Here is a 72089-nt window from a genome sequence, read left to right as displayed (position 1 = left end):
AGCGACCCCGCGCACCGCAAGCGAGCGGCGTGAACCAGCGACCCCGCGCACCGCAAGCGAGCGGCGCGAACCAGCGACCCCGCGCACCACAAGCGAGCGGCGTGAACCAGCGACCCCGCGCACCGCAAGCGAGCGGCGTGAACCAGCGACCCCGCGCCCCGCAAGCGAGCGGCGTGAACCAGCGACCCCGCGCACCGCAAGCGATCAGCGTGAACCAGCGACCCCATGCACCACAAGCGAGTGGCGTGAACCAGCGACCCCGCGCCCCGCAAGCGAGCGGCGTGAACCAGCGACCCCGCGCACCGCAAGCAAGCAACTCAACCACTATGCAAAAGAGCCAGGCTCATCTGCATTCTTGGTTCTAGAGCCCTTAACCTCATCTTGTCTCACAGACAGGGGATAAAACCTGCAACAGCACTCACTGCATCACACAACACTGCTTGTTACACTTTAGCATATGTTTCTGGGCTTAACAATGCTTATATAATGCTTTACCATGCTTGCAGCTTTTAGTGTGGTGCACTTCTATAATGGTATGTAGTATTTCAATTGCTCAAGTCATTTTTAGTGGTTAGCCATGGTGACAGCTTAGGGTACTGAAAAGCTGTCCATTAAATAATTAGTAACTTGGTTGTCTTAATTCTGCCTTCTTTGTTTATTGACATGTTGTACAAAGCGGTCACACCTTCCTTTGACAAGTTCAGGATTTCAATTTGCAGTCTACTGGCTAAAAGGAGTGTACAGTCTGCAGAATTGACCAATTCCCTATACTAATACAATATTCCTTTATGGAATTGAAATGAAATGTTACCAAATCTAAAAAATGAATGCCTAGCTGCAAAGTACTAATCACTCAGGCCTGTAAAGGCATCATATCCCTGCATTTCCAGCAATACTAGAAAGGAGGTACAGGGTTAATGGTTGAGCATTGGGCAAGCCTATCAACCTAATTGTGACCCTGGAACACAGTGATAATTAATTCAGCAATGCCTTGTTTTTATAGCCAGACAAATCTCAGACTAGTCCCACATTAAACTGCATCTCCATACAATCATACCATCACTCAAAAGAACAGTCAGAATTCTCAAAAGAAATGCTAAGGCTACAAAATTCTCACCAAGCTGTGTATTAGACTCATGGCAACATGACAACATGGAGAAACCTTACAGCCACACACAGCAAAGAAATGTGAATGCAATATCTCAGGGATGCATCCACTAGACAATTAGTTTAATTCCACAGAAGGAGTGTGTACTGTAACTACAAACGGAGGCCAATGAAAACAGCATAATCAAAATAATCCCTCCAAGGATCAAACCTGAGGCGAACCAAACTCAGTAGTGCAGTGCAGTGCAGAGTAAACCAGCTCAACAGAACGCTGGGGTAACTGAGACCTGGCCTAGTTTTGTCTACATTGTGTAGAGGTACTTTGCTGTTCTTTAGCTGGAACATACTCTATCACTGGGGTCCCATCTAGCTATCTTGTGTAAAGAAGCACGTTTGCTAAAGGGCTATTCTCTGTTTAAATATTCTTAAATAAAAAATTCATACAACCATTTCTTAAGATATAGCCTTCATCAACGCAAGTAATCAGAAGCCATAAGGTTAATACCAATGAAAGGCAATACCGAATTCATCATCATTTCACGACCAGTTCTCATAAAATGTTAGTGTGACGTACATGTGAACACTAATATTGAAAAACAGTATGCATTGTTCTAACCTATACTCTCTGGTATGAACTAGTTCATATGTCAGGGGGTTATAGAACTCAATGTGCTGTTTTCAGCATGCAAGTCAAAGAATATGGATTGTGAACGTTCAGGATTGTGAGTGAAAGCGTCTCCCTTTCATCTGTGTGTCTCCACTCTGAAACCAGAAAATGTTTTATGTTTGCTTTTAGTTGCACACACAGTGACATATTTCCTTAAATAGCATGACAAATCCGGATTTTAAAAAATCTGGTTATTTTTAAAACCTTTCAACAGCAAAAAACCAATGGGGGCCGGGGGGGGGGGGGGGGGGGGGGGGGGTAGGAATGTGAATATGGTATGTGCTGGTTGATCATCGTGGAAGTGCCATTTATAGGAATCCATCTGCATTGATTAGTATTGTATTCAGTATCCAGGGAGTACAGCGTGTAAATGGAGAGTAAAACACAACCCCTATCATGTTTGTCTGATTTGTGCAGTAAAACCAGTGGTGTGCAGAATTGTCAAACACCCCTGAGATCAGTGACGAGGCAGCGGTCTCTCAAATACTGGAGAGGAATCCAGTCGTGTAGCTCATTTAAAAGGAAATGAGCACTGATTGTACTACACAAGACAAGACAGGCCCTACCCATTCATACATTAATAAAAGTGTGCAGCTCTCATTTAACCTCTAAATTACCATCCCCTTTACTCCCATAGCAGCAAGCAGCCTTCCAACCCGTGACTAAGGAGGCGGTCTGAATTTAGCAACTAACCTTCTTCATTAATTGACTCTAGTTGGAACTCAATAAAAAAAATAATACTAATTTATTTATTTAACTACCCAAAACACTATATAGTCATAAAGAATAGAGTATTTTCTATACGCCAATATGGCAGTTACCACAGGCTGCCACAAGTTTCAGAATTTCACCAGTGTTGTTAAAATATTCTTATATTATAATAAAATTAAGAAAATGGTAGATATCCCATTACTGAAACTGAGTGCTTTTGAACTAAAAATGCAGCTCTTAAGTTATTAAGCTGCACATTCTAATAAATAGTGGTCCTATGTGGTACATCACCCACAATGTCAATTCACCTGACTGTATTGCACTCTCATCCATAACTAGAAAGCATTCAATGGTAGAATAATGTAGAACTACAAAAAACAAAATTTTAACTAGAGGTTCAACTGAAGACATTGAAAAAAATACTTTCAATCTCTGCATCAATGCAAGTCTTACTGTCTGTCCATTTTGTCTCGAGTCTATGGTAATTCAAAACATTTGCTATAGGGCCCTACAGTATTGGGTAAGGGCCCAGCTATCAGTTTTGATATGATAATTTCCAGGAGAACCCTCTTTTCAAGTTTTAGGAGGCACAAGCGTTCCAATTATTAAACTACTGTAGCGTCGACACTGTTATTGGAAAAAGGTTACTCCAAGGTTCTTGAAGCTATAAACAGGTAACATAAAAATCGTACGTCAATAGTGTTTTGCCAGCTACATCCATTGTCATGAGGGTTGTTTGGGGTTTTAGTGCTTGGGGTGCGGGTCTGGCCTTGCTCATGGGAGTGGTGGCATGCTGGAGAATGCTGCTATGATGCACTGCATTACAGACTCAGTGCAGAGGAATAATACTGCAGAGTTCAGCAACAGCACCAGGCGACACGCAACTGCTGAACAACATTGAACAAACCTCCTGATCCCCTCTACTATAGCAAAAACAAAAGCTTTCCTTCCCCTGCTGAAATTAAACAAGCAAGTCATTGCAGCCCAGTTCAGAGAGACATACTTGCTCTGTGATGTTACAACCCCTTGCAGAAGCATTCTTAACCACATGTCTGCTGGTTTGCCTTGAGATGCACTGGATTTGAGATGCACTGGATTTAAAACACGCTGAGTACCCCAACATTAGCACAAAGTGTAAAGATGAATAAGGCTGTACCTTTCAGAGACGTGATCTCATGTTGTATGGACCTGGAGGAATCCATCCCCTCTCTTTCTCTTTCAGTCTCTTTCTCTGCTGGTTTGGTGCTGGTTCTCTCTCGTTTCACGCAACATTAACACACACACACACTACAGTTTTCTGCTGACGGTTCTCTTTTGGCCCTTCTCTCTCTCTCACTCTCGCTCGCTGTGAGTCTGCACAGGAATTCAGCTGGAACAAAACTCCCTCCTCCTCCCTTCCCAGGCTTTTCCCTGATTATTGTTTTATCCAATCAGAAGGAGTTCCAGCCCTTTCATTGATCAGAGAGCTTGGCTCAGTGCACAGAATGCGACTGCAGTGAGACAGAGACACAGACAGGATGTTTCTAGTAACCCCCATGCCACTGCCCCTTTCCCATTGAAACCCTCTGTAACAACATCAGGGAAGAGGACTGTGATAGAAATCTGGCCTTAGCAGATATTACAGTAGTTACATTTCTCTAATGGCAAATGTATAAAGATTGTTTAAATTGCTGAAGTGGCACACTGACTGGAGAACAATCATTATTTTTTAATTTTAATTTATTTCTTATTTATTCAATCATAATTATACACCACATGTTTGTTAGGTAGATAGGGTCATATTCTGATAAATTCAATAAATAAATAAATAATAAAACTATATTACGTATCAGAATTTGTATGGTTTTAAAATGTAGTCTTTCCTGAATGTCAACCATCTTCTTGAGAAATGAACTATACGTTCCAGTTCAATGCTGCTATAAACGTACAGAGTAAAAACGTGCTTCAGCTACAGAACAATAACAGGCTTGTGTTATTCCAGTTGAAAAGAAGGAGCCCTTTCTGTAAGAGAATGTGGAGTTTTTGTTTCAAAACAGAGGTGGAGTGGAGCACCAACATTTAGTTTGGTCTCGGGCACCTCCGTGAGGCAGCTTTCCATTCACACAGGACAATGTCCTACATTCAGACATCCTTCAGCAAGTGCACACTGACTGTTAGATGTGTGTACATTTGTTATGAGTGCTCTTGGTTTGCAGCTGGTTCCAGTGACTAGATTCCCTGTACCAGGGAAAGAGGCGTAGTTCTGCACTGTTTGCATACTGGACCAGCAGCTTCTACACCCACTTCCTTTTACCATGCAGTTACATGAGAACCAGTTCCTCAAACCCCTCTATTATACTGTACCTCAAACAACTCCTTACATTATAACCCTAATGAACACTAACACACTAGTGGAATGTACTACAGCTTCTACAGAAGGAATCTCTGCAGCTAATCCTGTAAGACGTTGAATATCATGCTTGTCTGTGGAAACTGAAAGCTGGAGCTTTCAGTGGAACAACACTAACTCCCTTTCATGTGGAAATGAGGTATGAAAAAACTGGGCACGACTTACAGCAGCCATCACTCTAAGCCTTAATGAACATTCTCACCCACTCAGTGCTGTCACTGAATCTCAATGAGCTCTAAAACACCAGCATTTTTTAACAACTGAAAAGCCTCTATTTTTCAGCTCTTTTACATGCCTTTAAAAAAAGTAAAGATAAGAATTTGTAATTCCAAAAGAAAATATTTTCTTTTTTTTTCCTTTAATATTCATCTTGATTTTTTTCCTTACATTTTCATTCGTCTTAAAGACCCATTTTAATTATTTTTGGTGTTGGCAGACTGCTGGGAGAGAGTTGTGGGGGTCTATCACGATTGGAGCCCCAAACACAATGGAAAAGAAATAAGTCATTAAATGTTTAAAACAGAAAAATATTTGCAAAAGAGGTTGACTCCCAGAGCATGTTTATCTTTTAATAAATGGAACCTTTCATTTTAAAGCCACAATAGCAAGCCAACTTCAGATAAGAAAGAATTCTGACTGGATCATGCAAAGTTTCCATTAGTGCATTCTTTGTGTTTTTCAAGGGCTGGTCTAAATCATGCATAAAGCAAGTGTATTTTCCATATTCTTCCCAGAAATCCCTGCAATCTTGTTTGTGAATAATGCCTAGTATTAGACTAAAATATATTTAGTCTAATTCTTCTCCTTGTCAAATAATGTAATGAAATCAACTATGAAATCAAACCAGCCGAAGTTCATTTTTACATGAACACTGCAATGGTAAGTTATATTATTTTATTAACCATTTAAATGTCAGAGGTATAACAAGGTATTGAGGCTGAAACAACATGTTACCTCACAAGGTCTAGATTAATGAACTTTAACAGAAAAGCACCTCAGTGCAAAATAAACAACAACCCTGAAACCTGCTTAAGTCTTTGTATTGCATTTCTATTGCACTTAGCGATATTAATACATGTGTCATTGAAACATCAGGGGGCTATCTGACAGGACTAATGTTCAGGTAAAGGGTGACGGTACAGCATTTACTGTAGATTAGACAATGCTGAGATCACTAATAAAAAGTAATGGACATGTTTGGAGGTAAAATATTAAATATATTGTTGTGGCAAAGTGGCTGGTAAGGGGAACAGGTGTAGCGGTGATGCGGTGCAGGAGTGATAAGCAGACAACGGTGATTCAGTGAATAAGTGCTTTACTGCTCTTTTTCCAGGTCTGGTGACCGTCAAATAATAAATCCCGGCAATCCACAACAATGGGTAAAGCACGGGGATGATGAAAACAAGGGCACAGTCCTGAACAAAAACAACGGCACAGTCACCAGTCCTGGGTGAATGAAAATTAGCAGGTGCTCAGAGCAGTGGTGCTCCGGACACTGCTTTCCTTTTGACAGCTCCGGAGGTGTGCGTTAACTGTCTATTTGTGCGACAAAAAAACAGACAGTGACTCACAGACAGAAATAACACACAACATGTATATCTTTTGTTTAAACTCTGAGAGCTCCTCTCTCAGTCCTTCTCTCTCTCATCGTTTAACCAAAACAAAGGAAAAGATCAGCGTTACCCTGGCCCCTATATGTACTCCCGCATGATATCTAGGTAAACGGTTGCAGCTGCCTTATTACTTGCAGCTGCCCCTCGTTTACCTTTCTGGTCAATACGGTCTTACAACAGAGTCTCGCTTCTTTCCAGGCTGACCCACTTCCCGGTCCCGGAAACGAACTGTCAGGCCAGCCCTTCCAGATACTTCTCCTCCCGTTCTTTAGCGCCCTCACAGGTCGGGAGGGAGATTTGCCACCAGAACTCATTGTATTTCTGTCACAATTGTTTATTGGGATCTTCAGGTACCTAAGTGGTTGGGGTAAACGTGATGTGCATTTCAAATAGCACTCGAAACTCAAACTCAAAAACCTGCTTGAAAAGCAAAACCTGCCTTCTCCTAGCTTCTCCTTTATCCCTTTATAACTAATAGGATATCGAAGACTAACTAAGATAGTTTGATTATATCTAATATAGATAGATAGATAGATAGATATAGATAGATAGATAGATAGATAGATAGATAGATAGATAGATAGATAGAGAGGCAGCTAGATAGATAGAGACAGCTAGATAGATAGAGACAGCTAGATAGATAGAGACAGCTAGATAGATAGATAGACAGATATTATACTACTATTGTACAGACAACCAGTACCCGCAGCAGTCCTCCTCATATTCAGTGTAGTTTTCTAAAGATCAGAAGCATATCAGAAGGAAGCCGAACCAGAGGAAATCCTGCAAGGGATAAGTTGGGGTGATGAAGTTAGTTATGATTTCCTCTTGGCTGTTCTGATTCCAAGGAGTCCTTCGTTTTCAGATTCTGCGTCTCATGCTCAAGACCTCAGTTTCAAGTATCCTTTCAGTCTATGATTTCAAACTGGCTCTCAGGGCTGTCCCTGATTTTAAGGTTTGTTTCCACAAGAGCTTAGCCAAGCATCCCCAGTTCCCAGGATGGGTCTCAGATACTGGATTTAAATGTTAACTTAGAGGAATGCCCTAACTCAGCATCACTGAAGAACTTTGTATTTAATATATTTTACAGCAGAGATGATTCATAGACCGCATAAGTCAGTCACAATAACACAACTTGGCTTCCTTATAGAATACAATTACATTAATACAGCTGCTTTGCTCTCAAGATTAATTAGAAGCCTTTCTTCTAATTTGAGCTTTGGCAAACATGAAAATCTTAAGCAAAAATAATTAAATAGCCATCCAATTTAAGAAGCTGTGCTACTGCATACCACTTCAAAACCACTTATCTTTATTGACTGCTCAAATTATTGCCCACATTACCTATGAACTGTATTTGTTTTTTTTGTAAATGAACATTTCCGGGTCTATTTTCCTAAAACTTTTCTCAGCGGAGGGTACTCGACAAGTTCAAGGTAAAACTAGGTTTTAAAAACTGCTTCTTTAAAGAAAATAATGAGACAAACTGTTTTCTAATAACAATAGTGCCCTCGCAATTAAGAGCACTTCAATAATGCATAACTGTCCTGACCCAATGTAAATAGAAAGAAGATATGTGGACAGACTTCTGTGAATTTGGAATCAAGAAGCAATTTCAAACTTATGACAGTATTTAAACACAGTACTATGGAGCGCATTTACAAAAGAGGCCTGCAGTAGACGATGTCTTCTGAGTACAATACTGACTTTGACCAGCTTTCAGAGACAAGACTGGGATACTAACCATCTAGTTAATTCTTACACACAATAAATCAAAGGTTGGCCGCCTACCTAGAGTTTTCAGCAGTATCAGAGCCAGTCCTATCTGGCAGATGGGAACTGAATTATCTTCACGTTTAAGATGGAAATGCATAGTTTGCGATTGTCTTCTGTTAATGCAACCTTGCAATACCACCCTTAATCACCTTCCTGGCTTAAATGCAGGTTTTTAGATTTGCTTCCATAACTTCCACAACTGTTTCGTATGTACACAAAATGAAGCAAATATTAGAAAAATAATAACAAAATATAATTACATGGTTGTTAATTACCCTGTATATTTTAGAGTGTTTTTTTCATACATGATAATTGCAGCTCAGACCTAAGGTAATTACTATTTGTTATCTAATTCTGCAACAAGCACCCAAGGGGTTATTTGATCCAGTCAATAAAGGAGTGCATCCAAGCAGGACAGATCACTAACAGATGCATCTTTCTCTCCCTGTGGCTCGCAAGAGGATCATAATCTGTAACTTAATGGATTTCCAAAGTGGTAACAATCCTATTATTTTCTGAGTCAAATTCTTTTTTTTTTTAATCCATCCCTATATTGATCACTGTCCATGCTACTTAACTTTAAATATTTTTCATAGCATTCCACATGTGTTATTGTTTTCTTTGTAAAGATTTAGAGATGTATTAAATTGTAAAGGTTAAAACCTTGGAATATCTTCTTGGTTGGGCCAATGTTGGCTCAGTAGACAACACAAGATTGGTTGGTTGGCAGAAAGTTGGCCACATATCAGCTCCCTGACCATAACAATGAGCCAACCATATTGACCTTAAACTAAGGCCTAATATGCTGTCGGGGGTGTCTAAATGCTGCCACTGTTTTAAATGCAGCAGTATTTATGTACACCAATAAGTTTGTTGGCTGATGTAATTGTGTACCACCAAAAGTCTGTCTATACAATCAGCTACATTTCTTTTGTATTAGTTGATGATGTGGGTTTACAATCTCTGAATCTAAATAAAACTCTTCGGTGTTCAAAAACATCAGAACCCTCCATCAAGTAAAAGATGAGCCGCTCAACCGCAGAGGGGTGGAAAACATGAATTCAAATAAGAGTCCTCCCGTTCCCTAACAAAACCCTGTTAAATTCAGCTAGCTCTCTGGAAATGTGTCCTCTCGTAGAGATTTGTCAACCTGTTGACTGATTTCACTTGGTGCCAGTGGATGGAAGGAGGGATGGGGATGAATGGGGGTGATTGGGGGTTGGGTAGAGGAGGACTGAGGGTCCCCTCTTTTTATAACACTTCAGCCTCTGTTTCAGGTCTGGCAAGGAGCTCCATGGGGGAGGATCAAAGCGAAGAAGCAGCAGGAAGCCCTAATTAGTCACAGACTTTTCAAAAGACTGGACACTGAAAGGGGACAAAATCAGCTGGGAAACACTAACAAAAAGAAAGATCTTCCCCTTCCCTTGTCATCGGTGCTCCAGATCCAAGTGGGAATCCTACACGCCATTTCATCTGCATTCTTAATAAACTCCCAATGAAAACTTGAGAGCCACTCCACTCGTTTCATTACGACAGCCTGTTGAGATACCACTGCACAGCAGCACAAGGCTGTCACTGAAAGCAGTGGCACTAAATAAAAAGTAAAAATATAGGTATAACTTTCATAATAAGAGCACAGCAAGATACAAAGTAGAACAAAGAACAAAAAAGGATCTTAATAAAAACAAATATGTCACACTGAAGCTGTGGCTAATTCAGTTTTTAGGCTTTAGTACAAATTGAGGGTACCACACTTATTGCAACCACTGTGGCGCAGTAGTAATGCACTAAGTGAGCCTATCCAGCCAGGACGGGTGTGCCAGGAGTGCTCAGAGGAGAAAGTGCCTTGTCAGCCCATAGACACTCTGACCAGAGCGGGCCGGTGACTCATTTCTGAGAGTAGAAACACAACAGAGCTCATCAGAAGGAGGGAAGCAGTTCTGCTGGATATGTGTAACCCACATGTCCAGTTGCTGCTGCAGTTACACCCTATGTCACTTGATTCCAGTTCTAAGATGTCATAATATAGATTGCAAAGGAATATTGCCACACTAGTCAGAAAATGATAGCACATTGAAGGACCTTCTGGGATTTGAAAGCTGGGGTATTGATTACTGACACACAGTGATTCCAAACCTTTTTCAAGGTTGCAACCACCTTGGTGTTTTGGGATTTTCCCCATGGACCATAACCAGCGAGTGACCAAAAACTAACTTTGTCCCATAAATGCAATTAGTAAACATGACACAGTACTGAGGGGCCAATATAATAAATGGTGTTCTCCTTAAGAGCCAAAAGATCAGAGCACTAACATACAAAAGATACAAAACAAGCTCCTTTTCCAGCAATGTATCAACATATGGCAGCATGTGTGACAGAAAAAATCGAATTGTCAAAGGAAACAGTAAGGAAGAAAAGGGGGCTGCCATTGATCTTTCTAAAGCCTTTAGGGCATCGCACATAGCTCATACCATCGGTTAATGGAAGAGTAGTACAGAATGTGATGGATCCATGAACCATGCAAGCAAGTAGTACCACAAAATCCCTATCCATATCTACTGTATTACAAATGTGTGCCAGGAATGGAAGATCTGAATTACCAAGACTCTGCAACCGGAATATTTTAAAACCACAACTACAGTGTGCATTTTTCACTTTTATTTTATTTTATTTTATTTTATTTTATTTTATTTATTTTTTTGCATAATTTGAATAAAAAATCACACATTTAATAACATCTCACTGTATGCACAATCCTTAAAAGGTTAATCGTGGTAAATTATTTCCTCATCAATTTAGCAGTTTGCCCATGCTTTTTCCGGTTTGCGTAATAGTCTTTATCTTTGTCATATCTGCTTTACTTCTGTCTATTTGCTATGCACGATTCTTTGCTACATTGTTGTACTGTATGTTTTTCCATGGTAACCATTCTAACCCAGCCAGCACTGATACATTATTAAAACCCAGGCTATACATGCACTGGATCAGAGTCTCGATGAAATAATCGCACAAACCTGCTCGATTAAAACAGAACACGGATTTTGCATGAATTGTGCAACAAATGAACAAAAGTAATAGTTTTCACTCCATCACTCTAACTATAGGATGCAATCAATAACGTCCTGTGGTACTTAGAAACAGCAGCTGCTTTAATGCGCATTCAATATATTCATAGCTTGCCAAAGCAAATCAAAGAAGGTTGAGAGTGTGTGTATCCCACTTCTCCATAAGCAGTTACAGTTAAGCCACTATACTATATGCTATCATTTGTAAAGCATTATACAGATACATATTTAATTTACATATTTGTTCTGCTGTACACTCAGGCATACAGGCGAGTATTTGACCCTTCTCATAGTTTTTTTGTCAGTATTTTGTTTTTAAATGTTCTCCTCTGCCTTGTTTGTTAGTTTTATTACAGCATTTCATTGCTGGGCCTGGGTTCGGGTTGTCACTGTTGTTAGATAGTGCAATGCAATGCAGTACTCTCCTCATTGCTGGTCCTGGGTTCGGGTTGTCACTGTTGTTAGATAGTGCAATGCAATGCAGTACTCTCCTCATTGCTGGTCCTGGGTTCGGGTTGTCACTGTTGTTAGATAGTGCAATGCAATGCAGTACTCTCCTCATTGCTGGTGCCTGGGTTCGGGTTGTCACTGTTGTTAGATAGTGCAATGCAATGCAGTACTCTCCTCATTGCTGGGCCTGGGTTCGGGTTGTCGCTGTTGTTAGACAGTGCAATACAGTGCAGTGCTCTCCTCATTGCTCAGCCTGGGCTTGTTAGACAGTGCCGTGCCATGCCATGCTGTGCTCTCCATGCCCAGCTGCCATGTGTTTTCAGCTCTGGCTCAGAGAGGACAGCAGGATCCAGCAGCGCCCCGTGATTTGCACGAACATTCCATCCCCGTTAGATCAGCACGCCATAGATCTGCTATAAAACATACCAGCTTACAGGAAAGCTGCCGGTGGCATTTTTCACTTTACTGGCCATTCAAAATGTGCAGTGTCTTCTTAACAGTGTGTTGTCATTTTCAGCCTTCAACAATACAGCTGGATTTCATAATGAACTAGCTAAATGGGAGGTCAGTGGAGAGGAATAAAGAGGTTCTCCACTACACTTAGAAATATAAGACAAGTTACAAACAAAAGGAGGCAATCAGCACTTGTCCAGTTTCTATTGATTGACCCCATACATTTTTCCAGTGTCAGCTCATTTGAAACACTGTGGCCTGGATAGTAACCAATTACATAGACTCACCATTCTGTATACAGAATCTCAACTAGGTCTCCCTCAATCATTCTGATTCGAGGATAAATAGATCTGGTGCCCTTCTTAACATATACCTTTTAGCCTTGGGATCAGTAATTGCTCTTTTATCTTCATACCGTTTAGCGGCAACCACCTTTTCTGAAGCTGAAGATTAAGCGTAATATTGCGGGTAACAAACTGAAAAGGCTGGCTTATTTTGAATAAGGGTGGCATGTATGGCACAGGGTCTAAACTGGGCAATCAACCAGTTTGCATTCTTTAATAGGCATGTCCTCCTGTGTCACAGCTGCATTGATTTGCAGGCTCTGAGATTCCAGCTGGGAATACTCACGGAAAACAAAATCATAGCTTTAACTGTTAAGGAGTAAGGGATTTAACATGCTGTAGACCACACTTTTAGCATCTGTTTGGCTAGATGCAGCACTCAAGCTAATGGCAATCTAAAGGAATAGGATCCTATGATACTGAAGGAACTGCAGATGTTCCTGCTTTTTGATCCAGGAGTCAGAGCCAGCCCAGGGCAGAGTAACTCGAAGTGCACGCTGCTCTTTTAGGGGTATGCAGGGGTGGAGTACAGCTTGAGATAGCACTGGAGTCCTGCTCCACTCTGCCCACAAACATGTCTGTGTATGAAGTAAGGTGCTAAAGTTGAAAGCAACTCAGACTCTTCTCATTTCCTTTTATTTATTTATTTTATTTATTTATTGCATTTATATAGTGCTTTTTATACAAAAGTACATAGCAGAAAAAAAAGAACAAACCATAATACATTTGCACAGCATGTCACACAGACAACCACCACAGACAGACCATTTAAATAACAGATTTACATAACGGTATACACATAATACAAAAGCAGCAACTCTAAACTTACATTAAAACCCACTAAGTTATAAAAGTGCGTTTTTAGTCTTGAAAACTGTAACGGTCCCAGCTTCCCTGACACACGAAGGCAGAGCATTCCATAATGAAGGAGCTCTACAAGAAAGAGCCCTCCCTCCTCCCGTGTTGCTTTTGTTGACCCCGGGAATAACCAGCAGCCCCGCATCCTGTGATCTCAGAGTGCGGTTTGGAAGATACAGGGTCACTAACTCCTGCAAATAACTAGGTGCTAATCCATTCAGGGCCATGTAAGGGTTAGCGCAGTTCACTCACAGTATCAACAACACTTAAATACCAATACGTCACCTTTACTGATAATCTAGGAAGAAAAGCAATGTCATTTCAAGAAGGTACATTGAATATCTGGACTAATAAAGTGCTGTGCAGCCCTGTTAACCACTGACTACCCTTCAAGTCTGACCGTTTCAATTCACCCATTGCAGTTTTAATAAAGCAAAGTGAGATAATAATTTGACAGGAAAGCACTGTCTTTTCACTTTGTTTGTGACATTAAGGTAACCATATATTAGTATTTACTCTACCGAACAATAGAGATAACTTGGTTAGGGTGAAATGCAACAGCTATCATTTTTCAGCTTCAGATAGCAAAGGACAGGAAGAGAAGCTTTAGATTTTGGTCAACTATTGACTGTCACTTCAGAAAGGATGACCGTTTATACTGACAAAGCTAAAAGTTTTCATGACATAGAAAAATGCTTTACAGAGATGGACTGTGAATCATAGAGTCACTTACAATAGGACATTGATTTAACATCTCATCCACAGGATGGAGCACAAGGAGGTTAAGTGACTTGCTCAGGGTCACATAGTGAGTCAGTCAGTGGCAGAGGTGGATTTGAACCGGTGACTTTTTGTTACAAGCCCTTTAACCACGGGAAAACACTGCCTCCTAAACTATGCAGAGTGAATAGTTTTACTGACATTTGCCTTATGTAGAATCAGGGTGTTTTTTTTAAATTTTGGCACGCATTGTAAGATGAGGTTTAGTGATGTATCCCTCTTAACCATAACACTGTGCAAATTAAAAACAAACAACAGAATGATATATAAAATGCTGAAAATAGAACATAAGAAAGAAACACAGAATTAATTTTATAAGCCTGGTATTTGTACCCAAAATGTACTTCATGTCCTTGTTTTGTTGTTTTCAGACATCGGCCTGTTTAGCCTCCTGCATATTGTGCTCAGCCTAATGTTTTCATTCAGACAATAACCCGCTAGGGGCGAAGCTGAGACCCTACAATCAGAGCCGTGCCTACAATCCTATACCTTTGTTCCCCAGCAACTTTCAAAATCACCTGGAAACTGTACTTATCATATCTTTCATATGGAGTCACAATAGACCAGTGATAAACTGCAAATGTGAGTGTGAGCCCCTGTCCTTGCCTCTGCCTCTCGGTACCCTCTCTCTGGTGCTGTCCTTGCCTCTGCCTGCCTGCTCATATCCTCTCTCTGGTGCTGTCCTTGCCTCTGCCTGCCTGCTCTTAGCCTCTCTCTGGTGCAGTCCTTGCCTCTGCCTGTCTGTTTGTACCCTCTCTCTGGTGCCGTCCTTGCCTCTGCCTGTCTGCTCTTACCCTCTCTCTGGTGCTGTCCTTGCCTCTGCCTGCCTGCTCTTACCCTCTCTCTGGTGCTGTCCTTGCCTCTGCCTGTCTGCTTGTACCCTCTCTCTGGTGCTGTCCTTGCCTCTGCCTGTCTGCTCTTACCCTCTCTCTGGTGCTGTCCTTGCCTCTGCCTGTCTGCTTGTACCCTCTCTCTGGTGCTGTTCTTGGATGCTGCATTCTGGGCAATCCCGTTAATTGGGTCATTGGCAGATATTACTGCAGTGAAGCAGCAGAACATAAAGAAACTGAGAGAATTTTCGATCGCTCTACCATTGACCTATTAATGAAACCTGTTCACTATGACACCATCTACAGTAGCCAAAAGCATGCAGATAAATAATCCTGGTTTAAAAACCATTATACACATCTGAAACAATGACTATATTCACACAATTATTGATTTGAGATTTTCAGCTTTTATTAGGGAGCTCCCCTAAATCCCTTGTTTAGAAAGATACAGGGTATTAATGCTTGTGACAGGGTAGCCGTGTGGGTGCGTGCATTCACTGCTGAGTGACAGGCAGGAGATCGAGACAAAGGTTGAAGTTTATATACGACCCGCAAGCAAACAGGATTTATTTACATATCAACACACTGAACAGCTCACGTGACACTACCAGCAATGGGAGCACACGGAGCACATACAACACAGAGTACGAAAACTTTGGTAAGATCTACAATCTCTGAATTAATCTTCTCTGTTCAATAATAAACTAACGTGGCTTAGGAGATTGATCATGGCAAATAAACGGTTAGGACAGACATGTGATGGGTGGCTATGTGACAGATTACTCTACTGCCTGAGGCAGAGCGTTAAAGTGGAATACATTTAGTGTTATACAGTCTATCAGCCAGTGAAAGAGTTGCACATACCACATAACATGCAACGTAGCAACAAATGGGCCACGTTCGGGAGACCGCTCTGCAATAACTTGGGGGAATTCTTGTACATTACACTAATCTCAGACCATTAAATACAGATTAAAATGCTGTGCAAGTCTGAACTAGTGGAACTATGTTTTGGGAACATGTCCACTTGGCTGCAGTGAATTAACCTTGAAAACAACCACACTAACTCCTAGACTACTTTATATATCTTGAAACAAACAAAAACACATATATTTACTGCAGACCTGTAAGCAGAGAAATCATTAGCTTGATATCTGGACCCTGTGTTGAGCACTGCCAGACCAATGACCTTCTCTACTGGAGGCCCCTGTGCTGAGCACTGCCAGACCAATGACCTTCTCTACCGGAGGCCCCTGTGCTGAGCACTGCCGGACCAATGGAGGCCCCTGTGCTGAGCACTGCTGGACCAATCTTCTCTACTGGAGGCCCCTGTGCTGAGCACTGCCGGACCAATGACCTTCTCTACTGGAGGCCCCTGTGCTGAGCACTGCCGGACCAATGACCTTCTCTACTGGAGGCCCCTGTGCTGAGCACTGCCGGACCAATGACCTTCTTTACCGGAGGCCCCTGTGCTGAGCACTGCCAGACCAATGACCTTCTCTACTGGAGGCCCCTGTGCTGAGCACTGCCGGACCAATGACCTTCTCTACTGGAGGCCCCTGTGCTGAGCACTGCCGGACCAATCATCTTCTCTACTGGAGGCCCCTGTGTTGAGCACTGCCGGACCAATGACCTTCTTTACTGGAGGCCCCTGTGCTGAGCACTGCGCCATTGAGCCACTCAGATCCACCATTAATGCTCACAGCTGATAGCAGGTTGACTTTCCCTTGAGACCCACAGGGGAGTCACTGGTGGTGGCAGGGAACCAGCCCTTGCGTAAGGAGGGCAGTCACGCTCTCAATAAACCTGAAACAGCTGGGCCAGACCTGCCGTGGCATTCCCAGCATTTGGCTCATACAGGCATACCGGCTAATACTCGTTACAGATCGCTCTGCATGCTTTGCAGCTGCTGTCAGTGAGTACATGGGGGGGGGGGGGGGGGCTTTTTAGGCTCAAGACTGGATGAAGCTAGCACTGGTTATTTGAAATCCTCGCCGTGGAAAAATGTGGAAAATAATGAGAAATTTAATTTTCCTGGTTCTGATTTTCAATTGAAATAAAATGATCAGGAGTGTTCATCAAAATAAAATTTAAAAAAAGCTAATTTAATTTCATAACCGCATTCAAAGTCGTTTTAGTTTTGCTACAAGATCCGTGTTATGAAAATAAATGTGAAGTTGTTTCTCATTTGGCATGAAACAAGAACCTGCAGTTGATAATATTTCCCGTTGGAATGCGCTGAAGTTTTGGGAATGGAGGTGCTCCTGAGGAATGACAATTGCTTCCTGTATATGATGGAAAGTTTCACATTTTGATGCTATCCCTATGAGACTTTTTTCTGCAACCAGGCTTTTATAGTTCATATTTTGATCTTTGAGATCCACTTAGACCTATATCCTTTTTTCATGTTTTGATCAGAAGGACTGTTCAAAATTAAAAGCAACTTGTGCTTCACAGTAACCTGCTGGTATAGCAGTGAAAGAAATGTTAAGCTCCAGGGATAGATCTGACACTGCCCTGCCCTGCACATTCCCACTATGACATCACCTTCACTATGACATCACCTTCACAGGCAGCTTGTAAACGCATCCGTCTTACTTATTTCTTTATCAATCTTTATTTATTCAGAGAATTAACCCAGAGTGTGCTGGCCAAGATACTGGATGGTTGGTTTTAAATTTGCACGCATTCTTATTTAAACTAATCATAAAAATACTAACTCTCAGTAGCATGGCATATAATGAATTAGGCTAGTTATTAAAAAAAAAAAAAAAAAAAAAACATTTGCAGGAAGGGCAGACACATTTTAAAACCATACACAATATTAACAACCCTCATGATTCCCATTAGCATACTGGTAAATACTTTATCGACTGGCTAACCCTAGTAGTTCCATGTATTACCCTATCTTCCATGGTAAGTGCTACTTCTATGAATATTAGGAGTGATCATTGATTTAGTGCTGTCCTTTATAGAGCACTTCCAGAACTGATTTGCTGTGCATTTCTGCACTGAAATCATTCACTCAGCCTTTTTCTCCCATCATGCCAGCGTATGAGGTAAGCCACTTATATCAAATGTGGTACATAAATTCAGGCTGGGGATCTATAAAAAATAAAGTGTGCTGCAGTGTGGCAAAGTGGGTAAGTGTGTGGAGGTGAAGGCAATACAGCAGTGCAGAAGAAACAGACATACAACGATATCCAGGTGCAATGGTGTTTATTGATTGTATTTTTCCAAAGCCTGACAGCAAAACAAACAGTACACAATAATGATGTAAAGTGGTACAGCGGCATGTATCACTTTATTTATAATGCCTGGGTTTGACCCGTAACCAATAGTCCTGTTCTTTATACACCCACACGTAACACAGAACACATACACAGATCCTTTAGTGAGTGAATTAGTGCTTGTGGTGCGGAATACAGTTCTCTGTGAAACAAGTGAAGTGCTGGTGTTGGTCTGGTGCTGGCCTTTGGCTACAGCTCTGGATCATGTTAGTACTCTAAATAACAAACAAACAGTTTTTAGCAAGACAGTACAAAACAAACACAACACTCAGGTTTTTCACCTTTCTCCTTTTAGGTTCTCTCTAACCATTTGCAAAGGAACAGATCACTTTACTACGTCCCCTTTTTATACCCTCACTCATGACCCCTTGGTTAAAGAACGTAGCCGTGCCGTCTCCCATCTGGGTCATTGAGTCTTAACATGCTTCAGTTTGCCAGCACCTCATCCTGCATACTGTAATGAACTCTGGAGTAGCTGATATTGTGTTTTGTTCTGTCTGCTCTTAAATGAAGCCTGGTTTTGGCACAGCACACAGCATGACTGTCCTTGAACCTTTATCAATACAGGTATGCACAGTAACAATTTGTCTATCAGTATATAATAGAAATGCAACCATAAGAATAGTGCATTTTGCACATACCCGACCAATGGACAGACAGCTGTATAGATATGTAGATATACATACATCTATAGATATAGATATATAGAGAGAGAAAGAGAGAGACAGACAGACAGAGCGAGAGATAGACAAGAGATAGAGATTGAGAGATAGAGAGATAGAGATTGAGAGAGAGAGATAATCATAGCAGAATGTAACTAGCAATGAAAACTAGTATGTTCATGTCACAGGAAATGTGCGTCATCTGCTTTTAAGTCATGCCCTCACTGTGACTGCTTGCTATTTGCTATTTCTGGATAGACAGGACCCTATTTGCTAACAGGACTCTCTAGATTTTCTAACCTCTACCACCCCATGTAGAATCATGGGGCGTGTAAGAAACCACATTAACAGTGATGTGTGTTAGAACTGCACTGTCACAGTAATTAGGCAGGACCAGGTATATTGTTAAAAGACAGACCTTTTAACTGTTAGGTGTGGAACTGCATTACTGGACTGTAAAACCACAAGCAAATGAAACAACAGGCACTACAGCTGCTATGTGTGCAGAAATGTAACAGCAAGTGCTTAAAGATACAAGAGTTGAAAAAAAAATCCACCTTTGATAGACCAATGGACCGATTCATTTGTAATATACATGAATTCTTTGACATAAACTCAGCAATATCTAAACAGTGGCCCTGAATATCAAAGCTTTTATGACCGTTGAGGAGGGCTTTTGTGGTGGGATCGTAAGTTTCCAACTGTTTTTCGTGTTCTGAGAAAAAACCAAAAAAGGCCAAGAAGCATGAGAACAGTCAGAAAACCCCAGTTCCGACAGTGTAAGGAATGTAATGTTAACATACACCTGTGATGTGGTCGGATTGAGTATTTTCTGTCTAAAGAGGTTCCCCCTGTTTCAATGCAGTCCTAATGGAGTTATCAAACAGGCTCCATCTAAAAAAGGCTCTGATGTGGTGACTCTGACTACTTTGTCGATGGAGCCCAATGTGCTGCTAAATTGTGCTGCGATTTCACAAATGAAAGGGATAATGTAGCTGCTATGCCAAAATAAACAAATACATTAATGAATACATAAAGAAAGAAAGAAAGAAAGAAAGAAAGAAAGAAAGAAAGATTCTATTCTTTCGGTCAGAAAGCTTCTTAAATCTATCCAACATTTCGATATGTTTACACATCTTTTCTCAAGAGGATCCTGTTTCTATATATATATATATATATATACATATCTTTATATAGATATATATATATATATATATATATATATATATATATATATATATATATATATATTTATATTTATTTATGCATAATTTTCTTTTTTTTAAACTGCACCAGAACCGATTTCCTTGCCCCAAGAGGCGTCTCCACTGAGCCAGAGCTCTCCTGTGTGTTTTCAGATCCTCAGAGCTAGCAGCCTTCGACATCAAGCCCTCTCCTCTGAGCAGGACTCATTTTCCAGATTCATTTGCTCAGGCAGACAGGAGGAAATTACATTTTTGGAGAGGATACAGGAACCTGTGATCATTATATTACAATATTATGTTCATGGTATTTATAACCCAATGCTCTAGCCATTGGGGACATTTACATTACAAAATCATGCAGCTTTTACTGTACAAAACGAACATGTCTAGAAATCTCTTCCACAGGAGAAACTGAGACTGTGCAACTCCTTTCCACTGGGACCACTGAGTCGAAACATTTGAACAGCTAATAATGGAACCAGGTCATCGTGTACAAAGTATGATGTATGACGTCAGCCGCCAGGAAAGTCCAGGAGACACAGCTTAAGGAGTCAGGTAACCAGGATTTGAGAAAGACAGTTTGCTATATTTAAAAAGGCCTTAAACTAAAACGTTCAATGAGCTCATGGACTGCTGTGACTGTGAATTAACTGCGTTCTACACTGGAAGAAGCCTAAATCTGGACTTAATGAAATTACAGAGACTGAACTGATTTTAATTAAAAGTTATTTGATTATTTGCAAACGTTTTGTGTTGTTGTGTAAAGTATAGGTTACACAGACTGATTCTAAGAAGCAGTGTCTCTTTTGTTTAGTTTTACTTTAGAACTATTAAAAACGGCAGTTTTGCTGTAAAGTGCTAAATTAAATTAAGAAATAATTATGAGGGGCAACTGCAAGTTGAAACAGTCTAAACAAGTGCAACTCTTGATGTAATTGCTCTTTCACTGATAAGGCTTACTGTGGATATCAGCGCACTGAATAGGTTGGTGGGATTGTATGGGGTTAATGGCTCACTGAATGAATGAAGTGTAAACCTGTGACTCCCGATTTTTGCACTGAACCCAAACACACATACACAAATACATTGTTTATTTGTTGTTAACTCCTTGAGTTTTATATGAAGTAAGCCACTTAATAATCAAAGTAATGAGGTTAAGTTTACTAAATAATCAATAGAACAACACGCCTGGTGTCATATTATAGGTTTAATAGTAAATAGAGAGTACTGGCACAGACAGGGAGGTGTTACACTGGCACCCAATATTTTACAGAACCATAAACGTTTTTACTTGCATTTTGAAACATGGCATCTCCTTTTCATTATTCCCCATTTGATAGTGATGGGAGGGATTTCAATGTAAGCAATCCTGGATCACGCTACTCTGAAGGTACACTACTTGATAACATTGCCCTCAATAACCCCTTCAGGGCAGATCTTATACAGGAACAGTATTGCACACAAACCGAAAGGTCACGGGTTAAATGCATAATAGAGTTCTTTGGATGGGCTGGCCTGACAGTTCTTTCCCCGGGTCGGGAAGTCGGTCAGTCTGGAAGAAGGCGAGACTCCATTGCAAGAACGTATATAGCAGCCGCAGATTGTAAAGGCAGCTGCACTCGTTTACGAAGGGGTCATGCGTGACAGCATATAAGGGGAAGGAGAATCGTAATTTGTTCCTTCGCTTGGTTTTCTAATTAGAAACTAGAAGGACTGTGAGAGACCCCAGTGAAAACTGAATCACATTTGTGAGTGTTTTGTTTGTTTGTGTTGTTAGTAATTGTCTTGTTTGTAAGCCACAAGACAGCTAGTACGTATCCGGAGCTGTTGCCTTGGGCCAGCAAAAAGCTGGAACAACACTACACCACTGTCACAAAATAACCTGTTATTACCCATCACGAGCACTACTGCATGCACCCAGGACTGGTGACCGTGTTCAGTATTATTGTGGGATGGATAGTTTGTTTCATGTTTGGACTGCAGCCGTTTATTATTTCCTCCATTCACTACACATTGGTGTGTATTCCTGGGGTTTATTGTTTGGTCACCAGACCTGGATTACAAATGAAGAAAGCACTTCTTCCAAACTGGATTACAGTCTCTGTCTGTTTCATTCCTGCACTGCATCACATGTATCCACTCAGCTACCTTGTCACAGAGACTCAAATGATAAATCAGAATCAAACATAACCCCCAAGTTTTTTATTTCAGTTTTAGGATTTGATAAAAGACTGCTTGGGTCAAACTCATGCAATCCTACATTTTTTAGTTAGTTATGGGAGCCTACAAACATGACCTCTGTTTTATCTGAATTCAACATTGGGAAGTTTTGAGACATCCAGCACTTGACATCAGCAAGGCAAGCAGCAAATAACATCCCGACAGAAGTATCACCAGGTTTTAAAGACAAATACAGCTGGGTGTCATCCGCATAGCAGTGGAAGTTCACACCACGTTTCATAACCATATCACCCAATGGTAACACATATAATGAAAATAGCAGTGGACCCAGAATGGAGCCCTGTGGAACACCACAATCAACTTCGGTCAATGCTGACTTTTCCTCCCCAATAGTGACAAATTGAGACCTATCAGATAGCTAAGATTGAAACCAGGATAAGACAAGGCCAGGCAGTCCCACTAAGTATTTGAGCCAATTTAATAAGATGGAGTGGTCTACAGTGTCAAAAGAAGAACTTAGATCAAGAAGAATTAGAACTGTTGGAAAGCCCAAGTCACAGCTTATCAGCAGGTCATTTACAACTCTGACAAGGGCTGCCTCTGTACAATGTGCAGCACAAAATATAGACTGAAATTTCTCAGATACAACATTAAGAGTTAAAAAATGTTGTACTTGAAATGCAACAACCCTCTAAAACCTTGCCTAAGAATGGAAGATTGGAGATTTTCTTGGAGTTATTATTAGGATCCAAGCTGTGTTTGTTGAGCATTGGCTTTACTATAGCTACCTTAAGTGCTGAGGGAACAATACCGGAAGAAAGAGAACTATTTATAATTTTTAAAATGTGGATAATAATAACTCCAAGAGCATTTTCTTAATAATTTTGTAGGAATGGGGTCAAGAGAACATGTAGTAGTTCTCATGTGCTAAATCACAGCTGTCAGCTCTTGAAGGGTAATCAAAGAAAAGACCTCCATAGTAGCCTCAGAGGCACTAATAGGTAATACTGTGGAACAAGCCTCCTTAATAAAATATGTTTGTGGAATCTGATTTCTAATGTATAGTATCTTATTTTTAAATTTATTTAAGAAGTCATTGCAGCTAGGAATAAAACCAGTATCAAGGGTTGAACTATTTGGAGAAGGATTAATTAATTTATCAATTGTAGCAAAAATAAAACTAGGATTAATTTTATTCGTTTCAATTAAATTAGAGTAATACGTTGATCTGGCCAGTGCCAGAGCCTTCCTATATTAAGCCAGGTGGTCCTTCAAAATAGTGTAGTGAACATGCAGTTTCGTTACCGCCATCTCCGTTCTAATTTCCAAAGGCATTCCCAATCTTAAATATTAAGGAGATTTTCAGCAGTTTGCATGGTGCTTGCATCTCCAGCTCATTAGACCTCAAAAGTGGCTATTGGCAGGTCCAAACATAACCAGAAGGCTCTACAAGTTTCAGGTGATGCCGTTCGGGTTCTGGAATGTGCCCACATCCTTTCAAAGATTGATAGGGGAAGTTCTTCGAGGCATGATGTATGACTTTTGCTTTGTATACCTCGATGATATAATATTTTTTTCCTGGAGTGTTGAGGAGCATATGGAGCATCTCCAAAAAGTATTACAGAGACTGAGGGAGCATGGACTGACATGCAAACAAGAGAAATGCCCCTTTGCCATGAGTAAGCAGAGTCTTTTGTCACTTGGGTACCAATGCCCTTTCCCGTGCTGCAGTTGAAGAAACTGGAACCCATGGTGCCACCAACATTAGCAGAAGTCAGCGCTATAGCCGCAGTTTCAATCAACTCTCCTGAAGAAGAACTAGCAGCGGGCGGAGCAGCTGAATGATGAACTGGCAGAAAGAATAATAAGGACACTGCAAGAGGGACATCAGTACAAAACCAAGAAGGACCATCAGCATGCAAATCAGGTGACTGCTGAAGATGGGTGGTGTTTATGTTCTAAATAAACTGAGGCTTAAAGTCTTAGAACCCTTCCATGATTCAAGAACGGTGGGACATTTGGGACGCAAGAAGACTCTGGAGCGGATTAAAATGTGTTTCTCGTGGCCTGGACTTCGGAACGATGTATGGAAATATGTGCAAACCTGATCCATATACAAGAGACCAAAAGCGATAACAAGCTCACACCTGGCCCCATGGTCATAAACAAAGTCATAAACCAGGTTGTCCATGGACAACCTTGGCAGTGGACCTAATGGGTTCTCTTCCAATAACTCAGAAAAGTAACGAGTACCTGCTTGTTGCTGTGAACCCATTTACAAAATGGGTGAAGCTATTCCATTAACAAGAGCAATCTCCAATGCTGTCATCACCAAACTGGAGAATTAAGTGTTTTGTAGATGGGGAGCTCCATGGCGCTTGTTATCGGACAATGGACAGCAGTTTGTATCGATGGACTGGAACAATTTTTGCAGTGCATGGAAGATCAAGGTTCCATCCACAGACAAACTGGGTGGAAAGGATGAATCGCATCATCAAGTCCATCCTGCGAGCCTATGTATAGGCCAATTATGCCAAGTGGGATGAGTATTTGCCACGGTTGGGGTTAGCGATACATACTGTGGTAGAAGAGTTCACTGGATTCTCGTCTGCTAGAATCAATTTTGGTTGTGAACTCTGCTGGCCACTGGATAGGGAACTGGAGGGACTGATGGAGGATGAAGTTATATGAATATGAAGAGTTTCTGCATGTTTAACTTGAGGATTTCTATGAGTTAGCTCTGCAAAACATGGAACAAGCTCAACTGAGACAGGAGCGAGGATATAACAAAAGAAGGCATGTCATGGATTTACAGGTTAGAACAATGGTCCTGCTCAAGACTCACCCGTGCTCCTCGAAGTAGAACAAGTTTTCGGGTAAGTTGGCAACGGAATGGCAAGGATCAGTTTCCGTCAATTTAAAAACATCCACGGGAGATGGCTCAAGGCGATTGCAACGCCATGCTGCAGGACAGCTACGCAAATCTGAAACTGCAAGCGGTGCTTGTGAAGGCTATGCCCAGCCAAGGCCGTATGAAGCAGCAGGAGTCGTCGTACTAATACTGGCTCATTAGTAAGTTAGTTTAGGGGCTGGTGATCATGTAATGTATAGCAGGGTTATGTAGCGTAGCTGGTTCCTGGAGCGGGATGCCTTGTTTATAAGGCTAGCACTCATCCTGTGTGGCACTTTTTACATGTAATTTTTATATTGTGTTTTAATTTGCCTTTTGTACAGCTTGCTGAATGTGTCCTCTGTGCGTTACCATGGCTGGTAACGTCACATGACCACCTTTATTTACTTTCTTATTGTATTAATAAATTTTGCAAGCATGTGCTGGCGTTTCAACTCCACCCACTGGCGTTTCAACTCCACCCACAGGTCTCTCTGTATTGCTTAAGCAGCGGTTACCCAGATTAGAGGAAAAACCTCAGAATGGAGTGTGGTAACCAGTGGTGTACCACAGAGATCAGTATTAGGTCCTCTGATATTATATATCTACATTAATGATTTAGATTCTGGTATAGTAAGCAAACTTGTTAAATTTGCAGACGACACAAAAGTAGGAGGAGTGGCAAACACTGTTGCAGCAGCAAAGGTCATTCAAAATGATCTAGACAAGATTCAGAACTGGGCAGACACAAGGCAAATGACATTTAATAGAGAAAAGTGTAAGGTACTGCACGCAGGAAATAAAAATGTACATTATAAATATCATATGGGAGATACTGAAATTGGAGAAGGAATCTATGAAAAAGACCTAGGAGTTTTTGTTGACTCAGAAATGTCTTCATCTAGACAATGTGGGGAAGCTATAAAAAAGGCTAACAAGATGCTCGGATACATTGTGAAAAGTGTTGAATTTAAATCAAGGGAAGTAATGTTAAAACTGTACAATGCACTAGTAAGACCTCATCTTGAATATTGTGTGCAGTTCTGGTCACCTCGCTATAAAAAAGATATTGCTGCTCTAGAAAGAGTGCAAAGAAGAGCGACCAGAATTATTCCGGGCTTAAAAGGCATGTTATATGCAGACAGGCTAAAAGAATTGAATCTGTTCAGTCTTGAACAAAGAAGACTACATGGCGACCTAATTCAAGCATTCAAAATTCTAAAAGGTATTGACAGTGTCGACCCAAGGGACTTTTTCAGCCTGAAAAAAGAAACAAGGACCAGGGGTCACAAATGGAGTTTAGACAAAGGGGCATTCAGAACAGAAAATAGGAGGCACTTTTTTACACAGAGAATTGTGAGGGTCTGGAATCAACTCCCCAGTAATGTTGTTGAAGCTGACACCCTGGGATCCTTCAAGAAGCTGCTTGATGAGATTCTGGGATCAATAAGCTACTAACAACCAAACGAGCAAGATGGGCCGAATGGCCTCCTCTCGTTTGTAAACTTTCTTATGTTCTTATGTTCTTACATGTGACACGAGCACCCTGTCACAAGCAGTTTTGCTGTAAAGTGCTAAATAGGTTAGTGGGATTTTATGGGTTTAATGTCTCATTGAATGTAACTAAATGTAAACTTGTGACTCCCAGTTTCTGCTCTGAACCCAAAAACACACACAGACGAATACACTGTTTATTTGTTGTTAACTTTGATTTTTATATGAAGTAAGCCACTTAATAATCAAAGTAACAGGGTTAAATTTACTAAATAATCAATAGAATAACACGTCTGGTGCCATATTATAGGTTTAATGGAAAATAGAGGGTATTGACACAGACAGGGAGGTGTTACATTAGAATTAGAAGTGTATTCATCATGAATTCCTATTTTACCATGCTGATAAATTAATTCATACGTAATTCATCATGAATTACTGACACTTATTTTAAAGTGATACCTACATAAATAAATTAATTCATCAATATAAAATAGCAATTAATAGTAAATGAAACCTATTGTACTAATCCATGATCAGTATTGTATACTGTTTCAAGAAAGTTAATGTTCAACAATTACATCAAACTGAGTCTGTGCAGTCGGATCGTTTCTAACTATAGGACATTTAAAAATGAAAATTAAGGTATAATGGACTGCAGATGACTGCAATCCCCATGTGTGATGCATTGAGTTAAATTATTAAATGTAATTAGGTTTCATTATATACATCAAACAAATAGAATACGTCATTAATTATGCAACTACAGTATAGATAGGTGATGTCACTGGTAAGGTTCCCAAAGCTTTGGAGAAGGCATTACAAGTAGCAATGTGATGTTAAACAGACAGCAGCCATGCGCATCAAAACAGAGGGGAGCCACACGCAGCAAGCTCTGGGAAGGTGTTTCTCTAGTAGCTGTGTGTGACGTCAAACAGACAGCAGCCAGGAGCAGCAAGCGCAGGCAGCTCTGGGATGCAAGAACACGACCAGTGTGCTTCACTGAAAACAGCAAAAATCATGAGCAGCACGTAGCGCTCTCCATCGGCACAATCAAAAAATGTGGACTTGATAGATTCTGTGTATTTGATTTAATCTGCGGCCCATTTTAAGCTGCTAAACAAATATTAAATAATTATACACAGTGTTTCAGAGAATATATAATTCCATTTAAAAAAAAATTCTTTTACTTTCATTTTTATTTGTGCATTTCTGAGTCGTCCAGTGTACCTCCATGACCCAGACATACCCCAAGGGTACATGTACCCCCGATTGAAAACCCCTAATAATTCAAACTGTTCTTCTAATCTTCTGTTTACTCAAATAATATAATATACAGTACAAGTAGTATTGTTCTCCCATAATTATCTTTTATTTATATGATTTCTAAGAAATTGACATATCCCTGTGTGGCAGGCTGGCGAGTGGATAGAGGCCCAGAGACAGACTGCAGTTCAAAAAAATAACTATTTTATTATAAATAAACATAAAAATGAAAGGACACAAGGGCCAAAACAAAGCAATTTAAACACAAAGAAAGATAAAAAGCAAAACTTACAAAAATAACAGTTTCCAGGCTGGGCAATGCCTTCACTGGATTCAAACTTTCCAAACAACCAAAAAAAAACCCAACCTGCTTCCTCAGCTCCCTCTCTCCAAATGAGAAGCAGAGGCCTCCTTTTATATCAGGTGGCTGGGCGCTGATTGATCGTTAATCAACCTAATCAACTAATCAACCCCAGCCACCTGAACATAATAAACCCAGGCAGGTAGGGGAAGTTAACCCCATCCCTGCCAATTTAAAGGGCAGAGCTTTGCTCTGCCACACACCTCCCCCCATGTACAACGTACACCGGCCGCAATCGGCCAACTCCCCCCTTCCCCCCACCCTCCCCCCAAGAGTCCAATTATGTCCCTTGGGTGGGCTGTTATGGTGGGTGGTGGTGGGCGGGGTTGATGTCGGAGCCCCCAAGCCTTCTTTGGTTGAGGGGGCCCCGAATCTCCAAGGTAGCACGACGGCGGCGGCCCGGCTCCCTCTGGTGGCGGAGGCGGCGACGGCGGCGGCCCGACTCCCTCTGGTGGCGGAGGCGGCTCCTCCCTCTCGGGCTCTGAGAGCGGCGGCGGCGGCTCCTCCCTCTCGGGCTCTGAGAGCGGCGGCGGCGGCTCCTCCCTCTCGGGCTCTGGGAGCGACGGAGGCTCCTCACCCCTCTCTGGCTCTGGGAGCGACGGCAGATCCTCCTCCCTCTCTGACTCTGGGAGCGACGGAGGCTCCTCACCCCTTTCTGGCTCTGGGAGCAACGGCAGATCCTCCTCCCTCTCTGGCTCTGGGAGCGACGGCGGCTCCTCACCCCTCTCTGGCTCTGGGAGCGACGGAGGCTCCTCACCCCTCTCTGGCTCTGGGAGCGACGGCGGCCGGGTGGTGTTGTTCCTCCCACTGTTCCCACCTCTCCCCATCTCGACGCCACAGCGTGTTGATAACTATAGGGAGATCGTGGACGAGGTCTGCCTCAGGGTGCATCAACCAGTCCCAGATCTCCTGGGACGGTGGTGAAGGTGGTGGTGCTGGAGGTAGTGGGGTGGCCCCTGATGCCCGGGGTGAACACGGCACCTCTTCCTGGGCCTGGTTGTAGGGGCATCCTGCCCAGTTGTGGCCGTCCTCCTCACACCGGCCACACCAGTTTGCCGGTGGCACGTCTGGGCAGGACCGCCAACGATGGTCCTCCTTCCCGCACCAGGAACACCAGGGGAAGAGGCTGGCCGGGTCCTCCAGCGGTGGTTGCAGCAGCTTACATTTCTTCAGCTGCTGCTGCTTTTCCTGCCTTTGCCGCTGTCTGCTCTTCTTTCCCATTTTTTTTTTTTTTCAAAAAAAAAAAAAATTATCCCAAAAATTCCACAAAACAAAACAAAAATACTGCTCTGAGCCTCTAGGTGGCGCTATCCCACTTCTGACACCAAATGTGGCAGGCTGGCGAGTGGATAGAGGCCCAGAGACAGACTGCAGTTCAAAAAAATAACTATTTTATTATAAATAAACACAAAAATGAAAGGACACAAGGGCCAAAACAAAGCAATTTAAACACAAAGAAAGATAAAAAGCAAAACTTACAAAAATAACAGTTTCCAGGCTGGGCAATGCCTTCACTGGATTCAAACTTTCCAAACAACCAAAAAAAAACCCAACCTGCTTCCTCAGCTCCCTCTCTCCAAATGAGAAGCAGAGGCCTCCTTTTATATCAGGTGGCTGGGCGCTGATTGATCGTTAATCAACCTAATCAACTAATCAACCCCAGCCACCTGAACATAATAAACCCAGGCAGGTAGGGGAAGTTAACCCCATCCCTGCCAATTTAAAGGGCAGAGCTTTGCTCTGCCACACCCTGTATATATTTTACTCTGCTGTTTTCAATTACATATAAAAAAACAATTAAAAACCATGACATTTTCCAACAGCCAGCCGACAAGAGAATGATCAGACATGTTCCTGCTGTTGATGTTGATGCAGTTCAGTTCTTGTTATAGAATGCAGGTGATTAAGAATAGCTGCAATGAGAATGATCAGACATGTTCCTGCTGTTGATGTTGATGCAGTTCAGTTCTTGTTATAGAATGCAGGTGATTAAAAATAGCTGCAATGAGAATGATAGGACATGTTCCTGCTGTTGATGTTGATGCAGTTCAGTTCTTGTTATAGAATGCAGGTGATTAAGAATAGCTGCAATGAGAATGATCGGACATGTTCCTGCTGTTGATGTTGATGCAGTATAGTTCTTGTTATAGAATGCAGGTGATTAAGAATAGCTGCAATGAGAATGATCGGACATGTTCCTGCTGTTGATGTTGATGCAGTTCAGTTCTTGTTATAGAATGCAGGTGATTAAGAATAGCTGCAATGAGAATGATCAGACATGCTCCTGTTGTTGATGTTGATGCAGTTCATTTCTTGTTATAGAATGCAGGTGATTAAGAATAGCTGCAATGAGAATGATCGGACATGTTCCTGCTGTTGATGTTGATGCAGTTCAGTTCTTGTTATATAATGCAGGTGATTAAGAATAGCTGCAATGAGAATGATCGGACATGTTCCTGCTGTTGATGTTGATGCAGTATAGTTCTTGTTATAGAATGCAGGTGATTAAAAATAGCTGCAATGAGAATGATCAGACATGTTCCTGCTGTTGATGTTGATGCAGTTCAGTTCTTGTTATAGAATGCAGGTGATTAAGAATAGCTGCAATGAGAATGATCAGACATGTTCCTGCTGTTGATGTTGATGCAGTTCAGTTCTTGTTATAGAATGCAGGTGATTAAGAATAGCTGCAATGTCTCAGCAGGGCCATTGTGATGTCAGGACCCCCACTCAGGTTGTCTGGCTGGCCAGTGCTTGGTTACCATTTCATTTTTTCGTACCATGAGCAATTAAAAAGGGAAATTTGTTTTGGTCCTCCCTGTTGAAGAAGGTCCAATCTAGGATTTGGACGACCTTTATTGTTATTTTTTGCATCGTGTAGCCAATACAATTGCAGTAAAACCTGCCAGACAGAGGTGGAATATAGACAGAATCCCACCCATTTTGAGGCTACATTAGCCAACATTAGCCATAGTAGACCATGTAAAACTTTCTTTTACTTTTACATGAGCCACCAACTGTCATAAATATTGTGCTCTGATAGGGTAAGAATGTCAACAGGCAGCTATGCTGCATGACTATTAACAGGAGACGGCAGCCTTAAAGATACAGTACAGAATCCTTTTAATTCAGGGTTGTGGAATCAGTGCGTGTTTATTGACCAACAGCAATTTAAAGTGGAAACAGCAAAGTCCTTACTGTTATAGAATAGAACAAAGTAGTGACCTTGTGTTAAAATCTAGTGTTAAAATCTCTTGCATTGACCTCGTGCAGATTTCGTAACTTCCTTCTGCCTCCCCAAGTCATGAAAACAATTTCTACCGAATCAGACGCATTTTTCTTTTTCTTTTTTAAGTTAGACCTCAGGGAACAAGGAAGCTATCACACCAATAGAGACTGAGTTATAACACTTCATTCCTCAAACACCAGAGCATTCAAAGCATGTTACAAAAATAAATAAACAAATAAAAACCCTTGGGAAGAAAAAAAAGCTTTAGCCATTTTCAAACTGTAAAAACACTTATCATATATGAATAATTAGATTATTTTGTAAGTAATGCACAGGAGATCCCTCTCGACTCAATGCTTAAGTCTGCACTGATATAAATCTTTCAGACAAGTGCATTTTACAGTGCCACGCTCCAGACAGTTACATACATCTTCTTCCCTGGACGAGGTACACAAGATAACAAGACGGCTATAAATAAACATACTGTCCATATGATAGGATTAACACATACAGAAATGTATTACATCTCTCCAAGCCTTCTTTAAAAAGCCATCCGTTTAAATGTGTTACACAATTAAAACAGGAGAGCTCCTGTGGTGTGGTATCCCCCGCTCCTGTACGTACTCTGTGTTATTTTAGTATTATTCTTATTATTTAAATGTATTTGTGCTAAAAACAAGGTATTATTTATTGATGTTTTCTTTGGCAGGGAAGGAGTTAAAAACCTTCCCTGACAGAAATACCCGTGTAGAATGTGGCTGTTTTCACACTGGCTATTGATTGCCAGTTTGAGGACAGCCACATCAATATAAAAACTCACAGCTTTGGCTGAACAGGGTTAGTGTGTTAGAGGTGGAACGAGAGACGTGAGACATGAGTCATAAGTGAAATTATAATATAAAGAACTATTGCTACCCGTGCTGGTTTTACACCAGCACTTTACCTGTTTGGTTTGGTCTCTTGTTAGTTTGTTTTGCTTATTATTAAACACACACACCAGCGCTTCATCTCCATAGTACTGTGTCTGTGTATTTCCTGGTCTGACGTCAAGCCATCTGGGTCACAGCTCCCCAGATACAATTTCATTGCATAAAAAGCTGATGAGTATAAATACACCATCTCACAGTTAATGAGGCTTTTTTTAAATTTTCTTAACAAATAAATGATAAATTAGTGACGTCCAAGGCTGCTTAGACTTGAACTTGTTAAAAAACATTTGTTGGAAGGGAGCTTGTTGCCAGGCCCTTGTGAAATGCCAGTCGAACAGACACACACACATACAGTAAATCTTCCAAGGTTTCAGACACATCTCCCTGGTTGGTGTTTATCTGGAAAATTTTAAAAGAGTTTGTTGACTTTACAGAAACTCTAACTCTCTGGTTACCTAAGTAACACCCCTTTTTTTGTGGTGTTCTCACATTATTAGATGCAAGTATTGCCCTTTCTGTCGGCAGCCTGTTGGGTTAACTGAGGTCTTCCATCCTCCTGTTCTACAGTTTTGCCACCGGCCTGGAAAATGTTCCTCTCATAAATTAATCAGACCAGTCCCTTTGCCATTTGCTGTACAGTACATGTACACTGTAGACATGGTTGAGAGACCCTGCAGAGAAAACAAGGAAACACACCTAAAGAGCAACGTGCTGTGGCTATCACATCATGGTGACTCAGAAGTTTAAAGCATCAATGTTATATTTCTTACTGATATAATCACTGGGTTTGAATCACTGGGTACCGCGTTTGCACTCAGCCTAAGCCTGTGTGTCTCGTTTTCCCCCCAGGTCTGCTGCCTTAAAACGCTGTCTGTACATTTAAAGCAATCCTCTGCTCAGGAAATCCAAGTGTGCACAAGAACGAAACACAAAACAAAGGTCTCATCGAAATGACAAAATAACACTGCTATAACAGAAAACAAGCCACCATATTGGATTCAATTACAACTGTAAAGTGCATCACCGTTAAAATAGACTGGCATGAAAAAAGGCATTGCAATGTGTTGCAAAAGAAAATGACGAAGCTGAAGCATCTCCCAAGGCCTGTCACCAGTGATTCTATATTTAAATCTGAGAAACTCCTCAAGCATCTTCCAGGAGTCCCGCCTCCCTGCCCTCTCCATACAGCCTCTGTCACTCATAACTCACCTACACTCTCCTGGCACATGTCAATACACACTGCCTGTCTGCTGCCCTCACTGCAGCAAGCAGAAACTTTTTCAAGATTACTTGCCTTGCCCCCAAACTGCTTGTTCATCCGCACACACTGCCAGGTAAGTTCCTGTGATATCTACAGCCATACAGTGCAGCAGGATATGCAAGGGTCTTGAACTTACCTGCAAAGACAAGAGGGAAAAATATGCACAGGGTTAGCATGCAGTTTTACAGTCCTGTCTCTTTAGTGGTTATAAAGTCAGTAAGCCACTTTGTATTTGGATAAAGGAGATATTAAGCAGTTGTAAACAAAACTTATAGGCTGTAGCAGGGATGTGGTAGGGGACCCCTGCACATGAAAATGTGTTTGTGTGATTTTGTAACTATGTTTAATTAATTATTTAATTGTTTGCTAGCGGGCGCTTGGTTGGGACTTGCAGCCTGTTGTGCTTGGTTGATGGGAAAGGAAGCAAGTAGCTGTGCTGGTCCTCAATCAGCAGGTGGGTGGGTCTTGACCGAGTGTCCGTCAGTTTAAAAATATCTGGCCGAGATTGGTCGAGGCTGCTGCTAGGCCATGAGACTCTGTGGTACGGAGGTCTGGAATCCCGCTGGAGACAACTGGAGACTGCTGACCTCTGCATGGGTTAACCAGGGTCAGGGTTCCAGCATTCACGCAAGAAGAAACGTGTGTATACCAGGGCAGGGTAGGAACGGAGCTTAGTTTCAGGCAACAGCAGCCTACAGTATAGAGAGAAGTGTATTCCAGCGGGACCTCCTGTTTAGGGGAGGAGCGCTAGACGTTTTTACGACACCTTTTATTTGTAGTTTTTTGTACTATGTTTCATTTTTCCTTTGTACAGCTTGCTGTATGTGTCCTCTGTGCATTACCATCGCTGGTAACGTCACATGACCTGTTTTGTTTACTTTCGTTTTCTTTTGTATTAATAAATCCTGCGTGCCTGTGGGGGGGGACAAATGCATCAATCCTGTGTGTCTCGCCACTCACCCATAGGCATATCAAGTTACAGATACCCTGTCATATGGTCATACAATCTTGTTGCCCATCCTTTGGTGCCTAAAGCAGCATTGCAAAGTAGTGACTTTATAACTGGCTTGCATAGGGTACCAAGATGAGATGATATGCAATGTTACATTTTTAGTAATACTGAAAGAAACTAAGTTAGGGTAAACTGACAATGTGTCTTTATGTTGCTCATAACTTAGTTATGAATGAACGTCATATTCGCACAGGGTTCCTCTCTGTGCCGCGTGTTGCCTTGAGTAACTAGGAGATCAAGCAGCTCTCCCATGGTCACACAGTGAGTCAGGGATCAGCTTTAGGCAGCTTTGCTGTAACCATCACACCAAACTGCACAACACTGCATGTCAGAATGTCATCCTGCAGGCTTATTTAAGACAAATAAATAAAGAGCTCGGGGACTGGATAACTCATTGATCTTTCAAAACCGACTTCACGCCACTTGCGAAGAACTTGCTTAGGCTGTGCTAGTACCCACAGCTATGGAGAAGGATCAGCACACAGGTTTGCAGGCAATCCACAATACTGTCACTATTATACTGAGCAATAAAACATGTTCAGAATATCTGCCTCCATAATATCCCCGTCCTTTTCTATACAGTAAGCAAACCAAGAAGAAAGATTTGAAAGATTAGGAGGGAATTTCATACCCACTAGATACAGTAAAACAGTTTAGCTATGCTGATGTTCTCGATTGGTCTATCTCTAAATACAGAACACTACCCATTTTATTAAGTGTAGCCGGTCAGTACAATGCAGGCCACCAGGTTCCTATATTCCACAGCAGGTATAGAAGACCAGTCCATCAGTAGTGCTGAAGGAGGTTTGGCTAGAGGGATTCTGGGTTAGTCCACTTGAATGATCCATATTATTAAAGTATTCTTACTGTATGTTCTATGGACACACCATTTTAGAAACCTAAGGTTATCTTTTAGCCTTTTTGGGCTGTTTGAAAAACACAAAGGAGTAAAGGCCAGCATATACAATACAACCATCATGGAACTGTGACCTGTAATGACCAGAGAAAGTTTAAGTGCAGTGAAAGCTGTTCTCCTTAGGGACCACACTGTCCTACAAGTGGTCCTTATTTTTATTCAATGACTAGACATTGAGACCCTGAAAACAAGCCCTGTCTTTATGAGCAACCCCTACTGATGAAAACAGTTTAAAGAAGGTTTTGTAGAATTGAACAAGATTTGGAATTTATAAAATGCATTCATAATTAATAAAACAGTTGAACTGCTTTGGAAGATATACAGCAGGGTGGGAGTCATCCTTCTAGACAAATGGTAATTTTCAATAATAAATAGGGCACAGGCTGGGTGTGAACTGGTGACCCTGCGCACCATAAGCCAGAATCTCAACCACAATGCAAAAAAGCAAGGCTCATCTGCAGTTGTGGTTTGAGAGCTTGTAGCCTCATTTCATCTCACAACAGGGGACAGGACAGCTTCCGTAAAGGCACAACACTGCTTGTTACATTAGCTCAGTATTTCCAGTTCCTCCCTACTTGAGCAACATTAAAATTGGATTGCAGTTCTGTTCAGATAACTGTGACCGGCACCCTCTTTTGCTGTCCTCTCACTTCCAGTGATGAACAGCTGGGCTGGGCTGGGCTGGGCTGGGCTGCGCTGGGCTGGGCTGGTCCCTGATGCAGTGGGGTCCTCAGACACCAGGTTTTATGTCTTTAAGTGTTACTATGTTGAAAGGCAGTCTGTGTTGCATGAAATTAAATCCCAGTGAAGGATGGAAGTGTGTGGTGTGACTGCAGCAAGAGCATAAACGATCGTTACTAAGCTTTTTAACATTACCAAGTTTACAACACTTAATCCAACTGTTCGTGTTTCCAGACTGGATACTGTATGAACACCAACATCATTCTTACTAGTTTGAAAAGATATGAGCTGTAATCGTTGTACTGAAGCAAAACCCAACGTGATAAATATAATCAGGATGTTTAAAACAAACCTAGAACCCTTCATATATACCCTATTACAAACTATTAACAAATTAAACCAAAGAAGTGTTACTAATTATTGAAGAAAAACTCAAACCGTGTTTTAGAATCCCTGATGTGGTTTTTTTGCCTGCATGTATTTAGCTGTACTAGATATGTTACCATTGAGTGTTTAATGTTGTGCAAACACTTGCAAGATAACAATTGAAAAGTACTGTTGTCTCTGAAATATCTTATAACAAAGGGTAGCCCATGTTACTGATTGAAAATGACTAAGCAATCACATTCTGCACAAGCCATGTACATTATATTAAAGTCCATTCAAGTTAAAAGTATATTTTAAATCAAATTTGTATAATACTTAATTTATTACCCATTTGATATCATTATTTGCGATGCTTAAAAAAAAAGGACAGTATAAAGTATTCCTTTAACTAACCATTAGCAAACAGTAAAATGCATTTGCTAACACGTTACTGGGTTTTTTATTGACAGTTAACCATTCAATTAAAGGTCTGTGTTCCTTTTGGATGCTGCCTGTATTTCAAGTCAAGTAAGGCCCTCTATGTTTTGTCAATCACCTCTCATTGGTCTCTATACAGCTTGTCAAATATTACACATAACAGTCTCTTAAACTGCTCAGTTACTCCAGACTGTACTTCGAAGGGGCCAGTCTAAATACAGACAGCAGCCCTAGGGCTGGGTGCTCTCCTTCCCATGAAGAGGACCAATGTCACAAGCAGAGAACAAGCCTGCCAAAAGTTTTGTATCACCTAAAACTTCAGGATTGAGACATAATGTTTAAAAAAAAATAATTGAATGAACATAATTTAAATCTTTTATTTAATATCTTGTAACCAAGGATGCTACAAATTGATTATCACAAAAGTCTACCGGAAACCATAGTAGAGTATTTCATGTTGGATTTCATAATGTCACATTTTTCAATTTTTCGCAAAATATATGGAAAATTACAAAGCGGTGTGTAATTCAATATGTTAAAGTAACATTATTCCACAGGTTTAATTTGACTTTATAAAGCAAAATTTGATAATTCTATAGGGTGATGCAAAATGTTTGTCCACAGCTGCACACAGGTTCTTACTGCACATTCTTGCCATGCTGAAATTTGTTTTCTTTTTTGTTATCTGGCCAGAGTTTAAATGGCACACTGTCAAAACAATCGTAAAAAAACAGGAGAGAAAACGTCCCACCCCCAGTATACTCACGTTTTATTTCTGATTTTACAGCATTACAGATAAGTTCTCTTTGAATGCTAGTGTAAAAGTGAAACTGTAATTCTCATTTTGTTGGTTTGTCTTAACAAAATAGTTATCGTTCATTAGAGCGTTTTTGTTTTTATAAATTTAAAGTCAGCTGGAGGACAGAGAGCTGCTTTATTAGCCAGCGTGAGGAAAAGGCAATGTGTTTGTGTTTCGTGCCACTGCAGAGACAAGGATGAAAAAATAAAGCTTACTCATAACATGACTGCCTCTCTCTGCGTGTCTTTATAAGGACTACAGCTCTGGTTAAGGGCACGACATGCACAGGCTAACAGAGACAATGAATATGTCATGTATACTTCAGCTACCAGTACTTTACACTACCTCACCAATATGGTTCAGTGGTGATAAATCAGTACAGGCGAATGGACTGGATTTCCCAGAGCACACATAGAATGGGCTGTTTAAGGGTTATTTTTAGAAGCCCTCCCCCAATGGTTCTTGAACTACAGAGGGCAACCACCATGGGAGAAAGTTGGCAGAGGTTGCAAAGCATTACAGAAGTCATGTCACATTATTAGACCGAGCTGCTCCATGCTCCCCTCCAATGTATTCATTTCCAGTAGCCAGGGACTATGCCAGATGTCCAGGGCGGCTACTCATTTTTACCAACTGGTTACCTTTCGGATAGAAAAATACAAACTCTTTCTCAGATCAAAGTGCATGCAAAGATTTATGCGACAGTCTAGGGATTAAAAGACAGTGCAGCTACATGACCTGTGCTATGTCCTTGTATCATGTATCTACTGAACAAACTCCCAGGCCCAACACTGCATTAACAAACAGTAAGGATAAACAAAAAAAAAAAATGTGTTAACATTCAATAATCGCTTCAAATAACTCAAATATATACCGAGTCACCTGGCACTTGATTGAGTGCTGTGGTACAGCAAGGGAGATAGTCCAGGTGCTTTACCATGTAGGTAGCCCAGCCATTACTGTAGTTCATGCTTTAGGTTATTAGTCTACCAAATAGTTAACTAGCTCTCTTTAAAACGTGTGCCTAGTCCCTGCATCTGCTTATTCAGTATCACTCATGTCTAAACATTAGTTCCTTACTGTATATTGATATACATATAGATGTACAGTAGATACATTCTGTACTGTCTGTACCACTGTAGTTTCTTAGTCTAGCCACACCCTATACCCTATAACCCTAACCCTAAATGTTTAGAACTGTGTCCAGCAACTTGTAAAGCATTGTTGTATAGCAGTTATCAAATCAAAACTTCTCAAATCGAAACTTAGCACTTCCAATATGGTAGGCAACGTGTCCAGTATTAGTTTTGCAATAGATTGATAAGTGTGTGTGATATTTACACTGAACATGTGTAGTACTAGAAGAGCAAAAGAACACGTTTCATGTGTCTCAGCATTGAATTGAAGCAGATCTCACACACACTCACTGAACTCATGTTACCATATAGTCCGCACACATGTTTGCTTGACATTATCAGCACATTTCCTCTCAAGCTGGAGCAGTTAAAGTGCTTGGTAAAGTTTACCTTTATATTTCTCCCTGACATTTTCATACGCCTGGATGAAGTCCTTCTCCTCTGCGTTGGGTGGCAGGCTGGACGGGTTGTACAGAGCCATGTGGGCGTCTGTCGCTGGCTTCTTGTTTTCTCAGTGTTTAATTCTGCACCGCTCTCTGTCCTGTTTTAAAAGTAGTCTGCTTCTCTCTCTCTCTCTCTCTCTCTCTCTCTCTCTCTCTCTCTCTCTCTCTCTCTCTCTCTCTCCTCATAACGATCACTCTCAGGCACTGGATTTCATTCCAACTTCTCGACAGAGAAATGCCAATACATGTCGACCCCGCCTCTTAAAGACACACAAACACAGACACTCACTCGCTCAGAGGCAGGCAGCAGGCAGGCAGGCAGGCACTAAACAGACAGGCAGTGGGATATCCTCAGGCACTACCATAACAGTATTTATCAGTCACTAAGGAGTCACTCCAGGGCAGAGTTTGCAGTAGTTCATTTTGCAAAAGGAAAAACATACAGCTAATCATACAGAACTTTTTTTTTATTAGCAGTTTAGTACTGAGCATGTTACCTAGATGCTGTGGCTTGGGTGAAACTGCTATGCAACTTCCATCCCGTAATGTCAAATTATTGTCACAAAAGAGTTATTTTTTCTTCTACTATACCCACAATAAAATCAACTAGAGAAGGAAGCTGATAGACTGTCAGGTGTTTATCAGCTAGGAACCAGAACATCACATGACCACAACATGATTGCAGAGGGAAGGCAGGCAGAGGCAAGCATCTATCGGAGAGCCTCAAAATGTTTCCAAAATAAAAGGTTCAGTGCCATCAGATACAAATTATCAGACCAACTTTAACATTCCACGGGTCACATTGAAACCTGGCCGCGAGCAACAAAAAAAGGAGAGCCGTTTAAAAACAATTAATTCATTAAATAAACCAAAACAGAACAGTAGGGAAACCCAGTCGAGTATAAGCACAATACATATTTTTAAGGTTTCCTCCCTTCAGCTGATCCTTTTACTGATTGGAGTATAAATAACATGTCACTGGCATCCATAGTAGGCCATACTCTTCCATGCTGCACATTCTTCCATAGCTTTGTTTCCCAAAGGAAGTGTTAGCTTCCTCGCCCCTTGAAACCTGCTTGCCATGGCATTGTTCTGTTCTTTAATGAACAGTTCCTTTGTCTTAATTGTTTGAGCCCTGACCAGAATGTAGCCATTTAAATAATTACACATTCCCGAAATGTTCTTTCTACCAGTTTTTAAACTGTTTTATTTCTAACAACTGATTTCACGTATTTATTCATTTTTAAAAGATTTTTGTTAGTCTTTTATTCTGAATTCTGTAGTGTTTCGTTTATTTACTTTTACAGTGCCGAGAAAAAGTTTGTAAACACCAATGATAATTATGGAAATTCCATAGTTTTACCACTTTAGCCATCTTGAATCAAAACCAGTCTTTTCTTAAATATCCAATGGGTTTATATTAACTAATTCCATGTCTTTTGAAACAAAATGATGTATGAATTAGACAAACAATGAGTAATTAAGATTCAGGATATGTGAAAAAGTAACCCCTGGTTTTATCAGTTCAATTAAGGGGGTAATTAGAATCAGGTGTTTAAATAATTAGGTAGATCTTCAGGATCTAAAAGGAGGACTACATAAAGATCAGAAACTTTGTGAGTTTGGTCTTCACCATACAAGTGTGTGGAAACATGTTAAGCCACGATCAAAATAAATCTCTGAGGACCTCAGAAAAACAGTTATTGATGCTCAACGTCTAGAAAGGGTTACAAAACCATTTCTAAGGATTTGGGGCTCCACCAATCCACTGTCAGACAGATAAACTACAAATGGAGAAAGTTCAAGACCACAGTCACTCGACCCAGGAGCGGTCGTCCTACCAAAATCTCTCCAAGAACAAACCGGAAAATCATCAAGGAAGTCTCAAAGAACCCCAGAGTAACATCCAAGGATTTGCAGGCCACTCTAGCCTTGGCTAATGAGAGTGTTCATGACTCAACTATCAAAAAAAACTGGACAAGAATGGTGTTCATGGAAGGATAGCCAGGAGGAAACCACTGCTCTCTAAAAGGAACATTGTTGCCTGTCTGAAGTTCGCCAAAGAGCACATAGATGATCCACAAGACTTCTGGAACAATGTTCTCTGGACAGAGGAGTCAAAAGTAGAACTTTTTGGCCTCAATGCGAAACGTTATGTTTGGTGGGAGTGTGACGGTTTGGGGCTGCTTTGCTGCATCCAGACCTGGACATCTTGCCATCATTGACACAACCATGAATTCTGCATTGTATCAGAAGATTCTAGGGGAGAATGTCAAGCCATCCGTCCGTGAGCTGAAGCTAAACCAAAAGTGGGTCATGAAATGATCCTAAACATACAAGCAGATCTACAAAAGAATGGCTGCAGAAGAAGAAATTCCACGTTTTAGAATGGCCTAGTCAAAGTCTGAACCTCAACCCCATCGAAATGTTGTGGCAGGACCTGAAGCGAGCTGTCCATGCAAGGAAGCCCTCAAATGTTATCGAGTTGAGGCAGTTCTGTAAGGAGAAATGGGCCAAAATTCCTCACAAACGATGTGAAAGACTGACCAACAGTTACAGGAAACACTTAATTGAAGTCATTGCTGCTCAAGGGGGTGCCACCAGTTACTGAATCTAAAGGTTCACATACTTTTTCACACATGGACACTGAATGTTGAATCATTTGTGGATAAATAAATGCTGGAAAAGTATCATGTTTTTGTGTCAGTTGTTTAATCAGGTTTTCTTTATCTATTATTAGGACTTAGATTAAGATCTAATAACATTTTAGGTTTGAAATATGTAAAATATGTAAAAAATATACAGGGGTTCATCCCCAAGTGTTTTTCTCAGTCACTTTATATATATATATAATATATATATATATTATATATATATATATATATTAAAAAAAAAAAAAAAAACGCGAGCTCTTTACCTTATAGAAAGTCTGCGCTCACCCAAAACTCCCTAAAGCTAATGCTTTTATTTACCTGCAATCATTTCTACAGGAAAGTAGAAATGATTTCTCACAGCTGACCAGACATTCCCTCAGACATAGCCCATATAATAAAACCTTTAAAAACACCTGGAGACAAACGAGTTCAAAGTTTGCACCCATTTTGTCTGAATAGATTTGTTTTTCAATATTATGAAACTGTCAAGAAACAAAACAAATGTGGGGGGCCTGGACAGAGACTAAGGCATGGGCCCCACCCTACCCACTCCCTCCTCCCTCCTCCCTCTCTCCTCCCTCCCTCCTCCCTCTCCCTTCCCCTCCCTCCTCCCTGTATTTCAAGACCCTTTAAAATCAGGTCCTCAGATCATTTTTGTGAATTGCTTTTATACATAAATCTTTCAGTTTGACTGTAGATGCATCTAACTGTGCTCCCTTTTGGAATCCTGCACCCTTCTGTCACCATGATCTAACAAACCCTCAGCAACACCCCCTCTGTGATTGTTGCTGGCTGAATGGCTCCTCTGGGCTACTCAGACTCCAGCACACAGGCTACTTTAAAAGAGAACTCTCACTAGAAGCAGGCAGCCAGGTGCATTCTATTCAAATGTAGTTACAGGGCTTAGTGGCATCTGGAAATCCTGTTTCCAATCTGGTGGCTCACTCTTTTACTCTCCGCCTCCGACTCAATGTAAATGAGAACCTAATCTGTAAAATACGCAAGATGCTGCTTCACATAGCTTCAAGCTGCCTGACCAGTCACAGTTCCCATCTGGAGCAAATTCTGCTTGAAGTTATTATAACACAACTGGTAGAAAATCTAAATCAGATTGGAATGCGGTTATTAAATTCACTACATTTCCACATCTCTTTACATCATTCTCTCTTGCTCGTCAGCAATGAGTTAGAAAGATGCTCCTCGTTATTGTTTCAGCGTTTAGGGTTTGACTTAATAATAATAATAATAATAATAATAATAACAATAAGTGCATTGTCAATATACAGTGTACAGCACTGTATTGAATTCAAAAGTAAACAGAAACCAGCTGAGAACAGCTGCAAACTTCTAAACTTGCAAAATATCCCTTACAAGACTTTAACAGAACAGAAGCACAGAAGAGTCTAACAAAGCCTAGTGAAAGCATGGTAGAGCATGGTAAAGCCTGGTGAAAGCATGGTAAAGCATGGTAAGGACTAGTGAAGTATAATAAAGCACATTCATAAACATGTCAAACCAGGATAAACTATGTTAAATGGATAGTATAACCATGGTAAAAGCATGGCAAAATTCAGTTGTCAACTTTTATAACAGATTTGCACAAATTGACAATCTGTCTCATTCCAGAATGAGCGCACATGGGTTTGTAGACACCCAGAACATTTGATAATCGCGAGTGTGGCTTGAAGAGATCTGATACAGAGATGCATGTATTGCAGTGTGACAAAGTAAAGCTTGCGTGCAGATTTTATTACAGGGAACTCCTCCCCCAGATATTATTTCCAATAGCAGCACTCACCACCTCTAGCATGGCATGCAATGCAAAAATAACAAGTTAACAAATAACAATAACAATAACAAATAACAAACAGCAAAAAGCGAATTGAAAACATGTTTCTCAAAATAGATTTAATCTTTAAGGGACCATATAGCCAATAAAGAAATAACGCATTAAAGTTTCTCTTAGTCTTGAATTGAAATGCTAAAGCAAGCTGTGACATTTATAGCACGGTGTGCTTTTCACATTGCTATTGATCTGACTGGTTTTACTGAGCAGACCTCGAATAAAAGGTGCATTATAGCTACTGAAGGCTTGAAGAAAAGCAACAACAAAGGGATGTCATGAGGAGCTGTCAGAAATCTTGGTGCTGATGTTCATTTTAATTCCTTGTCTCCCGAGTTTCAGAGGGAATTCTGGGTGACTTTTTCTCTTAAGATTTGTAAATCAGTGAAGCGCTGAAGTGACAGTCCGAGTTGCAATGATGTGCACTGTGTTTCATTTGCTCAGTTATCACAATATCTGTGTCTGTGGAAGGATTTAGAAGGGTACATGTACATTACACTGTGTGGCAGAGTAGGGGGAAGAAAGGTGTAGTCCTGGAGGATAATGGGACTACATCCCCCAGAATGCCATGAGGTTGGTATTTGCCAGGATGGGAAACACCTAAACGTTCAAAGTTAATGAGAGACACATGCCAGTGTTTAAGCTGCCAGGTGTAAATAGCAGGGCTGAAATGTTTGAGGCAGCAGTGTTAAGGATAAGGCTTGGGGGAGAGACCTGTGTTTTCAGACTGGCTAGGTATTGTAATACTTTTGTGATATTTGGTCACGGGTAAGTGGCAGAGATGTCCGGTTTATACAGTAGTTAAAAAAAGGTAAGCATTTAGTTGGTACTCTTGGGTTTGTTTAGTTTGTAAATGAATAAATATATCAGCACCGCCCTGATACACCCCACCTGCTGTTTCAACACTTTTTTACAAGAGAAGACAGTGGAAAAGGTCCTGAAGCGTGCCAAAGAAATTCTCACTTTGCCATGACTACCTGAATTCATTTGTGTGGTGAGGACTTGATTACAGAGTCAAGAACAGCTGCATGTCCCCATTCTCTCACCCCATTCCCCCCGCCCCCCCCCCCCATTCCCATTAAGGGTAATTCCCCACTCCAGGTGTGGGGGGTAAGAATTAAATGTCAGGCTTATTCGTTGTCATCCCAAATTCCTGTTCCGCGTCGGCTCACACACACACCACACACACACACAAACATACAACACGACACGTTCCTTTATTTTGTGACTATACCGAATCTGTACTCGAGACTCAATATTTGAAATTCGTTAAGGATTGTCTGGACAAGACCTGTTACTAAGTGAGGTGTCCCACAGGGTTTATCATGGACCTGGATTGATCGATACTAGCTATATATTGTATATGTATATATATATATATATATATATATATATATATATATATATATATATATATATATATATATATATATATATATATACAGTACCAGTCAAATGTGTTTTCATTTTCAAGAATTTACAGAAACGTATACAACGTAAAACATTGTCAATGATGAAAAAAAAAAACTAGTTTCCAGCAAGTGTACTCAAACTTTTGATTGGTACTGTATATATAGACATAGACATAGATATTACTATATTATGTGAGGGGATAAATCACTGTTCGTTTCCTGTTTTGAGTCCTGGACCCTGTCGGACTGCTGTCAGAGCTGTTTGTGTATTTCTGTCAGCTATGTACTACACAACAGTTTATATAAATACATGTGTATGCAACTTGATCCCCCTTTCCAGAGTGCAGGCAAACTCTATTCAGTAAACTAATCACCTCCAACAGGCTGTCGAACAGACAGTCTGAGCAATAATAATACCAAAAAAGAACCACAGTCTCTAGTTAACCATGTCTTAGCTTCCGAAATGTGCAACAGCACAGCAATGTGGAGAAACTCACAGATTTCAGCCAAGCCAAACAGATTGTTGTCTATTAAGCTCAGGTCAACCTATATGGAATTTTAGTAATACCACTACAGTGAAAGTTAAAATACAACATAATGGTTGCATGCCATTTGCTGTTATTTTATTACTTTCTAGCCACCAATTTCCAATCCTACCACTGTATCATCTTCAGCTGAACCCGAGTCCCATTCTCATCTGCCCGGACCACTGTATTCTGTGATCTATCATCTTCAGCTGAATCTGAGTCCCATTCTCATCTGTCCGGACCATTGCGAAGGCTAATAAAGAAAGCAATAAAAAGATGACACAGTGCCTAGCTGTCTGCAGAGCCTCTGGATAGAACACCATGAACATGTCGAGACAATCACAGCTATCCACTGAGAAACAAAAGCAAACCGCAGAGAGAATCACACTGATAAGTTACCTGCCTGTTAGTTGTTTGTTCTTTTAAAATGGCTTATTGCATTAGGCACTAATAGATGGCAGTTGGCCCATGGAATGTTTACATCAAGTCTTTTTTGTTGATTTCCCTTTATGATTAAGTGATGGGTGAAAAGCAGTCTTGGAAGACACATTTGGATTTGAAAAATAGCAGACAAACTTGAATTTGCTGTTCTTGGGAGGGGTCTGGCATTCACTTTCTCGTCTATTATGTAATGTGTTAAGCCCCCATACACGCAGCTGCTTTGTCGTGTACTTCAATCACAGCTGGAATTAGAAATACCAAAGGAAACTCAGTAAATTCAATGACAAACCCTTCAACTGAAATACACTGAAGTTATTTTCCTGGCAGGGTACAGGCCATACATCTTGCTCACATACAATACATAATCAATAAAACAGAACTCGGTGCATTAAATAAAACATGGAGATGTTTCAGTAGAGCTACCTGTACAGGAATGCAAAATAACTGACCCATTTCTAAAAACAATGCTAATATTACCAGTGTTTTAAAATGTATTTAGTGGTGTGATAATTGTTTGAATGTTGTTTCCTAGTCTGTTTAATGCTGATGGTAAATCAATTTGTAGTCATGTCCTGCTTTTATAATTGTAATTAGTTGACTAACAGCAGTTTCACCTCTCTTGACATCAGGGTATTATTACTGTGACATTTCCCATGGTCCCAGGGCCAGCAGTAAATATATCACACAGCTATTCAAAACCCTAAATCAGAATATTATTTGATGTTTCACAGGCTTAACCAGTGGCAATTTCATTTCATGGAATGCAATGCTGTAACTACACTTGCTACAAAAAATCCACATGGCTGATTCTGATTGACTCTTTATTTACTTTACAGCAGGGATAATATTTAGCACTCGTCTTAGAATAATCCTCAAATGCATTGTCTGTTTACTTTTATTCAAGCTCAGTTTATATAAAGGTCTAATATAAATGCACAGTGACATTAGACCAGTCACAGTGTTACTGATTTAACTATCATTTGGTGCTAGTGATAACTTTCTAGTTTACTGGAGTTTCTAGGAACCTGGATACTTATTAATAAAAACCATCTGGAAAAGTCTGACCAAGCAATCCACATTGAAAGAGACATTTCTCAAATAAACAATTGTAATCCCTTCATGGTAGCAGGAGCGGAGACCTGCATGCAGTCTGTTCTCCAGAATGTATATGAATGGAGAAATGTATGTTTTTTCTCTGATATAATACCCAATCACACCTACTGTAATAGCCTGTTGAAGTCTGGTAGGTCTTCTGTCTTGAAGCAGGAAGAAGTACCTTGTTCAATACATGCTTGTTTATATTACTGCATCACATTTTTTTGCTATACAACAAAAGAAAAATGCTAGAAATGTCAACTTTGTTATTTCATTGCATTTCACAACAACAAACTTTGTAAACTGCATAGAGAATCACATTATCAAATTAACAGATGACCCATGTCATCTATTATTCATTAGTCTAAACAAAGCATGTTCAATTTTTGCACTGTATTGTACTGCACTGTACTGTAAAACCATAAGACAAACTGTTATAAAACTTGACAAATTCCTGAACTGTCAGGAGTCATGAGATTGTGCCCTGATTATGCATAGCTCAAGGACTCACAGGTCCACCCCAGGCACCCACACACTAATCAAATCAGACAGCTTAATGACAATCATTGAGAGCTCAAGTATGTTACGGTGTAATAAATATACATTTTTATGTCAGCAATTTATCCTATGATTAACTGCAGAAGAAAAAAAAAGATTCCTCTGTACATTTTAAAAAAATGTTGCTCTTTTTAAACTATTCAATTTAAAGTTTGTGTCCTGTATCATTGGCCATGAAACAGTTCATTTTTCACTTAATGGGACTTTATTGAGAGAAGCATAGAATTCAGCTATGTACAGAATGTGAAGAATATGGCAAGAGGTTAAACAAACAGGTAATTTTAATGAACAATACCACTAGATAGAATCCTAGAAGACAGCTGTGTAGCAAATGTGAAGACACTATCTCAAAGAGTATGGCCCCTGTATCACTGAGTTTAAAACAATGTGAAAGTGAAGGTTTTTAGAAGGCTTGGAAAAAGGCTGCCACTAAGGCACCCTGTACCTTTAAGAGTAATTCTGGTTTTTAATTGATCTGTTGTAAGAGGCGTACTAAAGGGTGAAGTCTTTATCAATTCTGTAAAAGATCCAGTCGATTGAAAGCTGATTGAACTCTTCAGTTTAATAAATATTCAGAACTCCAATGCCGAGTTAAAACTGCTCAGTGACTAGGCACAGTATATGAGTATTTATCATCTTTTATGATATATGTAACAATTTTGAAAATATATCACATATTTAAATGAACATTTTTATTCATGTACAATCAATAAACCACTACTATGTTAGGAACATTTGTATATGTACTATAGTAGCCAATATAAAAAAATATCCACACTACGCCGTAAACAAGGACTCGTTATGCGTGTAACGCATTGAAGAAATTAACTCTGCCAAAAGACCGGGAGTTTCTTCCTGGGATCAGGAGATCGAGGACTGATGCCGACGTTGGAATCGTTGGCAAATGTAAGCACTTCCATGATTTAGCAGGGTGCAATATTCACACTTTATATCAGCAAGACTCTATAAAAAGTAGTTATGAAGCCATTACCACACTTTGTAGCACCTTTGAATATGATTATAATTCCAGGTAGTACAATGCAGCAGCATTTTGTGGTTGAGACTTGCTTGCACACACGACAGAAACACATCTGAAGCTGCTCTCGTGTTCTGAAAGGAGTGCAGTACCAGATATAGTCAGCAATGTGAATAATCAACAGCCTGCGAGTCATGTCCCATCAATCTATTCTGTTTCCAAGAGAGCCTATCAAACTCGTCACATTGTGTCTCCTTTAATCAAACATGTTTCCCAGACTAGCTATCACATGCTGCATTCATAGGCAAAGTGAACTGAAGTTCTTAGATCTTGCCAGTACTGGCTAACAAGCATATTGTTTTATATTAGGGTCCTGAGGCACAAAGACAGATCACACACACACTAGACCTTAGCAGAGTGCCACTGACTGCCTTGGTGTGTACTGATGGTACTCATGCACCTTTTACAGCCGCACGATTATCTGTGCACTAACCCCAGACAGTCCATCTCTTCAGCAGAAAATAAAATGCCTTCTATTCACGACATATGTGGAATAATACATGCCATAATGCATGCCAACACTGTACAATAATACATGCAAACAAGAGCAAACCACATATGAGATACAAAATCAGTGAGCTGCTCGTCAGTATGAAAAACCAACTAGTGATTAAGGGAGTGTATCTCTCTTTCTCTGTTATACGCACAGTACTGCAGCATGCCGAAGGAGTGGGGGAAGCACCTACAAGGAAGGATAGGGAACAAAGCTCATGCTGCAAACAGTGCCAGTGTCTGCACCAGATCTGAGAACACACAGAGTACAGTCTGACTGCTAGATACAGGGGACACATTATTCTAACATAATAGTACTCAAGTGATCTGCAGTCTCACTAGCCAGTTATTACACTCCCACAGCCAAAAATGCACATTCAAAAACTATTAGCTTACGATATTTCATAACACACTGCTGTACATATACCACTCCGGATTGGCTAACCCATAGGGCAGGTCTTCTCAACCCCAGTCCTGGGGACCCCAGTGTCTTCTGGTTTTCATTCCAACTGAGCTCTCAATTACTTAACTACACCCTTAATTGAACTCAATTTGCGTAATTACCTTTTTACTTGTTTTCAGCTTGTGGACAGTTGCAGATTTCAAGTTAGCTATAAAAACAATGTACTCTGCAACTTTTTAGGAGCTGAGAATAATTAAAAAGGTAAATTAAGCAAATTCTTACTTCAATTAAGGGTGTAGTTAAGAAACTGACAGCTCAGTTGGAATGAAAACCAGAAGACACAGGCCTTGAAGAAGCAGCAGTGCAATGATTTAGTAATGCCAAGTGCTGCCACCTGTTGGCATGCTCCTGAATCGTCAGAGTCCAGTATGCTGTACACATGCACTTACAGGTGCAGATAAAATGTTTACGGTGCTAATTAACACACTGACCACACATTTGAACTCATTCTGACTACTGCAAAGCACTGGTTGTATGACAGAGGATTCAACATACCACAAACTATTCAACATCAGTAATTAAATCTGCAGTGTTCTACAACCCTGTTCAGCAGTGCACTGCTTGTACCCTTTGTTACTCCACTGTCTGTTATCCTATTCCTCTAGCACTCAGAAGACCTTGTAGTTTGTTTTCATTGGCTTGGCTTGTCCTTGCTACAGTTCTAGTACTGAGGGTTTAAGATCTGCAAGGAAACACTGCATAATACTTGAAAAGAAAATACACATGTTCCACCACAGCAAAAAACTTTACAAATTAGTTTTGTTTTTGTTTTTTGTTTTTTTAATCTTTCCTGCATTTTTTTTTTTTTTTTTACATCAAATATTGGCAAACTTGCAGTCTGCAACTGCACACTGTCACTATTGCTTTTATTTTTTTCCTTTTGGAATACTATTCCAACCCATGTCGCTTGGAACTCAGACAATGTACAATTGCATACAGAATCATTAAAAACCTGCACAATGCACTAGCTGATTCAAACAAAAGCCGTCTCTGCTCAGTTATTGTCATTTGGCTTTATTTCTGGGCCTTACCCAGACTTTTTTTTTTGTTCTAGTTGATAAAGGCAGCAGAAAAATTCCCCAAATGCCTTTTACATGAGTAACCACAGCATTTCATTATTTATATAGGTTAGTACTAGTACTAGAATGGACCGAATGGGATTGAATTAAAAAAAACTAAAAAACAAGCGTCTTGGCCTAAGGTCCCATGCAGTACAGACCACGACTGATTACTTAAGAATAATCATCATACAAAACTCTGCATTAGGCTTCCATCAGCATTTACAATACCATCTTATTAGGCTTCCATCAGCATTTACAATACCATCTTATTAGGCTTCCATTCTATTATCTGGGTCATTTGAAAAACAACACGACAGGGCTCAGTTCCGTTCCACATTCTTTAATTAGTTATTTCCTCATTTTAAAGCACAATCACAATGCCACTGAAACAGCACAGGAAGAAAAATCCTACAATTTTCCATTCAGGAATCGTTTAGTCAGCCAAGTGATACGAGACCTGGTAAACTGGTTGATAAACAATGCACTTTTTCTCGAAGGGAAATAATAATTCACTGGGAGGATCACACAGACACACTCAGTAGCAAGTGGACTGCCAGTGTCTGACTTCAGTTTTGATCTAAGAGCAGCAGTGTTTGTGAAGAGCGAAAGGGATTTGATGATCAACAATATATAAAGAGGCACACAGTATGTATTAATCCTCGAGGGAAATGATTGCAATGTGGGCTTTACTGGGATACGGAAAGTAAAAGCAGGGCTTTGGGTTCATCAAAGCTGTTAGACATCCACTGTTATCTTGAGTACCGTCTTGTACACTCAGGTTTCATTTGACACTCATTTTAGCCACTGACACCTGTAGGAGACAGTATACAATACAGGAAGACACAGCAGGGTGCATGTGGATCCCTGTTGTTTCCAAGCTTGCCTCATTGGTTCTTGAAGAGAATGGGGTTTACTGCAGTGAGTTTCAATCACTTGATTAATGTCCTATTTGGCAGCGGCGGTACAGAGCTGTCTTTGTTATTCTGCAGTGTGAACGAAACAGAAGTGTTTAAATGTGGGTTGACTGATCTCCGTCCTAAAGAGTCGAAGGCAATCAATCCCGGCATGTAAACCTGGCTCTCCCATGTCACAGAACAAGCCAGCAGGGGGATACTGCCAGGAATGCACTGGTCTGTCTGCTGATCACCGTGGTCTAGGATTAAAAGAACTAACACACGTGTCATTTAAACAGTATTTAGAATGCAGGCAAACTGTAAATGCTGTAAGAAAAAAACTAAAAAAAAACCATTAACATGAGACAATCTGTTTGTGTTACTCCGAACTGGATATAGACAACACTTTCATTTCTGTTGCTGTCCGGTAAACTCTTTTACAATGAGTGGACTGTTAATGCAGTATATCCAGCACATGGTTAACCAAATCGATGAGGGCCCTTAATATTAAAAATAAATAAATAAATGTCAGCTGGTACATAAAAAAAAAAACACATTGATTGACTGTCAAGCTGACTGATTTTGCTGGCATCAAGACAATCTCTTTAACAGCACAGTCAGCTAAGAGTCTGTGCAATCAGCTGCTAACAGCAGTAAAGCAGAAATCACCACTCCAGACATTTTTAATAAGGCAGCACTGCTTTTGAGGCTTTTGAGAATCAATGCTGTTTAATGAAAAGTTTAAAAGCTGTGCTTCGAATTCCATTTGGGATCCATGGGGTGCACTGCATTGGCCTTTGCATTAAAATAAAGACTGTGCAAAAGATTTTACAGTGGAGCTCAAGTTATGCTGTATTCAAGTAGCATGACAGTCTGCGACTGCACGCTGTCATTAGCAGGGACATTTTGAGCAATGTAGCACGCTTCCCTTGATTCTGTCATCTTTTTTTTGTTTGCGCGTTTAGAGCGCCATATAATGCATTGCAACCTGACCAAGGCATGCAGGCTAGCCTTTTCACTGGGTCCTAGTGCCAACCAAAGTACTTGTGGTATACGAATAAATTACTGAGAAAAATAAATAAATAATCAATGGCATATTATCCGACAGGTAACCAGTTTTCAGGTACCAGTGCCAACCTCTATCTAATGTTACATTCATACAGTCTGGCTGCAGGACCTATTGGGAAACCCACTGCACGCCACTTAAATTAGTGACAAGTGTCAGTCTGCTGGCAATACACTTAGGGATGTCAAAGACTGGGCCCAGAGTTTTCATTATGAGAAACATGACGCTCTTGTGTTTAATTTAACCCTAACTTTTTTTTTTTTTTCTAAAGGTGGCTTTAAATAAATGAAATTAGGCTGGCTGTCTATAAATCGAGTTTACATCCGATATTGATCAAGATCGACTCATTAGAATATGGATGTGAACACACTGCAGCGAGATATTGATCAAGATCGACTCGTTAGAATATGGGTGTGAACACGCTGCAGCGAGATATTGATCAAGATCGACTCATTAGAATACAGGTGTGAACACAGTGCAGCGAGACATTGATCAAGATCGACTCATTAGAATACAGGTGTGAACACACTGCAGCGAGATATTGATCAAGATCGACTCGTTAGAATATGGGTGTGAACACACTGCAGCGAGATACTGATCAAGATCGACTCATTAGAATACAGGTGTGAACACACTGCAGCGAGATATTGATCAAGATCGACTCGTTAGAATATGGGTGTGAACACAGTGCAGCGAGACATTGATCAAGATCGACTCGTTAGAATATGGGTGTGAACACACTGCAGCGAGATATTGATCAAGATCGACTCGTTAGAATACAAGTGTGAACACACTGCAGCGAGATATTGATCAAGATCGACTCGTTAGAATACAAGTGTGAACACACTGCAGCGAGATATTGATCAAGATCGACTCGTTAGAATATGGGTGTGAACACACTGCAGCGAGATATTGATCAAGATTGACTCGTTAGAATACAGGTGTGAACACATTGCAGCGAGATATTGATCAAGATCGACTCGTTAGAATATGGGTGTGAACACGCTGCAGCGAGATATTGATCAAGATCGACTCATTAGAATACAGGTGTGAACACACTGCAGCGAGATATTGATCAAGATCGACTCATTAGAATACAGGTGTGAACACACTGCAGCGAGATATTGATCAAGATCGACTCGTTAGAATATGGGTGTGAACACACTGCAGCGAGATACTGATCAAGATCGACTCATTAGAATACAGGTGTGAACACACTGCAGCGAGATATTGATCAAGATCGACTCGTTAGAATACGGGTGTGAACACATTGCAGCGAGATATTGATCAAGATCGACTCGTTAGAATATGGGTGTGAACACACTGCAGCGAGATATTGATCAAGATCGACTCGTTAGAATACAGGTGTGAACACACTGCAGCGAGATATTGATCAAGATCGACTCGTTAGAATACAGGTGTGAACACACTGCAGCGAGATATTGATCAAGATCGACTCGTTAGAATATGGGTGTGAACACACTGCAGCGAGATATTGATCAAGATCGACTCGTTAGAATACAGGTGTGAACACACTGCAGCGAGATATTGATCAAGATCGACTCGTTAGAATACGGGTGTGAACACACTGCAGCGAGATATTGATCAAGATCGACTCGTTAGAATATGGGTGTGAACACACTGCAGCGAGATATTGATCAAGATCGACTCGTTAGAATATGGGTGTGAACACACTGCAGCGAGATATTGATCAAGATCGACTCGTTAGAATATGGGTGTGAACACATTGCAGCGAGATATTGATCAAGATCGACTCGTTAGAATATGGGTGTGAACACACTGCAGCGAGATATTGATCAAGATCGACTCGTTAGAATATGGGTGTGAACACGCTGCAGCGAGATATTGATCAAGATCGACTCGTTAGAATACGGGTGTGAACACACTGCAGCGAGATATTGATCAAGATCGACTCGTTAGAATACGGGTGTGAACACACTGCAGCGAGATATTGATCAAGATCGACTCGTTAGAATACGGGTGTGAACACATTGCAGCGAGATATTGATCAAGATCGACTCGTTAGAATATGGGTGTGAACACACTGCAGCGAGATATTGATCAAGATCGACTCGTTAGAATACAGGTGTGAACACATTGCAGCGAGATATTGATCAAGATCGACTCGTTAGAATATGGGTGTGAACACACTGCAGCGAGATATTGATCAAGATCGACTCGTTAGAATATGGGTGTGAACACACTGCAGCGAGATATTGATCAAGATCGACTCGTTAGAATACGGGTGTGAACACATTGCAGCGAGATATTGATCAAGATCGACTCGTTAGAATACGGGTGTGAACACACTGCAGCGAGATATTGATCAAGATCGACTCGTTAGAATATGGGTGTGAACACACTGCAGCGAGATATTGATCAAGATCGACTCGTTAGAATATGGGTGTGAACACACTGCAGCGAGATATTGATCAAGATCGACTCGTTAGAATACGGGTGTGAACACATTGCAGCGAGATATTGATCAAGATCGACTCGTTAGAATATGGGTGTGAACACACTGCAGCGAGATATTGATCAAGATCGACTCGTTAGAATATGGGTGTGAACACACTGCAGCGAGATATTGATCAAGATCGACTCGTTAGAATACGGGTGTGAACACGCTGCAGCGAGATATTGATCAAGATCGACTCGTTAGAATACGGGTGTGAACACACTGCAGCGAGATATTGATCAAGATCGACTCGTTAGAATATGGGTGTGAACACACTGCAGCGAGATATTGATCAAGATCGACTCGTTAGAATATGGGTGTGAACACACTGCAGCGAGATATTGATCAAGATCGACTCGTTAGAATATGGGTGTGAACACGCTGCAGCGAGATATTGATCAAGATCGACTCGTTAGAATACGGGTGTGAACACATTGCAGCGAGATATTGATCAAGATCGACTCGTTAGAATACGGGTGTGAACACATTGCAGTGAGATATTGATCAAGATCGACTCATTAGAATACAGGTGTGAACACATTGCAGCGAGATATTGATCAAGATCGACTCATTAGAATACAGGTGTGAACACACTGCAGCGAGATATTGATCAAGATCGACTCATTAGAATACAGGTGTGAACACACTGCAGCGAGATATTGATCAAGATCGACTCGTTAGAATACGGGTGTGAACACATTGCAGTGAGATATTGATCAAGATCGACTCATTAGAATACAGGTGTGAACACATTGCAGCGAGATATTGATCAAGATCGACTCATTAGAATACAGGTGTGAACACATTGCAGCGAGATATTGATCAAGATCGACTCATTAGAATACAGGTGTGAACACATTGCAGCGAGATATTGATCAAGATCGACTCGTTAGAATACAGGTGTGAACACACTGCAGCGAGATATTGATCAAGATCGACTCGTTAGAATATGGGTGTGAACACGCTGCAGCAAGATATTGATCAAGATCGACTCATTAGAATACAGGTGTGAACACATTGCAGCGAGATATTGATCAAGATCGACTCGTTAGAATACAGGTGTGAACACACTGCAGCGAGATATTGATCAAGATCGACTCGTTAGAATACAGGTGTGACTGCCACTAATTAACACTGAGGAAAAAGATCGACTCAAAACTAGCAACCTTGTTACGGTATATTTTGCAAAAATGTCATAAAATTAAATATGTAGGAGAGACAGCTACAACATTATACAAACACATACAGAATCACCTGTCAAACACAAGAAATACGACAGTAAATGAACCAGTGGTTCAGCACTTTACAAAGAACAAGCAGAAAATTCATAGTTAGACAATGTAATTAGACAATGTACAATATAGAAGAGTAAAAGAAAATGAATGAATAAATAAACTCAGTACCATGAGAAAGGAATAGTAGATCATTACATCATCAACTACAGTATGTGGTGAATGACATCACAATCACATTAATAGATTTAAATAGAAATAAATGAGTGTAGTTGCCATGACATCCAAAGCCTATAAGTACCTCCACTGTTTGTTTTCAAACACACTTTCCCTGACAAAGGTATGTAAACATACCGAAATGTTGGGAAGTTGGCTCTTCTGAGAAAAAATTATAGATAATGAAAACGTCTTCAAAATACTAAAATAGGTAAGATGAAGCTGGAACAGAATGCATTGTACAGATGGTGTTTACATTTAACAAAAACAATGTTATTTTGATTCTTGCACCGTTGCACGTAGAGACGTTATCCTTTGGGCAGCCTCTGCTGCAGCAAACCATAATTCAACTCCTGCTAATTATTTGAACAATGTTGCATGACTGTCGCAATGTATAATGCTAGAGATCTCGCTAAAAGATGTGACAAATATTAAATTTGTATATTGCGTCTGTCTTCATTAACATGTTTTCTCTTGGTATACGTTTTACTTTAAGTGTCGCAACAAAATACAAATTGCTGTATGTTTTTGGCTATCCTATTAAACTGATCTCTGCTTTCATAGATACACAGTAGGAAGGCTTGCAGTGTCGTGCCAAGCCCTCTCACTCTACATCTGGCAAGGCAACTTCAGCTTCCAACACCTGCCCCTCATGAATCACAGTGCAGCGGGAGCTTCTCTGTGGAAACAGCACCTTGATACTGAGTATTGATAGTACAGCAGTGATGATATACGTATAGTAGGGGATCATGGCGTTCTGTACAAACCTTAGTTCTATAACCTTTCCCCACTTTCATTCCAGTCAAATTCAGTAGCGACTGAAAGTTGTTGCCATGGTGTCAGTTGGGGACCAGTTGTAAACGAGATACGATATGGTGGGACTCAGCCTAAATGTTGTAGCTGTTCCTCTTGTGCACCTACTGTTAGAACATCTCAATCCCATTCACAACTAGAGCACACTGGCAGCTTCATGCACCTCAGTACAGCAGAATACTTGCCCAATTACAATTAGAATGAAAAAATGGAAACAAATGTGTGTTTTGCTATAATTGTCATCAGCAAGCACAATTAGCAGTACTGTAGCCTATGGAAAAGGTTTACAAAGCACTCTCCGTTTGATTACTGTCTAATTCAACAATCCATCATTTCTCCCTTTTCATGTTACCCTGTCACCTTGAGGAAAACAATCAAGCCAATGAGAACAAATTACTTTTGCTTTGTCATTCACCCATCATTTACATTGTTCATAACACCATTACTATTAAAGGAGCTACTTAATGGAACTGCCAAAGGTCTTGGAGTGAGAGCTGGGTGCTGTTTAAAGTGACAAGAAAATAAAAATGCCAGTTTGGAAGAGCAGTATAAGGAGTACTGAACAGGCTGGCCCAGCTCTCTTCAAGCTCTTGGACCTCTTCATATGGTGGTGACAAGGGGGCAGAGGGGAAGGACACTGTGACAGCTGTTGCCAGGCAACCAGTAATGGGAGAAATACAACAGAGAAATCAGCAGAGTGGTACACAGGAATTCAGCACAGGAGGACTAGGGAAAAACCAACCGCTGTGTCTCCTATGAGTTTACACAATGAGTTTACTTTTTAGCTTTTGTATCTGAACACTTTTCTTTAGCCATTATTATTTATTTAATGTATCTATTTACAACATATAAATCAAAACTGTACTTTCTTTCATAAAATATTTTAAAGGTGAAATACAAATGATTTTAAAAGGTGAAATACCAATGATTTAAAAACAAACAAAAAAATTTCTCCTCTCCTTAGCATGACAACATTCTCACCAGACAGCCTACTGTTTTACTGTTGATCATTTTGTTTTTCAGATTTCCACCGTTTATTTTTTTTTTAACGAAAATAAAATATATTATTTAACAAAACACTCCTCACAGAGCGAAACAAAAAAGGGTTGCAAAACAAAATCTTGAACACAAAAACCCCAAACACACAGGTCAGGCTGGGCAGATCGCCTATGTCTGTATGGTTTCCATGGTTTCCTGTCAATGTAACGCTCATTGTGGTCCCTATTGGCGCAAGGAAGTACAGTTTCCTCTTGATACTGGTTGATGAGAGTAACGCTATTTGTGGTCCCCGCTGGACAAATGAGAATGTTAATTTCTGAGAATTACCTATGCTGAAGCCTATGCATTTGGTAAATGTAAAACATAAATAAATAAATAAATACATACATTAATAAATATTGAAATAAATTAATACATAAATCAATATAGACATGTATTTATTTCTTTACCTAGATAATTGTTTATTTCTTTTTCACTATCAGCTATAAACACTGCCACTTAATACTGTATGAAACGAAAATAAATACTCAACAGTTCTTGTTCAATTGATTATTAGTGAAGATTTTTGTACATAAAGGTCGTCATGCTTTCATATATTTTTACTTTCAAATTTAAAAAATATATTGTAACAACCCGGACAATTATTGCAGGACTTGTTGTCTGTTCAGTTTGACTTGTCTGTCTGTTATGTTACATCTATTGTAAAGGGAATGGGTCACGGGAAAGTGGGAGTGAGTGAATGAGTGGGGAGAATGTGTCTTGCTGTTTTCAGGGGTTGGAGAGCATGGATGTGACTGGTTGATGAGCCAGACAGCAGTGGGAAACGACAAGAGGTTATATGAGGTTATATAGAGGTTAAACGAGGCAGTCTTCCCAGCGACAGTGAGTGGAAGCGACAGCGAGTGGGAGAAGTACAGGCGTGGAAAAGTACAGAGCAGTTTCGAAGCAGAAAGGAGAAATTGCATCTTGAATTGCTTTAATCAGAAAACAGAGAACATTGGGGAAACACAGCAGCAGCTCAAAGTCAAACAGCCGCGTGTGTTTTTCTGATAACAAACAAGCTGAAACTCGGAGCAGCTGATTCAAATTCAGCGCCGTTTTGAGACACGGGCGAGGGGAGGAGCCAACAGCACAGCAGAACAACGCAGTTAAACGAGGCAGTCTTCCCAGCGAGAGCGAGTGGAAGCGACAGCGAGTGGGAGAAGTACAGGCGTGGAAAAGTACAGAGCAGTTTCGAAGCAGAAAGGAGAAATTGCATCTTGAATTGCTTTAATCAGAAAACAGAGGACATTGGGGAAACACAGCAGCAGCTCAAAGTCAAACAGCCGCGTGTGTTTTTCTGATAACAAACAAGCTGAAACTCGGAGCAGCTGATTCAAATTCAGCGCCGTTTTGAGACACGGGCGAGGGGAGGAGCCAACAGCACAGCAGAACAACGCAGTTAAACGAGGCAGTCTTCCCAGTGAGAGCGAGTGGAAGCGACAGCGAGTGGGAGAAGTACAGGCGTGGAAAAGTACAGAGCAGTTTCGAAGCAGAAAGGAGAAATTGCATCTTGAATTGCTTTAATCAGAAAACAGAGGACATTGGGGAAACACAGCAGCAGCTCAAAGTCAAACAGCCGCGTGTGTTTTTCTGATAACAAACAAGCTGAAACTCGGAGCAGCTGATTCAAATTCAGCGCCGTTTTGAGACACGGGCGAGGGGAGGAGCCAACAGCACAGCAGAACAACGCAGTTAAACGAGGCAGTCTTCCCAGCGACAGCGAGTGGAAGCGACAGCGAGTGGGAGAAGTACAGGCGTGGAAAAGTACAGAGCAGTTTCGAAGCAGTTTGAAAGCAGGTTGACGGCTGCAGAAGAAACTAAACTTCAAAAAAAAAACCCTCAACATGGTCTTCAAGCCAGTAATCTGTGACACCTGCTTGATGTGGGAAATCCGAGAAAACCCAGCGGAGCTAAACCAAGTGTGCGTAAAGTGCCGCGCGATCCAGGATTTGCATAAACTAGTAAGTATGCTAGAAATGGAGCTGGAAGAAGTGAGACAGCAACAGGATCTTGAGGAACTGGCACACCCACAATTCATGGAAGTCTGCATCACCCCTAACAGACTGAAAGCCACCAGGGAGATAGAAGGTCAGAACAGCTGGGTTCAGGTAGGCAGAAGCAGGGAAAAAAAGAAACTTCGTCAAACACAACCACCAGAAATCAAAACAACCAACAGATTTGAGTCACTTCAGAATTTTGATGAGCAGAACCAACAACAAGAGAATGAAAGGAACAACATCCAGGACCCTATTGACAGTGGTGACCAGACAGCAAAAAGAAGGGAGGTCATGATTGTTGGGGACTCCATATTGAGAAACACAGCAAGTTCAATTCGCAGTTTGGACCCCCTTACTACAACAGTGTGCTGCCTTCCAGGAGCCTCGGTCAAGCACATCACTGAGAACGTGGACAGGCTCCTAGAACGAACAGGAGACGACCCGGTAGTAGTCGTCCACATCGGTACAAACAACATTGGAAGAGACAGACCAAAATCCCTGCAAAACAAATTCAGAGAGCTAGGAAGGAAATTAAAAGAGAAAACCAAAACTGTGGTATTTTCTGGTATACTACCCGCACCTTGCAAAGGACCATATGGACAGCTGGAAATAATTAATCAAAACGCATGGCTGAAGACGTGGTGCACACGGGAAGGCTTCACCTATCTTGATCATTGGACCACATTCTACAACGAGGACTATCTGTATAGACGGGATGGACTGCATTTAAATAACAAGGGAACTAGTCTACTCGGAGAAAAGATCCTCGAGCAGGTTCGGAAGCATTTAAACTAGAAAGGAAGGGGGGAGAAATCAACAAAAAAACAGAAGGGAGACCGCATCAAAACAAGAACAACAACTCAGGTAAGACAACCATTAAATGTATTTATCTAAATGCTAGAAGTATCAGAAACAAAATTCTAGAACTTGAAGCTACTGCACTAACAGGTAACTATGATGTGATAGGTGTTACAGAAACGTGGTTGTCTGAGAGTGATGGGGACGAATATAATATTTGTGGGTATACACTGTATAGGAAAGACAGGCAGGACAGAAGAGGAGGAGGGGTAGCGCTATACATAAGAAACAGTCTTGAAGCCCAGGTGTTAAACCTGGACAAAGAAAATAAAACTGAATCAATATGGGTCAGAATAACAGACAAAAATTCAAAAGGCATAATAATAGGAGCATGCTATAGACCGCCAGATTCAGACGGTGAGCACAATAATCTGTTATACAATGACATTAGAAATGTGTGTAGCAAAGGAGAAGCCATACTAATGGGGGATTTCAACTTCCCCCAAATAAAATGGGAAAACCCGGTGGGTAGCGCGAAGGATGAAATAGAAATGGTGGAAATGACAAATGACTGCTTCCTAACACAATTTGTCAAGGCACCCACTAGAGGGGAGGCATGCCTTGATTTAGTCTTTTCAAATAACGAAGATAGAATAACTAAAACAGAGGTCAGAGAACCACTGGCAAACTCAGACCACAACATGGTCTCATTTGAAGTGTTTTTTAAATCCCCAAAAGTAAAGACTAAAGCTAAGGTTTACAATTTTAGAAAAGCAAACTATGAAGGTATGAAACAGAGACTAACAGAAGTAGATTGGAGTAAAATAGAGAAAACACCCACAGAAGAAGGATGGTTGTTCTTCAAAAATGTAGTACTAGAGGCGCAAAACAATTATATCCCTAAAGTAGACAAATCTAAATGTAAAACTAAATTGCAAAATGGTTTAATAGATCAATTAAAAAAAATATTCAGCGAAAAAAGGCACTTTACAGAGCATTAAAAAAGGACCAAAAAGAAAGTACGCAGAAAGAGTACACAGAACTGCAAACGCAAGTCAAAAAGGAAGTTAGAAAGGCCAAGAGAGAAATAGAAATGAACATTGCTAAGGGAGCTAAAACCAATTCCAAAATGTTTTTCCAATATTACAACAGCAAGAGAACATTCAAAGAGGAGATTAAATGTTTAAGAGATACAAATGGCAAAATCGTAGAGGAAGAAAAAAAAATAGCAAATATGTTAAATGATTACTTTTCACAAGTTTTTACAAAGGAAGATACTGACAACATGCCCCACATGTCATCCAGTTCCTATCCAGTTTTAAATAACTTTAGCATAACTGAGGCAGAAGTGTTAAAGGGACTAGGAGCTCTTAAAATAAACAAATCCCCTGGGCCGGATGAGATCCTCCCAATAGTACTCAAAGAAATGAAAGAAGTAATTTACAAACCGCTAACCAAGATCATGCAGCAGTCTCTTGACACAGGGGTGGTACCGACAGACTGGAAAATTGCAAACGTAATACCGATCCACAAAAAGGGAAACAAAACTGAACCAGGTAACTACAGACCAGTAAGCCTGACTTCTATTATATGCAAACTTATGGAAACTATAATAAGATCCAAAATGGAAAATTACCTATATGGTAACAGGGTCCTGGGAGACAGTCAACATGGTTTTAGGAAAGGGAGATCGTGTCTAACTAACTTGCTTGATTTTTTTGAGGATGCAACATCGATAATGGATAATTGCAAAGCATATGACATGGTTTATTTAGATTTCCAGAAAGCTTTTGACAAAGTCCCGCACAAAAGATTAATTCTCAAACTGAATGCAGTTGGGATTCAAGGAAACACATGTACATGGATTAGGGAGTGGTTAACATGTAGAAAACAGAAAGTACTGATTAGAGGAAAAACCTCAGAATGGAGTGTGGTAACCAGCGGTGTACCACAGGGATCAGTATTAGGTCCTCTGCTATTCCTAATCTACATTAATGATTTAGATTCTGGTATAGTAAGCAAACTTGTTAAATTTGCAGACGACACAAAAGTAGGAGGAGTGGCAAACACTGTTGCAGCAGCAAAGGTCATTCAAAATGATCTAGACAAGATTCAGAACTGGGCAGACACATGGCAAATGACATTTAATAGAGAAAAGTGTAAGGTACTGCACGCAGGAAATAAAAATGTACATTATAAATATCATATGGGAGATATTGAAATTGGAGAAGGAATCTATGAAAAAGACCTAGGAGTTTTTGTTGACTCAGAAATGTCTTCATCTAGACAATGTGGGGAAGCTATAAAAAAGGCTAACAAGATGCTTGGATACATTGTGAAAAGTGTTGAATTTAAATCAAGGGAAGTAATGTTAAAACTGTACAATGCACTAGTAAGACCTCATCTTGAATATTGTGTTCAGTTCTGGTCACCTCGCTATAAAAAAGATATTGCTGCCCTAGAAAGAGTGCAAAGAAGAGCGACCAGAATTATTCCGGGCTTTAAAGGCATGTCATATGCAGACAGGCTAAAAGAATTGAATCTGTTCAGTCTTGAACAAAGAAGACTACGTGGCGACCTTATTCAAGCATTCAAAATTCTAAAAGGTATTGACAGTGTCGACCCAAGGGACTTTTTCAGCCTGAAAAAAGAAACAAGGACCAGGGGTCACAAATGGAGTTTAGAAAAAGGGGCATTCAGAACAGAAAATAGGAGACACTTTTTTACACAGAGAATTGTGAGGGTCTGGAATCAACTCCCCAGTAATGTTGTTGAAGCTGACACCCTGGGATCCTTCAAGAAGCTGCTTGATGAGATTTTGGGATCAATAAGCTAATAACAACCAAACGAGCAAGATGGGCCGAATGGCCTCCTCTCGTTTGTAAACTTTCTTATGTTCTTATGTTCTTATATATGAGCCTGGGGACTGGAGACAGTCCAGCGCTGAACTTGAATGAGAAACTGTAGGTGCGACGGAGCGAGCGTGTGAGCTGTGACCGGAGAGAATATGCAGTGAAAGAGCCAAAACTAAAACAGAGGGTTATTATTTTGGATATCATGAATTCTGGCTCCTGACAGGAATTCTCTGTAGTTTCAAATAAAACAAACATTTTGAGAATTCAACACCGTCTCCCTGAGAACTACTTCCTAAACATGAAAATGTTATAATATACTAAATGAACGAATCAAGCTTATTATGATAGTTTTCAAAATCAGAAGAAAGCTTTCAGTATAATCGGGTTAATGCATAATCATTATTTACAAATTCTTGCTCGTTTTGTTACTTGTTAAAACCTGTAATTTACTGCTATACTGCTTGCAAATGTTGTAAAAGGGAAGGAAAAGTTTTGTGGTGTGAAAGCTGGAAGTCTGCATTGCTAGCATGTCTTGGGTTCGATTTATATTGCAAAATGAAATTACACTTTCATTGAACATACATACTTTTGCACACATAACTAACATGCACACATATATATATATATATATATATATATATAGCAGGATTTGAGACCCAACTATTCATACTTTCACTCCAACTACATAACCGCTACGCTACACAGATTCACATTTTAACCATTTCAACATTACTTACATTTACCCTGTTCAAACGGCAATACATTGCCTCAATCTAGGTTGAAATGTGATTATCCATTAAGTGAAAAAAGAAGTAACAAAAACACATGGGATATGTGAAAAAAAAACAAGTTGTCAAAAGTTCCCAGCCATTTAAAGTGGAGATATCAAAAACACAAGCTAAGTTTCAAGAAACCATTGGGGCAACCTTGCCCAGCAAAAAGCAAATAGGCACAACTGTAAAACCGATGGGGGCCAAGGTAGCCCCAGTTGTTTCTACTAACTTGGCTTATGTTTTTTACACAAAGCAGTGTAGGAAAACCTAAGAAAACATTTAAATTAGAATGGCGGTGTAGCATGAGAAACTGCACCCCATGAGATCAAATGAGTCAATGTCATTATTAATGACTTTCCTTTGATTCAGAGAGCATGGTGATGTTCTGCACAGTATGCAAAACACACCCACATGTGGCTGACCATTCTACTGTAAACTGGAATCTATCACAATACATTAAACAATAAGGCTCATGTAATGTGTCTTCAGGCAGACAAAGCCACAACTGTTCTAGATAAAACATCTATGGACATGTGTTTCTTGCGTGTGAATGAAGAATTCTGTAGATCTTTGAAGCATCTTTTCTACATAGCCTATCATATTACTTCAAGAGATAAAGCCTTGAGAGATTTCCCTTATCTAGTGGAGCTATTACAGAAATGCAATGTAAATGTAGTGCACCATACACAAGCCGTCCAGCTAGTGCAGAGTTCATATGGCACATAGCAGCAGTAATTAGAGAAAGTGTACTTGAGGAAGCATAGAACTCAGTTGCTGTGAGACTGCTCATTGATGCCTGTAGCGAAAGAACTGTCCATAAGTTTGTAAATGTATTCCTCTGCTTTGTTGATCTTGAAGAGGTGGTTACATTGGCTCTGAACTAATTGAAACAGTGAATGCAGGTGGTTACATAAAATCACTGGCTGTATTTTTTTTCAAACTAGGAAAGAGGAACCATGGATCTCAGGTTTAGGCACTGAATGTGCTGCAGTTATGTGAGGAAAGCATGGGGGAGTTTCGACTCAATTGAAATAGTCTTTGTCATGGCTGACCAGTGTGCATTGTGTGGCACGCCTCTTGCAGCTTGCAGTTCTCCATTCCCAAGAGAAATGCCTGTTGTAAGAGAGACTGAACGAACCATAACATTTGTTTGGCTTCTGTCATTCTTCACCCAAAAGAATGACAGAGCTGGAGCTAACAAGCAAATTGCTACACACTGAACTGTGGAAATCTGTAGAGGTTTATTCTATGAGATGGGTAAGTAGCCAGCTTGGTGCAGTTGGTGCTTTGTTTAATTATGATCTAGTTGTATGCCATTTGGAAAATCTGAGTATGTGATGAAGTAAACAAAGTAAAAGGCATGCTGAAGTTTCTGAAAGATGGAAGGAAAACCTGGTTCATGTCATTTTAGATGGATTATTTGTCATCATTGTTTAGGTTGTCAAAAGTGTTTCAGTCTGACAGCCTATTGGTGACCCAAATAAAACCAAAAGTGGAAAGCACTATACTGACAATAGAAAAGCTTCAACGCAGACCAGGAGGCCATGAACGTAATTTTCTCACTAGCACTGAATCAGGTCCACATGCCTCTACCACTACCAGCTGCCAGTCAGCTAACCCCAGAAAAACCGAGAAAAGATACAGAGGTAAAAGTTAAGCAGCTTCAGCACATGAGCAAGGTCATTGACTGAGTCATATAAGCAGGAAATGAAAAGTAAAATGTGTGCTAAACTTAAACAATACTTAGTGGATCGTTTTGAGCCAATGTGGAACAATGCATAATCGCAGCTGTTCCGGGTGCTTGACTCATTCTCTTGGCCATCAGACCCCAAAGAGCTGACAAACTATGGAGTAGCAAAAATCACTGAACTGGGTTTCAGGTTTATGCCTTTACTTAAAAAGGCAAATGGATTTTCCAGTGATGAAGCAGAAATAATATCTCTACTTCTGCAAGAGTGGCAAGACTTCAAATCAGCCGCTAAAGATCTGGCCACCCTGGCTGGTGCTTCAAAGGGTTTCTACAACAGCAAATGTTTCTCAGCATAAAGAGTGATTATTACAGTCTTCCTTACAATGCCAACAAATACTGCTGCTTGTGAGTGACGATTCAGTGCCCAAAACAGGATTAAAAGCATGATCCAATCTTGCTGATATTGATAATCTAATTGTGATCAGTATGAATGGACCATCACTGGAAAACCTTGATGCTGAACCTGCTGTTCTGCATTGGTATCACAAAACCCCTGGCTATAACATTCCCACCCCTGTCAAAAACATTGGGGATTACACTGTGAGGCGGGAATTAAGTTTATTTAGTTTTTTGAATGTGAAGAATTTAAAATGCAAACACCTGTGCAATATTTTAATGTCTGGAGTAGCATTGTTAGGCAGATGTTTCTAATTCATTTTTTAAGGTAGAATGCGGTCCGTAGTAGAGCAGGTTGTTTTGGGGAGATGGCATCATCTTCATATCCTTAAAATAGAGCCCATTTTTTGCATTTGTTTTCCAATGCAGGCTTGAGTATATACAGTATTCAGACCTGAGCCTGCTCCTCCTACCTGCGATGCGGAGGACGGCCCTCTCCGCTGCGTCCAGCACGGTCCCATTCCCGGACGCTGATTTGGACCGCTTGGTTCTCTGGTGCTTGGACAGGTTCCAGGGCAGAGTGTCCCCCGGGCTGGGAGAGCTGCTCCCCCCACTGGAGCTCTCCTCTGCAGGAACCTTCGTCTTCTCCTTCCTCCCAGACATGGGCTTCTGCACAGGGACACAGAGACAGGGCATAAAGAAGGGGCAGGGAAGCCCTGAGACCCAGGCTGAGATAACCAGCTTATGGAGTGCTCAAGACAAGGGTTGTGTTTTCTGTGGAAAATGTAAATCGTGTTCAACAACATGTTAAGGTGGGCCACAAAGGTTCATTTTAAGTTTAGTTTAATTTAAACATCAATGTTACTTCCTCTGAGGAGTTAAAATAAAGGACAGTACTGGTACAAGCAGAAGCAAGCCACTGTGTCAATTCTACTGTATATAGGATTACTGGTACTTAAGTAACTTTGAGAACAAGTGATTTTTATATGACGTAGAGACACAGCATCCTAAACTGCTTTTTGTAAAGCTGTGCATCGGCAGCCCTAAAGGCCATCTCTTTGACAGACCAACGGATTCCATTCCAGTCTACAGTCCCAATGGTTCAGTGCAGACAGCTTGGTATTTCTCTATTATAAATAGAACAAACGGCTTCAAGACAGTGCTAGCTCTGAACAGTGCAGGAATTCAAACTGGTTAATAATGGTGCCTCTGTTAAGGCAGGTCACTATGGGTGTAGACGTACACATGCAATGACCAGCTAGAAGTTCATTCTATTCTTTCTCTAATAGATCTAATGTATGGCAAGTGGAGAATTTTGCATGTGAGAAATGACATTCCAGAACATGAATCCTACAATAAATAGTAGATAATAAAAGTGTGCTCTCATTCTCTTGTTAGTATTTCTTCCCACTACAAAAAAATAAGCATGTCACTGAAACTGAAGCTGCATCACACTTAAATATAAGCGGTTTTGTAGATAAGTGCAACACTGTGTACAAGTTACCCCTGCGGGCTATACTTCATCTTTTCATACGCTACAGTTAACCACCAATGACTCTGTCTGCTCTGGAACACTACAAGGGATTACAAAAATAGACATTTCCTATAAACTGGTTTTGTCAGCAGCAGGTTCCACATGGCTAGCAATGGCTGTGTTCAATGGCTGAGTTATTGACATTAGCATTTACTTTGATTGCCATTTTGAAAGCTCTTACAAATGGATGCCAGTTGTTGGCCCCTAAAGTAATCTGCAGGCCAAGCAGTTGCATTCTTGTTAGGGTTCATTTTCAAAATAAGTGATGTGTTTAATGAAAAGATAAATTGCTTGCCAATAAGTTTAGTCAGGCAATTTGGAGGAAAATGGTACTGCAGCCAATGAACAGCAGAGAAGTTAAGAGACAGCCCAGGTGGTAAATCTAAATGCCGTCCACCACTGTTTCAATCATTAAAAGAAGACCAATAAGTGTGTGCAAGTCTCTTAAGGATATTAATGTTTGTCTTTAAAAGTAAATAAAATTACAGGTTTTGTCCAAATATTATATTTCAATGATGTCTCAGGTTTAGACCAAAATAATAAGACATGAGCAGCTTTAAATACAATTCTGCAGTGCAAATACTGAATTGGGCCCTGCCAATTAAAAAAACAGCTTACAGTGTTACAGTATCACTAAAGACTTGATTACATGAACCCTCCGTTGTGTGCAGGACTCTGCTCTGTACCTAATGCACTTTATTTAATAGAGTGCTACCATATTAGTTCGTTTTTTTTTTATTTCTTGATTGAGCATGTCATAATGACAATTTCACAGTAATAATCTGACTATCCAAAAGAATCAGACCAGACAACAATGTTCCCAGTAAGTTTCACTGTTAGTAAAGGTTGAGTGGAATTTTTTTTTTTCTTGAACTCTGTTGCAGAATTTGACACATCAACAATGTACACCTGCCTTAACAAAATGAAACAGTAAAGTGTCAAGGGATGTGATTGCTCCCAAAGTTTAGAGTCCCAACACCTGCGAAGGGTTTCTTTAGATTTGTTTGATAAGACAGCAAATGCATTGTTGCTGACTTGCTCACAGCAGTAACAGATTACAACCATATATTGAAAGGTATTCCAGTAGCTGATGCATACCTCAGTGCTTGTGTTTGCACATTAGTTATTGCAGAGACAGCAAGACACTAAAGCAGCCAATATACTGCACACAGGGGTGGGAACAGACCTGAGATTATAGGCATCCAAGAACATCTTAAAAAGTGTTTTAGAAAATATTTGCATTCCCAGGACTTCTTATTTTTAATTAAGTCAATTAGTTTGCTTAAATGTGCATTCCAAAACTATCTTGCAAGTGCATAAATGTACCCTCAGGGTAACTCTACAAACACTTATATGTACATGTAATGATTTAATGTGTGTTCTGTGATCTAAGTATTAAAAACCGCCCCCAAATTCCTCCTGTAAATAAGAACTTGGTCTCAGCTTTCTTAATCCACTGAATGCAATTTAAAATAAGTAATTTGCTACTGAACCTTGTAAGAAAATGAACCATGCTGTTTTAAAGTTCATATTTTATTAATAATTTGGTTAGTTACTAGATAACAATATACCATGGCTTTGTGTGACAGACAGCAAATGAATCCTAGTTAACAATCTCCCTCCTGACCTGTGAGGGCAAGGTATAACAGGAACAGAGTGCCCTGGACTGGATGGTTTGACAGGTCATTCCAGGGTCAGTCAGAAGCTGGCCATCCAGGAAGGGGGTGGAGCCACAATACCAGAAGTCATCGCCTTAATGTGGTAGGCGATGTGTCAGTCATGGATTGGAGGATACGTGATTGCTCTCGATGGAAGCTTCTGGCAGTGCCTGAGTGGTGTGATGCAGCTTCCACTTCCTGATTATTGATCCAACTGTGCTCACTGAGATATCCAAACACTGGGATATTATTTTGTACCCTTTCCCTAATCTATGTATTTGTATTACTTTATCTCTAACTTTTGTAGAATGCTCTTTGGTCTTCATTTTCCTTCAGATTCACAGCCTTACCAATGATCCTTCAACAATGGGGTTTTTTATCCAGAAAATGTGACAGCAACTTTAATGGTTCACAGGTGGAGTTTTCTCAATGGTATGACATCACAATCTACTGTAGTGTCTGTCAGTACTGGACCTGCTGTTACAGGTTCACAGTAGCTGCAGAATTTCGAATCACATTTCAGTAACGGGTTCCAATGATTACTAATCCTCCACTTGAGTTCAAAGACCTGTGTAATTAACTTGGGGCTCTGCCACCCAGTTTAAATCAGGCTGCTTGGAAAATACTGAGACCACATTATCTATCTGCTATACTATTTATTCAAGTGTTGAATTCATCAGATTTTGAATTTATTTCAGCTACATTTAAATTGTTGATTCTTAAGATTTTTCTAATCAACCAAGTTGGCTGACTGGGGGGGGGGGGGGGGGGGGGGTAGATGTACTGAGAGTGGGTCAGATCGCATTGCAAACATACCACAATTTGCATTTTTCTTACGACAATTCGCAAAGTGCACATTTTGTCATATGTACTAAGAGAAAATATGTTAATAAAGAGAGCCGCAATATACTAATTTAAATATTTGTTGCGTCATCTTAGCGAGATCTCTAGCATTCTGAGAGTCATGCAACATTTCTTTCGAATAAATAATGAAAGGCAGTTTAATCCCATCAGATTCTATAGTCGGGCCCCAGATAAAAAATGTGTTTCTATCAAAAAGCTTTTCATAATCATACAGCAGCCCCTCACTAAACTGGACATTTTTGTCCACCATAAGGGGGTGTCGGGTTTAAAAAAATATATTAAAATCGCACACACATATATTTATAGTGCTCAGTATATTTTAAATCTATAAATCTATAAATAAGTTCAGTCAGTAACTTAAAGCTAACTAATGAACTCTGATGTAACTTAAAAAAAAATGATGGTGATTAAGTAGATTCAAGAAAATGCACAGAGTCCTTTTCTTCAATCAGTTGCCAGGTTTATTGAAATATGCAGGGAGTCTGGTCCCAGGTACAGGACAAACAGAATACTCATCATTACAATGTTTGCATGACATTAAATACCCTTCTGTATAGATGGTCCACCTCCCCTTTCTCTGACACTTAACCAATGGTCAAG

General features: G+C 40.5%; 1 protein-coding gene across 1 annotated transcript; it reads right to left on the bottom strand.

Moving 5' to 3' along the window:
• Positions 1–30147: 30147 nt before the first annotated feature.
• On the bottom strand, positions 30148–68449 carry LOC121313685 (microtubule-actin cross-linking factor 1-like). The gene is made up of 2 exons (XM_041246470.1): positions 67907–68449; positions 30148–33221 (listed from the first exon to the last, which is right to left on the bottom strand). Exons 1-2 carry the CDS (start codon positions 68127–68129, stop codon positions 33154–33156), a joined length of 291 nt encoding a protein of 96 aa, XP_041102404.1. The 5' UTR covers positions 68130–68449; the 3' UTR covers positions 30148–33153.
• Between the last annotated feature and the right edge of the window lie 3640 nt (positions 68450–72089).

The sequence above is a fragment of the Polyodon spathula genome, chromosome 3 (genome assembly GCF_017654505.1).
Source record: "Polyodon spathula isolate WHYD16114869_AA chromosome 3, ASM1765450v1, whole genome shotgun sequence".
NCBI lineage: Eukaryota > Metazoa > Chordata > Actinopteri > Acipenseriformes > Polyodontidae > Polyodon > Polyodon spathula.
This window is presented reverse-complemented; position numbering and strand designations above follow the sequence as displayed.

What these genes read in the sequence shown, in the direction of transcription:
- LOC121313685 (XM_041246470.1), bottom strand. Translation starts at nt 68,129, where the DNA reads ATGCCCTGTCTCTGTGTCCCTGTGCAGAAGCCCATGTCTGGGAGGAAG. An exon ending in GGCCGTCCTCCGCATCGCAG is followed by an intron (nt 33,222 to 67,906) that starts GTAGGAGGAGCA and finishes TTTTCTCTGCAG; the next exon opens with GGTCTCTCAACCATGTCTAC.